The sequence below is a fragment of the Phyllobates terribilis genome, unplaced genomic scaffold (genome assembly GCF_046119375.1).
Source record: "Phyllobates terribilis strain yellow unplaced genomic scaffold, ASM4611937v1 Scaffold_10__3_contigs__length_209671492, whole genome shotgun sequence".
Lineage (NCBI taxonomy): Eukaryota > Metazoa > Chordata > Amphibia > Anura > Dendrobatidae > Phyllobates > Phyllobates terribilis.
In genome coordinates, this window is record NW_027362770.1 from 27,608,963 (window position 1) to 27,681,051 (window position 72,089).

The following is a 72,089-nucleotide window of genomic DNA, read 5'->3' on the forward strand; positions in this document are numbered from 1 at the left end:
AATGTGACAGGAAACGGGACAAATACTAATAATTCAGGGGTCCAGGATGTCAGGGGCCAAACACTGAGAATGTGACAGGAAACTGGACAAATGCTAATAATGCAGGGGCCCAGGAGGTCAGAGGCCAAACACTGAGAATGTGACTGGGACAAATACTAATAATGCAGGGGCCCAGGAGGTCAGGTGCCAAACACTGAGAATATGACAGGAAACGTGACAAATACTAATAATGCAGGGGCCCAGAAGGTCAGGGGCCAAACACTAAGAATGTGACAAATACTAATAATGCAGGGGCCCAGGAGGTCAGGGGCCAAACACTGAGAATGTAACAGGAAACAGGACAAATACTAATAATGCAGGGGCCCAGGAGGTCAGGGGCCAAATACTGAGAATGTGACAGGAAACGGGACAAATACTAATAATGCAGGGGCCCAGGAGGTCAGTGGCCAAACACTGAGAAGGTGACAGGAAACTGGACAAATGCTAATAATGCAGGGGCCCAGGAGGTCAGGGGCCAAACACGGAGAAGGTGACAGGAAACTGGACAAATACTAATGATGAAGGGGACCAGAAGGTCAGGGGCCAAACACTAAGAATGTGACAAGTACTAATAATGCAGGGGCCCAGGAGGTCAGGGGCCAAACACTGAGAAGGTGACAGGAAACGGGACAAATACTAATAAAGCAGGGGCCAAACACTGAGAATGTGACAGGAAACGGGACAAATACTAATAATGCAGGGGCCCAGGATGTCAGGGGCCAAACACTGAGAATGTGACAGGAAACTGGACAAATGCTAATAATGCAGGGGCCCAGGAGGTCAGGGGCCAAACACTGAGAATGTGACTGGGCCAAATACTAATAATGCAGGGGCCCAGGAGGTCAGGGGCCAAACACTGAGAATGTGAAAGGAAACGTGACAAATACTAATAATGCAGGGGCCCAGAAGGTCAGGGGCCAAACACTAAGAATGTGACAAATACTAATAATGCAGGGGCCCAGGAGGTCAGGGGCCAAACACTGAGAATGTAACAGGAAACAGGACAAATACTAATAATGCAGGGGCCCAGGAGGTCAGGGGCCAAATACTGAGAATGTGACAGGAAACGGGACAAATACTAATAATGCAGGGGCCCAGGAGGTCAGGGGCCAAACACTGAGAAGGTGACAGGAAACTGGACAAATGCTAATAATGCAGGGGCCCAGGAGGTCAGGGGCCAAACACGGAGAAGGTGACAGGAAACTGGACAAATACTAATAATGAAGGGGCCCAGAAGGTCAGGGGCCAAACACTAAGAATGTGACAAATACTAATAATGCAGGGGCCCAGGAGGTCAGGGGCCAAACACTGAGAATGTAACAGGAAACAGGACAAATACTAATAATGCAGGGGCCCTGGAGGTCAGGGGCCAAACACTGAGAAGGTGACAGGAAACGGGACAAATACTAATAAAGCAGGGGCCAAACACTGAGAATGTGACAGCAAACGGGACAAATACTAATAATGCAGGGGCCCAGGAGGTCAGGGGCCAAACACTGAGAATGTGACAGGAAACGGGACAAATACTAATAATGCAGGGGCCCAGGAGGTCAGGGGCCAAACACTGAGAGTGTGACAGGAAACTGGACAAATACTAATAATGCAGGGGCCCAGGAGATCAGGGGCCAAACACTGAGAAGGTGACAGGAAACTGGACAAATGCTAATAATGCAGGGGCCCAGGAAGTCAGGGGCCAAACACTGAGAAAGCGACAGGAAACTGGACAAATACTAATAATGCAGGGGCCCAGGAGGTCAGGGGCCAAACACTGAGAATGTGACAGGAAATGGGACAAATACTAATAATGCAGGGGCCCAGGAGGTCAGGGGCCAAATACTGAGAATGTGACAGGAAACGGGACAAATACTAATAATGCAGGGGCCCAGGAGGTCAGGAGCCAAACACTGAGAATGTGACAGGAAACGGGACAAATACTAATAATGCAGGGACCCAGGAGGTCAGAGGCCAAACACTGAGAATGTGACAGGAAACGGGACAAATACTAATAATGCAGGGGCCGAGGAGGTCAGGGGCCAAACACTGAGAATGTGACAGGAAACGGGACAAATACTAATAATGCAGGGACCCAGGAGGTCAGGGGCCAAACACTGAGAATGTGACAGGAAACGGGACAAATACTAATAATGCAGGGGTCCAGGAGGTCAGGGGCCAAACACTGAGAGTGTGACAGGAAACTGAACAAATACTAATAATGCAGGGGCCCAGGAGGTCAGGGGCCAAACACTGAGAATGTGACAGGAAAAGGGACAAATACTAATAATGCAGGGGCCCAGGAGGTCAGGGGCCAAACACTGAGAATGTGACAGGAAAGGGACAAATACTAATAATGCAGGGGCCCAGGAGGTCAGGGGCCAAACACTGAGAATGTGACAGGAAACGGGACAAATACTAATAATGCAGGAGCCCAGGATGTCAGGGGCCAAACACTGAGAATGTGACAGGAAACTGGACAAATGCTAATAATGCAGGGGCCCAGGAGGTCAGGGGCCAAACACTGAGAATGTGACTGGGACAAATACTAATAATGCAGGGGCCCAGGAGGTCAGGGGCCAAACACTGAGAATGTGACAGGAAACGTGACAAATACTAATAATGCAGGGGCCCAGAAGGTCAGGGGCCAAACACTAAGAATGTGACAAATAATAATAATGCAGGGGCCCAGGAGGTCAGGGGCCAAACACTGAGAATGTAACAGGAAACAGGACAAATACTAATAATGCAGGGGCCCAGGAGGTCAGGGGCCAAATACTGAGAATGTGACAGGAAACGGGACAAATACTAATAATGCAGGGGCCCAGGAGGTCAGGGGCCAAACACTGAGAAGGTGACAGGAAACTGGACAAATGCTAATAATGCAGGGGCCGAAGAAGTCAGGGGCCAAACACTGAGAAAGCGACAGGAAACTGGACAAATACTAATAATGCAGGGGCCCAGGAGGTCAGGGGCCAAACACTGAGAATGTGACAGGAAATGGGACAAATACTAATAATGCACGGGCCGAGGAGGTCAGGGGCCAAACACTGAGAAGGTGACAGGAAACGGGACAAATACTAATAATGCAGGGGCCCAGGAGGTCAGGGGCCAAACACTGAGAAGGTGACAGGAAACTGGACATATACTAATAATGCAGGGGCCCAGGAGGTCAGGGGCCAAACACTGAGAATGTGACAGGAAACGGGACAAATACTAATAATGCAGGGGCCCAGGAGGTCAGGGGCCAAACACTGAGAATGTGACAGGAAACTGGAAAAATATTAATAATGCAGGGGCCCAGGAGGTCAGGGGCCAAACACTGAGAGTGTGAAAGGAAACTGGACAAATACTAATAATGCAGGGGCCCAGGAGATCAGGGGCCAAACACTGAGAATGTGACAGGAAACGGGACAAATACTAATAGTGCAGGGGCCCAGGAGGTCAGGGGCCAAACACTGAGAATGTGACAGGAAACGGGACAAATACTAATAATGCAGGGGCCCAGGAGGTCAGGGGCCAAACACTGAGAATGTGACAGGAAACGGGACAAATACTAATAATGCAGGGGCCCAGGAGGTCAGGGGCCAAACACAGAAGGTGACAGGAAACTGGACAAAAACTAATAATGCAGGGGCCCAGGAGGTCAGGAGCCAAACACTGAGAATGTGACAGGAAACGGGACAAATACTAATAATGCAGGGGCCCAGGAGGTCAGGGGCCAAACACTGAGAATGTGACAGGAAACGGGACAAATACTAATAATGCAGGGGCCCAGGAGGTCAGGGGCCAAATACTGAGAATGTGACAGGAAACGGGACAAATACTAATAATGCAGGGGCCCAGGAGGTCAGGGGCCAAACACTGAGAATGTGACAAGAAAGGGACAAATACTAATAATGCAGGGGCTCAGGAGGTCAGGGGCCAAACACTGAGAATGTGACAGGAAACGGGACAAATACTAATAATGCAGGGGCCCAGGAGGTCAGGGGCCAAACACTGAGAGTGTGACAGGAAACTGGACAAATACTAATAATGCAGGGGCCCAGAAGGTCAGGGGCCAAACACTGAGAATGTGACAGTAAACGGGACAAATACTAATAATGCAGGGGCCCAGGAGGTCAGGGGCCAAACATTGAGAATGTGACAGGAAAGGGACAAATACTAATAATGCAGGGGCCCAGGAGGTCAGGGGCCAAACACTGAGAATGTGACAGGAAACGGGACAAATACTAATAATGCAGGGGCCCAGGATGTCAGGGGCCAAACACTGAGAATGTGACAGGAAACTGGACAAATGCTAATAATGCAGGGGCCCAGGAGGTCAGGGGCCAAACACTGAGAATGTGACTGGGACAAATACTAATAATGCAGGGGCCCAGGAGGTCAGGGGCCAAACACTGAGAATGTGACAGGAAACGTGACAAATACTAATAATGCAGGGGCCCAGAAGGTCAGGGGCCAAACACTAAGAATGTGACAAATACTAATAATGCAGGGGCCCAGGAGGTCAGGGGCCAAACACTGAGAATGTGACTGGGACAAATACTAATAATGCAGGGGCTCAGGAGGTCAGGGGCCAAACACTGAGAATGTGACAGGAAACGTGACAAATACTAATAATGCAGGGGCCCAGGAGGTCAGGGGCCAAACACTGAGAATGTGACTGGGACAAATACTAATAATGCAGGGGCTCAGGAGGTCAGGGGCCAAACACTGAGAATGTGACAGGAAACGTGACAAATACTAATAATGCAGGGGCCCAGGAGGTCAGGGGCCAAACACTGAGAATGTAACAGGAAACAGGACAAATACTAATAATGCAGGGGCTCAGGAGGTCAGGGGCCAAATACTGAGAATGTGACAGGAAACGGGACAAATACTAATAATGCAGGGGCCCAGGAGGTCAGGGGCCAAACACTGAGAAGGTGACAGGAAACTGGACAAATGCTAATAATGCAGGGGCCCAGGAGGTCAGGGGCCAAACACGGAGAAGGTGACAGGAAACTGGACAAATACTAATAATGAAGGGGAACAGAAGGTCATGGGCCAAACGCTAAGAATGTGACAAATACTAATAATGCAGGGGCCCAGGAGGTCAGGGGCCAAACACTGAGAATGTAACAGGAAACAGGACAAATACTAATAATGCAGGGGCCCTGGAGGTCAGGGGCCAAACACTGAGAAGGTGACAGGAAACGGGTCAAATACTAATAAAGCAGGGGCCAAACACTGAGAATGTGACAGGAAACGGGACAAATACTAATAATGCAGGGGCCCAGGAGGTCAGGGGCCAAACACTGAGAATGTGACAGGAAACGGGACAAATACTAATAATGCAGGGGCCCAGGAGGTCAGGGGCCAAACACTGACAGTGTGACAGGAAACTGGACAAATACTAATAATGCAGGGGCCCAGGAGATCAGGGGCCAAACACTAAGAATGTGACAGGAAACGGGACAAATACTAATAATGCAGGGGCCCAGGAGGTCAGGGGCCAAACACTGAGAATGTGACAGGAAACGGGACAAATACTAATAATGCAGGGGCCCAGGAGGTCAGGTGCCAAACACTGAGAATGTGACAGGAAACGGGACAAATACTAATAATGCAGGGGCCCAGGAGGTCAGGGGCCAAACACTGAGAAGGTGACAGGAAACTGGACAAATACTAATAATGCAGAGTCCCAGGAGGTCAGGAGCCAAACACTGAGAATGTGACAGGAAACGGGACAAATACTAATAATTCAGGGGTCCAGGATGTCAGGGGCCAAACACTGAGAATGTGACAGGAAACTGGACAAATGCTAATAATGCAGGGGCCCAGGAGGTCAGAGGCCAAACACTGAGAATGTGACTGGGACAAATACTAATAATGCAGGGGCCCAGGAGGTCAGGTGCCAAACACTGAGAATATGACAGGAAACGTGACAAATACTAATAATGCAGGGGCCCAGAAGGTCAGGGGCCAAACACTAAGAATGTGACAAATACTAATAATGCAGGGGCCCAGGAGGTCAGGGGCCAAACACTGAGAATGTAACAGGAAACAGGACAAATACTAATAATGCAGGGGCCCAGGAGGTCAGGGGCCAAATACTGAGAATGTGACAGGAAACGGGACAAATACTAATAATGCAGGGGCCCAGGAGGTCAGTGGCCAAACACTGAGAAGGTGACAGGAAACTGGACAAATGCTAATAATGCAGGGGCCCAGGAGGTCAGGGGCCAAACACGGAGAAGGTGACAGGAAACTGGACAAATACTAATGATGAAGGGGACCAGAAGGTCAGGGGCCAAACACTAAGAATGTGACAAGTACTAATAATGCAGGGGCCCAGGAGGTCAGGGGCCAAACACTGAGAAGGTGACAGGAAACGGGACAAATACTAATAAAGCAGGGGCCAAACACTGAGAATGTGACAGGAAACGGGACAAATACTAATAATGCAGGGGCCCAGGATGTCAGGGGCCAAACACTGAGAATGTGACAGGAAACTGGACAAATGCTAATAATGCAGGGGCCCAGGAGGTCAGGGGCCAAACACTGAGAATGTGACTGGGCCAAATACTAATAATGCAGGGGCCCAGGAGGTCAGGGGCCAAACACTGAGAATGTGAAAGGAAACGTGACAAATACTAATAATGCAGGGGCCCAGAAGGTCAGGGGCCAAACACTAAGAATGTGACAAATACTAATAATGCAGGGGCCCAGGAGGTCAGGGGCCAAACACTGAGAATGTAACAGGAAACAGGACAAATACTAATAATGCAGGGGCCCAGGAGGTCAGGGGCCAAATACTGAGAATGTGACAGGAAACGGGACAAATACTAATAATGCAGGGGCCCAGGAGGTCAGGGGCCAAACACTGAGAAGGTGACAGGAAACTGGACAAATGCTAATAATGCAGGGGCCCAGGAGGTCAGGGGCCAAACACTGAGAATGTAACAGGAAACAGGACAAATACTAATAATGCAGGGGCCCTGGAGGTCAGGGGCCAAACACTGAGAAGGTGACAGGAAACGGGACAAATACTAATAAAGCAGGGGCCAAACACTGAGAATGTGACAGCAAACGGGACAAATACTAATAATGCAGGGGCCCAGGAGGTCAGGGGCCAAACACTGAGAATGTGACAGGAAACGGGACAAATACTAATAATGCAGGGGCCCAGGAGGTCAGGGGCCAAACACTGAGAGTGTGACAGGAAACTGGACAAATACTAATAATGCAGGGGCCCAGGAGATCAGGGGCCAAACACTGAGAAGGTGACAGGAAACTGGACAAATGCTAATAATGCAGGGGCCCAGGAAGTCAGGGGCCAAACACTGAGAAAGCGACAGGAAACTGGACAAATACTAATAATGCAGGGGCCCAGGAGGTCAGGGGCCAAACACTGAGAATGTGACAGGAAATGGGACAAATACTAATAATGCAGGGGCCCAGGAGGTCAGGGGCCAAATACTGAGAATGTGACAGGAAACGGGACAAATACTAATAATGCAGGGGCCCAGGAGGTCAGGAGCCAAACACTGAGAATGTGACAGGAAACGGGACAAATACTAATAATGCAGGGGCCCAGGAGGTCAGAGGCCAAACACTGAGAATGTGACAGGAAACGGGACAAATACTAATAATGCAGGGGCCGAGGAGGTCAGGGGCCAAACACTGAGAATGTGACAGGAAACGGGACAAATACTAATAATGCAGGGACCCAGGAGGTCAGGGGCCAAACACTGAGAATGTGACAGGAAACGGGACAAATACTAATAATGCAGGGGTCCAGGAGGTCAGGGGCCAAACACTGAGAATGTGACAGGAAACTGGACAAATGCTAATAATGCAGGGGCCCAGGAGGTCAGGGGCCAAACACTGAGAATGTGACTGGGACAAATACTAATAATGCAGGGGCCCAGGAGGTCAGGAGCCAAACACTGAGAATGTGACAGGAAACGGGACAAATACTAATAATGCAGGGGCCCAGGAGGTCAGGGGCCAAACACTGAGAATGTGACAGGAAACGGGACAAATACTAATAATGCAGGGGCCCAGGAGGTCAGGGGCCAAACACTGAGAATGTGACAGGAAACTGGACAAATGCTAATAATGCAGGGGCCCAGGAGGTGAGGGGCCAAACACTGAGAATGTGACAGGAAACGTGACAAATACTAATAATGCAGGGGCCCAGAAGGTCAGGGGCCAAACACTAAGAATGTGACAAATACTAATAATGCAGGGGCCCAGGAGGTCAGGGGCCAAACACTGAGAATGTAACAGGAAACAGGACAAATACTAATAATGCAGGGGCCCTGGAGGTCAGGGGCCAAACACTGAGAAGGTGACAGGAAACAGGACAAATACTAATAATGCAGGGGCCCAGCAGGTCAGGGGCCAAACACTGAGAATGTGACAGGAAACTGGACAAATACTAATAATGCAGGGCCCAGGAAGTCAGGGGCCAAATACTGAGAATGTGACAGGAAACGGAACAAATACTAATAATGCAGGGGCCCAGGAGGTCAGGGGCCAAACACTGAGAATGTGACTGGGACAAATACTAATAATGCAGGGGCCCAGGAGGTCAGGGGCCAAACACTGAGAATGTGACAGGAAACGTGACAAATACTAATAATGCAGGGGCCCAGAAGGTCAGGGGCCAAACACTAAGAATGTGACAAATACTAATAATGCAGGGGCCCAGGAGGTCAGGGGCCAAACACTGAGAATGTAACAGGAAACAGGACAAATACTAATAATGCAGGGGCCCAGGAGGTCAGGGGCCAAATACTGAGAATGTGACAGGAAACGGGACAAATACTAATAATGCAGGGGCCCTGGAGGTCAGGGGCCAAACACTGAGAAGGTGACAGCAAACGGGACAAATACTAATAAAGCAGGGGCCAAACACTGAGAAGGTGACAGGAAACTGGACAAATGCTAATAATGCAGGGGCCCAGGAGGTCAGGGGCCAAACACTGAGAAGGTGACAGGAAACTGGACAAATACTAATAATGCAGGGGCCCAGAAGGTCAGGGGCCAAACACTAAGAATGTGACAAATACTAATAATGCAGGGGCCCAGGAGGTCAGGGGCCAAACACTGAGAATGTAACAGGAAACAGGACAAATACTAATAATGCAGGGGCCCTGGAGGTCAGGGGCCAAACACTGAGAAGGTGACAGGAAACGGGACAAATACTAATAAAGCAGGGGCCAAACACTGAGAATGTGAAAGGAAACTGGACAAATACTAATAATGCAGGGGCCCAGGAGGTCAGGGGCCAAACACTGAGAATGTGTCAGGAAACGGGACATATACTAATAATGCAGGGGCCCAGGAGGTCAGGGGCCAAACACTGAGAATGTGACAGGAAACGTGACAAATACTAATAATGCAGGGGCCCAGAAGGTCAGGGGCCAAACACTAAGAATGTGACAAATACTAATAATGCAGGGGCCCAGGAGGTCAGGGGCCAAACACTGAGAAGGTGACAGGAAACTGAACAAATGCTAATAATGCAGGGGCCCAGGAGGTCAGGGGCCAAACACTGAGAAGGTGACAGGAAACGGGACAAATACTAATAATGCAGGGGCCCAGAAGGTCAGGGGCCAAACACTAAGAATGTGACAAATACTAATAATGCAGGGGCCCAGGAGGTCAGGGGCCAAACACTGAGAATGTAACAGGAAACAGGACAAATACTAATAATGCAGGGGCCCTGAAGGTCAGGGGCCAAACACTGAGAAGGTGACAGGAAAGGGGACAAATACTAATAAAGCAGGGGCCAAACACTTAGAGTGTGACAGGAAACTGGACAAATACTAATAATGCAGGGACCCAGGAGGTCAGGGGGCAAACACTGAGAATGTGACAGGAAACGGGACAAATACTAATAATGCAGGGGCCCAGGAGGTCAGGGGCCAAACACTGAGAATGTGACAGGAAATGGGACAAATACTAATAATGCAGGGGCCCAGGGGGTCAGGGGCCAAACACTGAGAAGGTGACAGGAAACGGGACAAATACTAATAATGCAGGGGCCCAGGAGGTCAGGGGCCAAACACTGAGAAGGTGACAGGAAACTGGACATATACTAATAATGCAGGGGCCCAGGAGGTCAGGGGCCAAACACTGAGAATGTGACAGGAAACGGGACAAATACTAATAATGCAGGGGCCCAGGAGGTCAGAGGCCAAACACTGAGAATGTGACAGGAAACGGGACAAATACTAATAATGCAGGGGCCGAGGAGGTCAGGGGCCAAACACTGAGAATGTGACAGGAAACGGGACAAATACTAATAATGCAGGGACCCAGGAGGTCAGGGGCCAAACACTGAGAATGTGACAGGAAACGGGACAAATACTAATAATGCAGGGGTCCAGGAGGTCAGGGGCCAAACACTGAGAGTGTGACAGGAAACTGAACAAATACTAATAATGCAGGGGCCCAGGAGGTCAGGGGCCAAACACTGAGAATGTGACAGGAAAAGGGACAAACACTAATAATGCAGGGGCCCAGGAGGTCAGGAGCCAAACACTGAGAATGTGACAGGAAACGGGACAAATACTAATAATGCAGGGGCCCAGGAGGTCAGGGGCCAAACACTGAGAATGTGACAGGAAACTGGACAAATACTAATAATGCAGGGGCCCAGGAGGTCAGGGGCCAAACACTGAGAATGTGACAGGAAACTGGACAAATGCTAATAATGCAGGGGCCCAGGAGGTCAGGGGCCAAACACTGAGAATGTGACTGGGACAAATACTAATAATGCAGGGGCCCAGGAGGTCAGGAGCCAAACACTGAGAATGTGACAGGAAACGGGACAAATACTAATAATGCAGGGGCCCAGGAGGTCAGGGGCCAAACACTGAGAATGTGACAGGAAACGGGACAAATACTAATAATGCAGGGGCCCAGGAGGTTCTGAGGCCAAACGCTGAGAATGTGACAGGAAACTGGACAAATGCTAATAATGCAGGGGCCCAGGAGGTGAGGGGCCAAACACTGAGAATGTGACAGGAAACGTGACAAATACTAATAATGCAGGGGCCCAGAAGGTCAGGGGCCAAACACTAAGAATGTGACAAATACTAATAATGCAGGGGCCCAGGAGGTCAGGGGCCAAACACTGAGAATGTGACAGGAAACGGGACAAATACTAATAATGCAGGGACCCAGGAGGTCAGGGGCCAAACACTGAGAATGTGACAGGAAACGGGACAAATACTAATAATGCAGGGGTCCAGGAGGTCAGGGGCCAAACACTGAGAGTGTGACAGGAAACTGAACAAATACTAATAATGCAGGGGCCCAGGAGGTCAGGGGCCAAACACTGAGAATGTGACAGGAAAAGGGACAAACACTAATAATGCAGGGGCCCAGGAGGTCAGGAGCCAAACACTGAGAATGTGACAGGAAACGGGACAAATACTAATAATGCAGGGGCCCAGGAGGTCAGGGGCCAAACACTGAGAATGTGACAGGAAACTGGACAAATAGTAATAATGCAGGGGCCCAGGAGGTCAGGGGCCAAACACTGAGAATGTGACAGGAAACTGGACAAATGCTAATAATGCAGGGGCCCAGGAGGTCAGGGGCCAAACACTGAGAATGTGACTGGGACAAATACTAATAATGCAGGGGCCCAGGAGGTCAGGAGCCAAACACTGAGAATGTGACAGGAAACGGGACAAATACTAATAATGCAGGGGCCCAGGAGGTCAGGGGCCAAACACTGAGAATGTGACAGGAAACGGGACAAATACTAATAATGCAGGGGCCCAGGAGGTCAGGGGCCAAACACTGAGAATGTGACAGGAAACTGGACAAATGCTAATAATGCAGGGGCCCAGGAGGTGAGGGGCCAAACACTGAGAATGTGACAGGAAACGTGACAAATACTAATAATGCAGGGGCCCAGAAGGTCAGGGGCCAAACACTAAGAATGTGACAAATACTAATAATGCAGGGGCCCAGGAGGTCAGGGGCCAAACACTGAGAATGTAACAGGAAACAGGACAAATACTAATAATGCAGGGGCCCTGGAGGTCAGGGGCCAAACACTGAGAAGGTGACAGGAAACAGGACAAATACTAATAATGCAGGGGCCCAGCAGGTCAGGGGCCAAACACTGAGAATGTGACAGGAAACTGGACAAATACTAATAATGCAGGGCCCAGGAAGTCAGGGGCCAAATACTGAGAATGTGACAGGAAACGGAACAAATACTAATAATGCAGGGGCCCAGGAGGTCAGGGGCCAAACACTGAGAATGTGACTGGGACAAATACTAATAATGCAGGGGCCCAGGAGGTCAGGGGCCAAACACTGAGAATGTGACAGGAAACGTGACAAATACTAATAATGCAGGGGCCCAGAAGGTCAGGGGCCAAACACTAAGAATGTGACAAATACTAATAATGCAGGGGCCCAGGAGGTCAGGGGCCAAACACTGAGAATGTAACAGGAAACAGGACAAATACTAATAATGCAGGGGCCCAGGAGGTCAGGGGCCAAATACTGAGAATGTGACAGGAAACGGGACAAATACTAATAATGCAGGGGCCCTGGAGGTCAGGGGCCAAACACTGAGAAGGTGACAGCAAACGGGACAAATACTAATAAAGCAGGGGCCAAACACTGAGAAGGTGACAGGAAACTGGACAAATGCTAATAATGCAGGGGCCCAGGAGGTCAGGGGCCAAACACTGAGAAGGTGACAGGAAACTGGACAAATACTAATAATGCAGGGGCCCAGAAGGTCAGGGGCCAAACACTAAGAATGTGACAAATACTAATAATGCAGGGGCCCAGGAGGTCAGGGGCCAAACACTGAGAATGTAACAGGAAACAGGACAAATACTAATAATGCAGGGGCCCTGGAGGTCAGGGGCCAAACACTGAGAAGGTGACAGGAAACGGGACAAATACTAATAAAGCAGGGGCCAAACACTGAGAATGTGAAAGGAAACTGGACAAATACTAATAATGCAGGGGCCCAGGAGGTCAGGGGCCAAACACTGAGAATGTGTCAGGAAACGGGACATATACTAATAATGCAGGGGCCCAGGAGGTCAGGGGCCAAACACTGAGAATGTGACAGGAAACGTGACAAATACTAATAATGCAGGGGCCCAGAAGGTCAGGGGCCAAACACTAAGAATGTGACAAATACTAATAATGCAGGGGCCCAGGAGGTCAGGTGCCAAACACTGAGAATGTGACAGGAAACGGGACAAATACTAATAATGCAGGGGCCGAGGAGGTCAGGGGCCAAACACTGAGAATGTGACAGGAAACGGGACAAATACTAATAATGCAGGGACCCAGGAGGTCAGGGGCCAAACACTGAGAATGTGACAGGAAACGGGACAAATACTAATAATGCAGGGGTCCAGGAGGTCAGGGGCCAAACACTGAGAGTGTGACAGGAAACTGAACAAATACTAATAATGCAGGGGCCCAGGAGGTCAGGGGCCAAACACTGAGAATGTGACAGGAAAAGGGACAAACACTAATAATGCAGGGGCCCAGGAGGTCAGGAGCCAAACACTGAGAATGTGACAGGAAACTGGACAAATAGTAATAATGCAGGGGCCCAGGAGGTCAGGGGCCAAACACTGAGAATGTGACAGGAAACTGGACAAATACTAATAATGCAGGGGCCCAGGAGGTCAGGGGCCAAACACTGAGAATGTGACAGGAAAAGGGACAAATACTAATAATGCAGGGGCCCAGGAGGTCAGGGGCCAAACACTGAGAATGTGACAGGAAAAGGGACAAACACTAATAATGCAGGGGCCCAGGAGGTCAGGAGCCAAACACTGAGAATGTGACAGGAAACTGGACAAATACTAATAATGCAGGGGCCCAGGAGGTCAGGGGCCAAACACTGAGAATGTGACAGGAAACTGGACAAATGCTAATAATGCAGGGGCCCAGGAGGTCAGGGGCCAAACACTGAGAATGTGACTGGGACAAATACTAATAATGCAGGGGCCCAGGAGGTCAGGAGCCAAACACTGAGAATGTGACAGGAAACGGGACAAATACTAATAATGCAGGGGCCCAGGAGGTCAGGGGCCAAACACTGAGAATGTGACAGGAAACGGGACAAATACTAATAATGCAGGGGCCCAGGAGGTCAGAGGCCAAACGCTGAGAATGTGACAGGAAACTGGACAAATGCTAATAATGCAGGGGCCCAGGAGGTGAGGGGCCAAACACTGAGAATGTGACAGGAAACGTGACAAATACTAATAATGCAGGGGCCCAGAAGGTCAGGGGCCAAACACTAAGAATGTGACAAATACTAATAATGCAGGGGCCCAGGAGGTCAGGGGCCAAACACTGCGAATGTAACAGGAAACAGGACAAATACTAATAATGCAGGGGCCCTGGAGGTCAGGGGCCAAACACTGAGAAGGTGACAGGAAACAGGACAAATACTAATAATGCAGGGGCCCAGCAGGTCAGGGGCCAAACACTGAGAATGTGACAGGAAACTGGACAAATACTAATAATGCAGGGCCCAGGAGGTCAGGGGCCAAATACTGAGAATGTGACAGGAAACGGGACAAATACTAATAATGCAGGGGCCCAGGAGGTCAGGGGCCAAACACTGAGAATGTCACTGGGACAAATACTAATAATGCAGGGGCCCAGGAGGTCAGGGGCCAAACACTGAGAATGTGACAGGAAACGTGACAAATACTAATAATGCAGGGGCCCAGAAGGTCAGGGGCCAAACACTAAGAATGTGACAAATACTAATAATGCAGGGGCCCAGGAGGTCAGGGGCCAAACACTGAGAATGTAACAGGAAACAGGACAAATACTAATAATGCAGGGGCCCAGGAGGTCAGGGGCCAAATACTGAGAATGTGACAGGAAACGGGACAAATACTAATAATGCAGGGGCCCTGGAGGTCAGGGGCCAAACACTGAGAAGGTGACAGCAAACGGGACAAATACTAATAAAGCAGGGGCCAAACACTGAGAAGGTGACAGGAAACTGGACAAATGCTAATAATGCAGGGGCCCAGGAGGTCAGGGGCCAAACACTGAGAAGGTGACAGGAAACTGGACAAATACTAATAATGCAGGGGCCCAGAAGGTCAGGGGCCAAACACTAAGAATGTGACAAATACTAATAATGCAGGGGCCCAGGAGGTCAGGGGCCAAACACTGAGAATGTAACAGGAAACAGGACAAATACTAATAATGCAGGGGCCCTGGAGGTCAGGGGCCAAACACTGAGAAGGTGACAGGAAACGGGACAAATACTAATAAAGCAGGGGCCAAACACTGAGAATGTGAAAGGAAACTGGACAAATACTAATAATGCAGGGGCCCAGGAGGTCAGGGGCCAAACACTGAGAATGTGTCAGGAAACGGGACATATACTAATAATGCAGGGGCCCAGGAGGTCAGGGGCCAAACACTGAGAATGTGACAGGAAACTGGACAAATGCTAATAATGCAGGGGCCCAGGAGGTCAGGGGCCAAACACTGAGAATGTGACAGGAAACGTGACAAATACTAATAATGCAGGGGCCCAGAAGGTCAGGGGCCAAACACTAAGAATGTGACAAATACTAATAATGCAGGGGCCCAGGAGGTCAGGTGCCAAACACTGAGAATGTGACAGGAAACTGGACAAATACTAATAATGCAGGGGCCCAGGAGGTCAGGGGCCAAATACTGAGAATGTGACAGGAAACGGGACAAATACTAATAATGCAGGGGCCCAGGAGGTCAGGGGCCAAACACTGAGAAGGTGACAGGAAACTGGACAAATGCTAATAATGCAGGGGCCCAGGAGGTCAGGGGCCAAACACTGAGAAGGTGACAGGAAACGGGACAAATACTAATAATGCAGGGGCCCAGAAGGTCAGGGGCCAAACACTAATAATGTGACAAATACTAATAATGCAGGGGCCCAGGAGGTCAGGGGCCAAACACTGAGAATGTAACAGGAAACAGGACAAATACTAATAATGCAGGGGCCCTGAAGGTCAGGGGCCAAACACTGAGAAGGTGACAGGAAAGGGGACAAATACTAATAAAGCAGGGGCCAAACACTTAGAGTGTGACAGGAAACTGGACAAATACTAATAATGCAGGGACCCAGGAGGTCAGGGGGCAAACACTGAGAATGTGACAGGAAACGGGACAAATACTAATAATGCAGGGGCCCAGGAGGTCAGGGGCCAAACACTGAGAATGTGACAGGAAATGGGACAAATACTAATAATGCAGGGGCCCAGGGGGTCAGGGGCCAAACACTGAGAAGGTGACAGGAAACGGGACAAATACTAATAATGCAGAGGCCCAGGAGGTCAGGGGCCAAACACTGAGAAGGTGACAGGAAACTGGACATATACTAATAATGCAGGGGCCCAGGAGGTCAGGGGCCAAACACTGAGAATGTGACAGGAAACGGGACAAATACTAATAATGCAGGGGCCCAGGAGGTCAGGGGCCAAACACTGAGAATGTGACAGGAAACGGGACAAATACTAATAATGCAGGGGCCCAGGAGGTCAGGGGCCAAACACTGAGAGTGTGACAGGAAACTGGACAAATACTAATAATGCAGGGGCCCAGGAGGTCAGGGGCCAAACACTGAGAATGTGACAGGAAACGGGACAAATACTAATAATGCAGGGGCCCAGGAGGTCAGGGGCCAAACACTGAGAATGTGACAGGAAACGGGACAAATACTAATAATGCAGGGGCCCAGGAGGTCAGGGGCCAAACACTGAGAATGTGACAGGAAACGGGACAAATACTAATAATGCAGGGGCCCAGGAGGTCAGGGGCCAAACACTGAGAAGGTGACAGGAAACTGGACAAATACTAATAATGCAGGGGCCCAGGAGGTCAGGAGCCAAACACTGAGAATGTGACAGGAAACGGGACAAATACTAATAATGCAGGGGCCCAGGAGGTCAGGGGCCAAACACTGAGAACGTGACAGGAAACGGGACAAATACTAATAATGCAGGGGCCCAGGAGGTCAGAGGCCAAACACTGAGAATGTGACAGGAAACGGGACAAATACTAATAATGCAGGGGCCGAGGAGGTCAGGGGCCAAACACTGAGAATGTGACAGGAAACGGGACAAATACTAATAATGCAGGGGCCCAGGAGGTCAGGGGCCAAACACTGAGAATGTGACAGGAAACGGGACAAATACTAATAATGCAGGGGCCCAGGAGGTCAGGGGCCAAACACTGAGAGTGTGACAGGAAACTGGACAAATACTAATAATGCAGGGGCCCAGGAGATCAGGGGCCAAACACTGAGAATGTGACAGGAAACGGGACAAATACTAATAATGCAGGGGCCCAGGAGGTCAGGGGCCAAACACTGAGAATGTGACAGGAAACGGGACAAATACTAATAATGCAGGGGCCCAGGAGGTCAGGGGCCAAACACTGAGAATGTGACAGGAAACGGGACAAATACTAATAATGCAGGGGCCCAGGAGGTCAGGGGCCAAACACTGAGAAGGTGACAGGAAACTGGACAAATACTAATAATGCAGGGGCCCAGGAGGTCAGTAGCCAAACACTGAGAATGTGACAGGAAACGGGACAAATACTAATAATGCAGGGGCCCAGGAGGTCAGAGGCCAAACACTGAGAATGTGACAGGAAACGGGACAAATACTAATAATGCAGGGGCCGAGGAGGTCAGGGGCCAAACACTGAGAATGTGACAGTAAACGGGACAAATACTAATAATGCAGGGGCCCAGGAGGTCAGGGGCCAAACACTGAGAATGTGACAGGAAACGGGACAAATACTAATAATGCAGGGGTCCAGGAGGTCAGGGGCCAAACACTGAGAGTGTGACAGGAAACTGAACAAATACTAATAATGCAGGGGCCCAGGAGGTCAGGGGCCAAACACTGAGAATGTGACAGGAAAAGGGACAAACACTAATAATGCAGGGGCCCAGGAGGTCAGGGGCCAAACACTGAGAATGTGACAGGAAACGGGACAAATACTAATAATGCAGGGGCCCAGGAGGTCAGGGGCCAAACACTGAGAATGACAGGAAACTGGACAAATACTAATAATGCAGGGGCCCAGGAGGTCAGGGGCCAAACACTGAGAATGTGACAGGAAACTGGACAAATGCTAATAATGCAGGGGCCCAGGAGGTCAGGGGCCAAACACTGAGAATGTGACTGGGACAAATACTAATAATGCAGGGGCCCAGGAGGTCAGGGGCCAAACACTGAGAATGTGACAGGAAACGGGACAAATACTAATAATGCAGGGGCCCAGGAGGTCAGGGGCCAAACACTGAGAATGTGACAGGAAACGGGACAAATACTAATAATGCAGGGGCCCAGGAGGTCAGGGGCCAAACACTGAGAATGTGACAGGAAACTGGACAAATGCTAATAATGCAGGGGCCCAGGAGGTCAGGGGCCAAACACTGAGAATGTGACAGGAAACGTGACAAATACTAATAATGCAGGGGCCCAGAAGGTCAGGGGCCAAACACTAAGAATGTGACAAATACTAATAATGCAGGGGCCCAGGAGGTCAGGGGCCAAACACTGAGAATGTAACAAGAAACAGGACAAATACTAATAATGCAGGGGCCCTGGAGGTCAGGGGCCAAACACTGAGAAGGTGACAGGAAACTGGACAAATGCTAATAATGCAGGGGCCCAGGTGGTCAGGGGCCAAACACTAAGAATGTGACTGGGACAAATACTAATAATGCAGGTGCCCAGGAGGTCAGGGGCCAAACACTGAGAATGTGACAGGAAACGGGACAAATACTAATAATGCAGGGGCCCAGGAGGTCAGGGGCCAAACACTGAGAATGTGACAGGAAAAGGGACAAATACTAATAATGCAGGGGCCCAGGAGGTCAGGGGCCAAACACTGAGAAAGTGACAGGAAACGGGACAAATACTAATAATGCAGGGGCCCAGGAGGTCAGGGGCCAAACACTGAGAGTGTGACAGGAAACTGGACAAATACTAATAATGCAGGGGCCCAGAAGGTCAGGGGCCAAACACTGAGAATGTGACAGGAAACGGGACAAATACTAATAATGCAGGGGCCCAGGAGGTCAGGGGCCAAACACTGAGAATGTGACAGGAAAGGGACAAATACTAATAATGCAGGGGCCCAGGAGGTCAGGGGCCAAACACTGAGAATGTGACAGGAAACTGGACAAATGCTAATAATGCAGGGGCCCAGGAGGTCAGGGGCCAAACACTGAGAATGTGACTGGGACAAATACTAATAATGCAGGGGCCCAGGAGGTCAGGGGCCAAACACTGAGAATGTGACAGGAAACGTGACAAATACTAATAATGCAGGGGCCCAGAAGGTCAGGGGCCAAACACTAAGAATGTGACAAATACTAATAATGCAGGGGCCCAGGAGGTCAGGGGCCAAACACTGAGAATGTAACAGGAAACAGGACAAATACTAATAATGCAGGGGCCCAGGAGGTCAGGGGCCAAATACTGAGAATGTGACAGGAAACGGGACAAATACTAATAATGCAGGGGCCCAGGAGGTCAGGGGCCAAACACTGAGAAGGTGACAGGAAACTGGACAAATGCTAATAATGCAGGGGCCCAGGAGGTCAGGGGCCAAACACAGAGAAGGTGACAGGAAACTGGACAAATACTAATTATGAAGGGGCCCAGAAGGTCAGGGGCCAAACACTAAGAATGTGACAAATACTAATAATGCAGGGGCCCAGGAGGTCAGGGGCCAAACTCTGAGAATGTAACAGGAAACAGGACAAATACTAATAATGCAGGGGCCCAGGAGGTCAGGGGCCAAACACTGAGAATGTGACAGGAAAAGGGACAAACACTAATAATGCAGGGGCCCAGGAGGTCAGGGGCCAAACACTGAGAATGTGACAGGAAACGGGACAAATACTAATAATGCAGGGGCCCAGGAGGTCAGGGGCCAAACACTGAGAATGACAGGAAACTGGACAAATACTAATAATGCAGGGGCCCAGGAGGTCAGGGGCCAAACACTGAGAATGTGACAGGAAACTGGACAAATGCTAATAATGCAGGGGCCCAGGAAGTCAGGGGCCAAACACTGAGAATGTGACTGGGACAAATACTAATAATGCAGGGGCCCAGGAGGTCAGGGGCCAAACACTGAGAATGTGACAGGAAACGGGACAAATACTAATAATGCAGGGGCCCAGGAGGTCAGGGGCCAAACACTGAGAATGTGACAGGAAACTGGACAAATGCTAATAATGCAGGGGCCCAGGAGGTCAGGGGCCAAACACTGAGAATGTGACAGGAAACGTGACAAATACTAATAATGCAGGGGCCCAGAAGGTCAGGGGCCAAACACTAAGAATGTGACAAATACTAATAATGCAGGGGCCCAGGAGGTCAGGGGCCAAACACTGAGAATGTAACAAGAAACAGGACAAATACTAATAATGCAGGGGCCCTGGAGGTCAGGGGCCAAACACTGAGAAGGTGACAGGAAACTGGACAAATGCTAATAATGCAGGGGCCCAGGTGGTCAGGGGCCAAACACTGAGAATGTGACTGGGACAAATACTAATAATGCAGGTGCCCAGGAGGTCAGGGGCCAAACACTGAGAATGTGACAGGAAACGGGACAAATATTAATAATGCAGGGGCCCAGGAGGTCAGGGGCCAAACACTGAGAATGTGACAGGAAAAGGGACAAATACTAATAATGCAGGGGCCCAGGAGGTCAGGGGCCAAACACTGAGAAAGTGACAGGAAACGGGACAAATACTAATAATGCAGGGGCCCAGGAGGTCAGGGGCCAAACACTGAGAGTGTGACAGGAAACTGGACAAATACTAATAATGCAGGGGCCCAGAAGGTCAGGGGCCAAACACTGAGAATGTGACAGGAAACGGGACAAATACTAATAATGCAGGGGCCCAGGAGGTCAGGGGCCAAACACTGAGAATGTGACAGGAAAGGGACAAATACTAATAATGCAGGGGCCCAGGAGGTCAGGGGCCAAACACTGAGAATGTGACAGGAAACTGGACAAATGCTAATAATGCAGGGGCCCAGGAGGTCAGGGGCCAAACACTGAGAATGTGACTGGGACAAATACTAATAATGCAGGGGCCCAGGAGGTCAGGGGCCAAACACTGAGAATGTGACAGGAAACGTGACAAATACTAATAATGCAGGGGCCCAGAAGGTCAGGGGCCAAACACTAAGAATGTGACAAATACTAATAATGCAGGGGCCCAGGAGGTCAGGGGCCAAACACTGAGAATGTAACAGGAAACAGGACAAATACTAATAATGCAGGGGCCCAGGAGGTCAGGGGCCAAATACTGAGAATGTGACAGGAAACGGGACAAATACTAATAATGCAGGGGCCCAGGAGGTCAGGGGCCAAACACTGAGAAGGTGACAGGAAACTGGACAAATGCTAATAATGCAGGGGCCCAGGAGGTCAGGGGCCAAACACAGAGAAGGTGACAGGAAACTGGACAAATACTAATTATGAAGGGGCCCAGAAGGTCAGGGGCCAAACACTAAGAATGTGACAAATACTAATAATGCAGGGGCCCAGGAGGTCAGGGGCCAAACACTGAGAATGTAACAGGAAACAGGACAAATACTAATAATGCAGGGGTCCAGGAGGTCAGGGGCCAAACACTGAAGATGTGACAGGAAAGGGACAAATACTAATAATGCAGGGGCCCAGGAGGTCAGGGGCCAAACACTGAGAATGTGACAGGAAACGGGACAAATACTAATAATGCAGGGGCCCAGGAGGTCAGGGGCCAAACACTGAGAATGTGACAGGAAACGGGACAAATACTAATAATGCAGGGGCCCAGGAGGTCAGGGGCCAAACACTGAGAATGTGACAGGAAACTGGACAAATGCTAATAATGCAGGGGCCCAGGAGGTCAGGGGCCAAACACTGAGAATGTGACAGGAAACGTGACAAATACTAATAATGCAGGGGCCCAGAAGGTCAGGGGCCAAACGCTAAGAATGTGACAAATACTAATAATGCAGGGGCCCAGGAGGTCAGGGGCCAAACACTGAGAATGTAACAAGAAACAGGACAAATACTAATAATGCAGGGGCCCTGGAGGTCAGGGGCCAAACACTGAGAAGGTGACAGGAAACTGGACAAATGCTAATAATGCAGGGGCCCAGGTGGTCAGGGGCCAAACACTGAGAATGTGACTGGGACAAATACTAATAATGCAGGTGCCCAGGAGGTCAGGGGCCAAACACTGAGAATGTGACAGGAAACGGGACAAATACTAATAATGCAGGGGCCCAGGAGGTCAGGGGCCAAACACTGAGAATGTGACAGGAAAAGGGACAAATACTAATAATGCAGGGGCCCAGGAGGTCAGGGGCCAAACACTGAGAAATTGACAGGAAACGGGACAAATACTAATAATGCAGGGGCCCAGGAGGTCAGGGGCCAAACACTGAGAGTGTGACAGGAAACTGGACAAATACTAATAATGCAGGGGCCCAGAAGGTCAGGGGCCAAACACTGAGAATGTGACAGGAAACGGGACAAATACTAATAATGCAGGGGCCCAGGAGGTCAGGGGCCAAACACTGAGAATGTGACAGGAAAGGGACAAATACTAATAATGCAGGGGCCCAGGAGGTCAGGGGCCAAACACTGAGAATGTGACAGGAAACTGGACAAATGCTAATAATGCAGGGGCCCAGGAGGTCAGGGGCCAAACACTGAGAATGTGACTGGGACAAATACTAATAATGCAGGGGCCCAGGAGGTCAGGGGCCAAACACTGAGAATGTGACAGGAAACGTGACAAATACTAATAATGCAGGGGCCCAGAAGGTCAGGGGCCAAACACTAAGAATGTGACAAATACTAATAATGCAGGGGCCCAGGAGGTCAGGGGCCAAACACTGAGAATGTAACAGGAAACAGGACAAATACTAATAATGCAGGGGCCCAGGAGGTCAGGGGCCAAATACTGAGAATGTGACAGGAAACGGGACAAATACTAATAATGCAGGGGCCCAGGAGGTCAGGGGCCAAACACTGAGAAGGTGACAGGAAACTGGACAAATGCTAATAATGCAGGGGCCCAGGAGGTCAGGGGCCAAACACAGAGAAGGTGACAGGAAACTGGACAAATACTAATTATGAAGGGGCCCAGAAGGTCAGGGGCCAAACACTAAGAATGTGACAAATACTAATAATGCAGGGGCCCAGGAGGTCAGGGGCCAAACACTGAGAATGTAACAGGAAACAGGACAAATACTAATAATGCAGGGGCCCAGGAGGTCAGGGGCCAAACACTGAGAACGTGACAGGAAACGGGACAAATACTAATAATGCAGGGGCCCAGGAGGTCAGGGGCCAAACACTGAGAGTGTGACAGGAAACTGGACAAATACTAATAATGCAGGGGCCCAGAAGGTCAGGGGCCAAACACTGAGAATGTGACAGGAAACGGGACAAATACTAATAATGCAGGGGCCCAGGAGGTCAGGGGCCAAACACTGAGAATGTGACAGGAAAGGGACAAATACTAATAATGCAGGGGCCCAGGAGGTCAGGGGCCAAACACTGAGAATGTGACAGTAAACGGGACAAATACTAATAATGCAGGGGCCCAGGAGGTCAGGGGCCAAACACTGAGAGTGTGACAGGAAACTGGACAAATACTAATAATGCAGTGGCCCAAAAGGTCAGGGGCCAAACACTGAGAATGTGACAGGAAACGGGACAAATACTAATAATGCAGGGGCCCAGGAGGTCAGGGGCCAAACACTGAGAATGTGACAGGAAAGGGACAAATACTAATAATGCAGGGGCCCAGGAGGTCAGGGGCCAAACACTGAGAATGTGACAGGAAACGGGACAAATACTAATAATGCAGGGGCCCAGGATGTCAGGGGCCAAACACTGAGAATGTGACAGGAAACTGGACAAATGCTAATAATGCAGGGGCCCAGGAGGTCAGGGGCCAAACACTGAGAATGTGACTGGGACAAATACTAATAATGCAGGGGCCCAGGAGGTCAGGGGCCAAACACTGAGAAAGTGACAGGAAACGGGACAAATACTAATAATGCAGGGGCCCAGGAGGTCAGGGGCCAAACACTGAGAAAGTGACAGGAAACGGGACAAATACTAATAATGCAGGGGCCCAGGAGGTCAGGGGCCAAACACTGAGAGTGTGACAGGAAACTGGACAAATACTAATAATGCAGGGGCCCAGAAGGTCAGGGGCCAAACACTGAGAATGTGACAGGAAACGGGACAAATACTAATAATGCAGGGGCCCAGGAGGTCAGGGGCCAAACACTGAGAATGTGACAGGAAAGGGACAAATACTAATAATGCAGGGGCCCAGGAGGTCAGGGGCCAAACACTGAGAATGTGACAGGAAACTGGACAAATGCTAATAATGCAGGGGCCCAGGAGGTCAGGGGCCAAACACTGAGAATGTGACTGGGACAAATACTAATAATGCAGGGGCCCAGGAGGTCAGGGGCCAAACACTGAGAATGTGACAGGAAACGTGACAAATACTAATAATGCAGGGGCCCAGAAGGTCAGGGGCCAAACACTAAGAATGTGACAAATACTAATAATGCAGGGGCCCAGGAGGTCAGGGGCCAAACACTGAGAATGTAACAGGAAACAGGACAAATACTAATAATGCAGGGGCCCAGGAGGTCAGGGGCCAAATACTGAGAATGTGACAGGAAACGGGACAAATACTAATAATGCAGGGGCCCAGGAGGTCAGGGGCCAAACACTGAGAAGGTGACAGGAAACTGGACAAATGCTAATAATGCAGGGGCCCAGGAGGTCAGGGGCCAAACACAGAGAAGGTGACAGGAAACTGGACAAATACTAATTATGAAGGGGCCCAGAAGGTCAGGGGCCAAACACTAAGAATGTGACAAATACTAATAATGCAGGGGCCCAGGAGGTCAGGGGCCAAACACTGAGAATGTAACAGGAAACAGGACAAATACTAATAATGCAGGGGCCCAGGAGGTCAGGGGCCAAACACTGAGAACGTGACAGGAAACGGGACAAATACTAATAATGCAGGGGCCCAGGAGGTCAGGGGCCAAACACTGAGAGTGTGACAGGAAACTGGACAAATACTAATAATGCAGGGGCCCAGAAGGTCAGGGGCCAAACACTGAGAATGTGACAGGAAACGGGACAAATACTAATAATGCAGGGGCCCAGGAGGTCAGGGGCCAAACACTGAGAATGTGACAGGAAAGGGACAAATACTAATAATGCAGGGGCCCAGGAGGTCAGGGGCCAAACACTGAGAATGTGACAGGAAACGGGACAAATACTAATAATGCAGGGGCCCAGGAGGTCAGGGGCCAAACACTGAGAGTGTGACAGGAAACTGGAAAAATACTAATAATGCAGTGGCCCAGAAGGTCAGGGGCCAAACACTGAGAATGTGACAGGAAACGGGACAAATACTAATAATGCAGGGGCCCAGGAGGTCAGGGGCCAAACACTGAGAATGTGACAGGAAAGGGACAAATACTAATAATGCAGGGGCCCAGGAGGTCAGGGGCCAAACACTGAGAATGTGACAGGAAACGGGACAAATACTAATAATGCAGGGGCCCAGGATGTCAGGGGCCAAACACTGAGAATGTGACAGGAAACTGGACAAATGCTAATAATGCAGGGGCCCAGGAGGTCAGGGGCCAAACACTGAGAATGTGACTGGGACAAATACTAATAATGCAGGGGCCCAGGATGTCAGGGGCCAAACACTGAGAATGTGACAGGAAACGTGACAAATACTAATAATGCAGGGGCCCAGAAGGTCAGGGGCCAAACACTAAGAATGTGACAAATACTAATAATGCAGGGGCCCAGGAGGTCAGGGGCCAAACACTGAGAATGTAACAGGAAACAGGACAAATACTAATAATGCAGGGGCCCAGGAGGTCAGGGGCCAAATACTGAGAATGTGACAGGAAACGGGACAAATACTAATAATGCAGGGGCCCAGGAGGTCAGGGGCCAAACACTGAGAAGGTGACAGGAAACTGGACAAATGCTAATAATGCAGGGGCCCAGGAAGTCAGGGGCCAAACACTGAGAAAGCGACAGGAAACTGGACAAATACTAATAATGCAGGGGCCCAGGAGGTCAGGGGCCAAACACTGAGAATGTGACAGGAAATGGGACAAATACTAATAATGCAGGGGCCGAGAAGGTCAGGGGCCAAACACTGAGAAGGTGACAGGAAACGGGACAAATACTAATAATGCAGGGGCCCAGGAGGTCATGGGCCAAACACTGAGAAGGTGACAGGAAACTGGACATATACTAATAATGCAGGGGCCCAGGAGGTCAGGGGCCAAACACTGAGAATGTGACAGGAAACGGGACAAATACTAATAATGCAGGGGCCCAGGAGGTCAGGGGCCAAACACTGAGAATGTGACAGGAAACTGGAAAAATACTAATAATGCAGGGGCCCAGGAGGTCAGGGGCCAAACACTGAGAGTGTGAAAGGAAACTGGACAAATACTAATAATGCAGGGGCCCAGGAGATCAGGGGCCAAACACTGAGAATGTGACAGGAAACGGGACAAATACTAATAATGCAGGGGCCCAGGAGGTCAGGGGCCAAACACTGAGAATGTGACAGGAAACGGGACAAATACTAATAATGCAGGGGCCCAGGAGGTCAGGGGCCAAACACTGAGAATGTGACAGGAAACGGGACAAATACTAATAATGCAGGGGCCCAGGAGGTCAGGGGCTAAACACAGAAGGTGACAGGAAACTGGACAAAAACTAATAATGCAGGGGCCCAGGAGGTCAGGAGCCAAACACTGAGAATGTGACAGGAAACGGGACAAATACTAATAATGCAGGGGCCCAGGAGGTCAGGGGCCAAACACTGAGAATGTGACAGGAAACGGGACAAATACTAATAATGCAGGGGCCCAGGAGGTCAGGGGCCAAATACTGAGAATGTGACAGGAAACGGGACAAATACTAATAATGCAGGGGCCCAGGAGGTCAGAGGCCAAACACTGAGAATGTGACAGGAAACGGGACAAATACTAATAATGCAGGGGCCGAGGAGGTCAGGGGCCAAACACTGAGAATGTGACAGGAAACGGGACAAATACTAATAATGCAGGGGCCCAGGAGGTCAGGCGCCAAACACTGAGAATGTGACAGGAAACGGGACAAATACTAATAATGCAGGGGCCCAGGAGGTCAGGGGCCAAACACTGAGAGTGTGACAGAAAACTGGACAAATACTAATAATGCAGGGGCCCAGGAGGTCAGGAGCCAAACACTGAGAATGTGACAGGAAACGGGACAAATACTAATAATGCAGGGGCCCAGGAGGTCAGGGGCCAAACACTGAGAATGTGACAGGAAAAGGGACAAATACTAATAATGCAGGGGCCCACGAGGTCAGGGGCCAAACACTGAGAACGTGACAGGAAACGGGACAAATACTAATAATGCAGGGGCCCAGGAGGTCAGGGGCCAAACACTGAGAGTGTGACAGGAAACTGGACAAATACTAATAATGCAGGGGCCCAGAAGGTCAGGGGCCAAACACTGAGAATGTGACAGGAAACGGGACAAATACTAATAATGCAGGGGCCCAGGAGGTCAGGGGCCAAACACTGAGAATGTGACAGGAAAGGGACAAATACTAATAATGCAGGGGCCCAGGAGGTCAGGGGCCAAACACTGAGAATGTGACAGGAAACGGGACAAATACTAATAATGCAGGGGCCCAGGAGGTCAGGGGCCAAACACTGAGAGTGTGACAGGAAACTGGACAAATACTAATAATGCAGGGGCCCAGAAGGTCAGGGGCCAAACACTGAGAATGTGACAGTAAACGGGACAAATACTAATAATGCAGGGGCCCAGGAGGTCAGGGGCCAAACATTGAGAATGTGACAGGAAAGGGACAAATACTAATAATGCAGGGGCCCAGGAGGTCAGGGGCCAAACACTGAGAATGTGACAGGAAACGGGACAAATACTAATAATTCAGGGGCCCAGGATGTCAGGGGCCAAACACTGAGAATGTGACAGGAAACTGGACAAATGCTAATAATGCAGGGGCCCAGGAGGTCAGGGGCCAAACACTGAGAATGTGACTGGGACAAATACTAATAATGCAGGGGCCCAGGAGGTCAGGGGCCAAACACTGAGAATGTGACAGGAAACGTGACAAATACTAATAATTCAGGGGCCCAGAAGGTCAGGGGCCAAACACTAAGAATGTGACAAATACTAATATTGCAGGGGCCCAGGAGGTCAGGGGCCAAACACTGAGAATGTAACAGGAAACAGGACAAATACTAATAATGCAGGGGCCCAGGAGGTCAGGGGCCAAACACTGAGAAGGTGACAGGAAACTGGACAAATGCTAATAATGCAGGGGCCCAGGAGGTCAGGGGCCAAACACGAAGAAGGTGACAGGAAACGGGACAAATACTAATAAAGCAGGGGCCAAACACTGAGAATGTGACAGGAAACGGGACAAATACTAATAATGCAGGGGCCCAGGATGTCAGGGGCCAAACACTGAGATTGTGACAGGAAACTGGACAAATGCTAATAATGCAGGGGCCCAGGAGGTCAGGGGCCAAACACTGAGAATGTGACTGGGACAAATACTAATAATGCAGGGGCTCAGGAGGTCAGGGGCCAAACACTGAGAATGTGACAGGAAACGTGACAAATACTAATAATGCAGGGGCCCAGGAGGTCAGGGGCCAAACACTGAGAATGTAACAGGAAACAGGACAAATACTAATAATGCAGGGGCTCAGGAGGTCAGGGGCCAAACACTGAGAATGTGACAGGAAACGGGAAAAATACTAATAATGCAGGGGCCCAGGAGGTCAGGGGCCAAACACTGAGAATGTGACAGGAAACGGGACAAATACTAATAATGCAGGGGCGCAGGAGGTCAGGGGCCAAACACTGAGAGTGTGACAGGAAACTGGACAAATACTAATAATGCAGGGGCCCAGGAGATCAGGGGCCAAACACTGAGAATGTGACAGGAAACGGGACAAATACTAATAATGCAGGGGCCCAGGAGGTCAGGGGCCAAACACTGAGAATGTGACAGGAAACGGGACAAATACTAATAATGCAGGGGCCCAGGAGGTCAGGGGCCAAACACTGAGAATGTGACAGGAAACGGGACAAATACTAATAATGCAGGGGCCCAGGAGGTCAGGGGCCAAACACTGAGAAGGTGACAGGAAACTGGACAAATACTAATAATGCAGAGGCCCAGGAGGTCAGGAGCCAAACACTGAGAATGTGACAGGAAACGGGACAAATACTAATAATTCAGGGGTCCAGGATGTCAGGGGCCAAACACTGAGAATGTGACAGGAAACTGGACAAATGCTAATAATGCAGGGGCCCAGGAGGTCAGAGGCCAAACACTGAGAATGTGACTGGGACAAATACTAATAATGCAGGGGCCCAGGAGGTCAGGGGCCAAACACTGAGAATGTGACAGGAAACGTGACAAATACTAATAATGCAGGGGCCCAGAAGGTCAGGGGCCAAACACTAAGAATGTGACAAATACTAATAATGCAGGGGCCCAGGAGGTCAGGGGCCAAACACTGAGAATGTAACAGGAAACAGGACAAATACTAATAATGCAGGGGCCCAGGAGGTCAGGGGCCAAATACTGAGAATGTGACAGGAAACGGGACAAATACTAATAATGCAGGGGCCCAGGAGGTCAGGGGCCAAACACTGAGAAGGTGACAGGAAACTGGACAAATGCTAATAATGCAGGGGCCCAGGAGGTCAGGGGCCAAACACGGAGAAGGTGACAGGAAACTGGACAAATACTAATAATGAAGGGGACCAGAAGGTCAGGGGCCAAACACTAAGAATGTGACAAATACTAATAATGCAGGGGCCCAGGAGGTCAGGGGCCAAACACTGAGAATGTAACAGGAAACAGGACAAATACTAATAATGCAGGGGCCCTGAAGGTCAGGGGCCAAACACTGAGAAGGTGACAGGAAACGGGACAAATACTAATAAAGCAGGGGCCAAACACTGAGAATGTGACAGGAAACGGGACAAATACTAATAATGCAGGGGCCCAGGATGTCAGGGGCCAAACACTGAGAATGTGACAGGAAACTGGACAAATGCTAATAATGCAGGGGCCCAGGAGGTCAGGGGCCAAACACTGAGAATGTGACTGGGACAAATACTAATAATGCAGGGGCCCAGGAGGTCAGGGGCCAAACACTGAGAATGTGAAAGGAAACGTGACAAATACTAATAATGCAGGGGCCCAGAAGGTCAGGGGCCAAACACTAAGAATGTGACAAATACTAATAATGCAGGGGCCCAGGAGGTCAGGGGCCAAACACTGAGAATGTAACAGGAAACAGGACAAATACTAATAATGCAGGGGCCCAGGAGGTCAGGGGCCAAATACTGAGAATGTGACAGGAAACGGGACAAATACTAATAATGCAGGGGCCCAGGAGGTCAGGGGCCAAACACTGAGAAGGTGACAGGAAACTGGACAAATGCTAATAATGCAGGGGCCCAGGAGGTCAGGGGCCAAACACGGAGAAGGTGACAGGAAACTGGACAAATACTAATAATGAAGGGGCCCAGAAGGTCAGGGGCCAAACACTAAGAATGTGACAAATACTAATAATGCAGGGGCCCAGGAGGTCAGGGGCCAAACACTGAGAATGTAACAGGAAACAGGACAAATACTAATAATGCAGGGGCCCTGGAGGTCAGGGGCCAAACACTGAGAAGGTGACAGGAAACGGGACAAATACTAATAAAGCAGGGGCCAAACACTGAGAATGTGACAGGAAACGGGACAAATACTAATGATGCAGGGGCCCAGGAGGTCAGGGGCCAAACACTGAGAATGTGACAGGAAACGGGACAAATACTAATAATGCAGGGGCCCAGGAGGTCAGGGGCCAAACACTGAGAGTGTGACAGGAAACTGGACAAATACTAATAATGCAGGGGCCCAGGAGATCAGGGGCCAAACACTGAGAATGTGACAGGAAACGGGACAAATTCTAATAATGCAGGGGCCCAGGAGGTCAGGGGCCAAACACTGAGAATGTGACAGGAAACGGGACAAATACTAATAATGCAGGGGCCCAGGAGGTCAGGGGCCAAACACTGAGAATGTGACAGGAAACGGGACAAATACTAATAATGCAGGGGCCCAGGAGGTCAAGGGCCAAACACTGAGAAGGTGACAGGAAACTGAACAAATGCTAATAATGCAGGGGCCCAGGAAGTCAGGGGCCAAACACTGAGAAAGCGACAGGAAACTGGACAAATACTAATAATGCAGGGGCCCAGGAGGTCAGGGGCCAAACACTGAGAATGTGACAAGAAATGGGACAAATACTAATAATGCAGGGGCCCAGGAGGTCAGGGGCCAAATACTGAGAATGTGACAGGAAACGGGACAAATACTAATAATGCAGGGGCCCAGGAGGTCAGGGGCCAAACACTGAGAAGGTGACAGGAAACTGGACAAATACTAATAATGCAGAGGCCCAGGAGGTCAGGAGCCAAACACTGAGAATGTGACAGGAAACGGGACAAATACTAATAATTCAGGGGTCCAGGATGTCAGGGGCCAAACACTGAGAATGTGACAGGAAACTGGACAAATGCTAATAATGCAGGGGCCCAGGAGGTCAGAGGCCAAACACTGAGAATGTGACTGGGACAAATACTAATAATGCAGGGGCCCAGGAGGTCAGGGGCCAAACACTGAGAATGTGACAGGAAACGTGACAAATACTAATAATGCAGGGGCCCAGAAGGTCAGGGGCCAAACACTAAGAATGTGACAAATACTAATAATGCAGGGGCCCAGGAGGTCAGGGGCCAAACACTGAGAATGTAACAGGAAACAGGACAAATACTAATAATGCAGGGGCCCAGGAGGTCAGGGGCCAAATACTGAGAATGTGACAGGAAACGGGACAAATACTAATAATGCAGGGGCCCAGGAGGTCAGGGGCCAAACACTGAGAAGGTGACAGGAAACTGGACAAATGCTAATAATGCAGGGGCCCAGGAGGTCAGGGGCCAAACACGGAGAAGGTGACAGGAAACTGGACAAATACTAATAATGAAGGGGACCAGAAGGTCAGGGGCCAAACACTAAGAATGTGACAAATACTAATAATGCAGGGGCCCAGGAGGTCAGGGGCCAAACACTGAGAATGTAACAGGAAACAGGACAAATACTAATAATGCAGGGGCCCTGAAGGTCAGGGGCCAAACACTGAGAAGGTGACAGGAAACGGGACAAATACTAATAAAGCAGGGGCCAAACACTGAGAATGTGACAGGAAACGGGACAAATACTAATAATGCAGGGGCCCAGGATGTCAGGGGCCAAACACTGAGAATGTGACAGGAAACTGGACAAATGCTAATAATGCAGGGGCCCAGGAGGTCAGGGGCCAAACACTGAGAATGTGACTGGGACAAATACTAATAATGCAGGGGCCCAGGAGGTCAGGGGCCAAACACTGAGAATGTGAAAGGAAACGTGACAAATACTAATAATGCAGGGGCCCAGAAGGTCAGGGGCCAAACACTAAGAATGTGACAAATACTAATAATGCAGGGGCCCAGGAGGTCAGGGGCCAAACACTGAGAATGTAACAGGAAACAGGACAAATACTAATAATGCAGGGGCCCAGGAGGTCAGGGGCCAAATACTGAGAATGTGACAGGAAACGGGACAAATACTAATAATGCAGGGGCCCAGGAGGTCAGGGGCCAAACACTGAGAAGGTGACAGGAAACTGGACAAATGCTAATAATGCAGGGGCCCAGGAGGTCAGGGGCCAAACACGGAGAAGGTGACAGGAAACTGGACAAATACTAATAATGAAGGGGCCCAGAAGGTCAGGGGCCAAACACTAAGAATGTGACAAATACTAATAATGCAGGGGCCCAGGAGGTCAGGGGCCAAACACTGAGAATGTAACAGGAAACAGGACAAATACTAATAATGCAGGGGCCCTGGAGGTCAGGGGCCAAACACTGAGAAGGTGACAGGAAACGGGACAAATACTAATAAAGCAGGGGCCAAACACTGAGAATGTGACAGGAAACGGGACAAATACTAATGATGCAGGGGCCCAGGAGGTCAGGGGCCAAACACTGAGAATGTGACAGGAAACGGGACAAATACTAATAATGCAGGGGCCCAGGAGGTCAGGGGCCAAACACTGAGAGTGTGACAGGAAACTGGACAAATACTAATAATGCAGGGGCCCAGGAGATCAGGGGCCAAACACTGAGAATGTGACAGGAAACGGGACAAATTCTAATAATGCAGGGGCCCAGGAGGTCAGGGGCCAAACACTGAGAATGTGACAGGAAACGGGACAAATACTAATAATGCAGGGGCCCAGGAGGTCAGGGGCCAAACACTGAGAATGTGACAGGAAACGGGACAAATACTAATAATGCAGGGGCCCAGGAGGTCAAGGGCCAAACACTGAGAAGGTGACAGGAAACTGAACAAATGCTAATAATGCAGGGGCCCAGGAAGTCAGGGGCCAAACACTGAGAAAGCGACAGGAAACTGGACAAATACTAATAATGCAGGGGCCCAGGAGGTCAGGGGCCAAACACTGAGAATGTGACAAGAAATGGGACAAATACTAATAATGCAGGGGCCCAGGAGGTCAGGGGCCAAATACTGAGAATGTGACAGGAAACGGGACAAATACTAATAATGCAGGGGCCCAGGAGGTCAGGGGCCAAACACTGAGAAGGTGACAGGAAACTGGACAAATGCTAATAATGCAGGGGCCCAGGAGGTCAGGGGCCAAACACGGAGAAGGTGACAGGAAACTGGACAAATACTAATAATGAAGGGGCCCAGAAGGTCAGGGGCCAAACACTAAGAATGTGACAAATACTAATAATGCAGGGGCCCAGGAGGTCAGGGGCCAAACACTGAGAATGTAACAGGAAACAGGACAAATACTAATAATGCAGGGGCCCTGGAGGTCAGGGGCCAAACACTGAGAAGGTGACAGGAAACGGGACAAATACTAATAAAGCAGGGGCCAAACACTGAGAATGTGACAGGAAACGGGACAAATACTAATAATGCAGGGGCCCAGGAGGTCAGGGGCCAAACACTGAGAATGTGACAGGAAACGGGACAAATACTAATAATGCAGGGGCGCAGGAGGTCAGGGGCCAAACACTGAGAGTGTGACAGGAAACTGGACAAATACTAATAATGCAGGGGCCCAGGAGATCAGGGGCCAAACACTGAGAATGTGACAAGAAACGGGACAAATACTAATAATGCAGGGGCCCAGGAGGTCAGGGGCCAAACACTGAAAATGTGACAGGAAACGGGACAAATACTAATAATGCAGGGGCCCAGGAGGTCAGGGGCCAAACACTGAGAATGTGACAGGAAACGGGACAAATACTAATAATGCAGGGGCCCAGGAGGTCAGGGGCCAAACACTGAGAAGGTGACAGGAAACTGGACAAATACTAATAATGCAGAGGCCCAGGAGGTCAGGAGCCAAACACTGAGAATGTGACAGGAAACGGGACAAATACTAATAATTCAGGGGTCCAGGATGTCAGGGGCCAAACACTGAGAATGTGACAGGAAACTGGACAAATGCTAATAATGCAGGGGCCCAGGAGGTCAGAGGCCAAACACTGAGAATGTGACTGGGACAAATACTAATAATGCAGGGGCCCAGGAGGTCAGGGGCCAAACACTGAGAATGTGACAGGAAATGTGACAAATACTAATAATGCAGGGGCCCAGAAGGTCAGGGGCCAAACACTAAGAATGTGACAAATACTAATAATGCAGGGGCCCAGGAGGTCAGGGGCCAAACACTGAGAATGTAACAGGAAACAGGACAAATACTAATAATGCAGGGGCCCAGGAGGTCAGGGGCCAAATACTGAGAATGTGACAGGAAACGGGACAAATACTAATAATGCAGGGGCCCAGGAGGTCAGGGGCCAAACACTGAGAAGGTGACAGGAAACTGGACAAATGCTAATAATGCAGGGGCCCAGGAGGTCAGGGGCCAAACACGGAGAAGGTGACAGGAAACTGGACAAATACTAATAATGAAGGGGACCAGAAGGTCAGGGGCCAAACACTAAGAATGTGACAAATACTAATAATGCAGGGGCCCAGGAGGTCAGGGGCCAAACACTGAGAATGTAACAGGAAACAGGACAAATACTAATAATGCAGGGGCCCTGAAGGTCAGGGGCCAAACACTGAGAAGGTGACAGGAAACGGGACAAATACTAATAAAGCAGGGGCCAAACACTGAGAATGTGACAGGAAACGGGACAAATACTAATAATGCAGGGGCCCAGGATGTCAGGGGCCAAACACTGAGAATGTGACAGGAAACTGGACAAATGCTAATAATGCAGGGGCCCAGGAGGTCAGGGGCCAAACACTGAGAATGTGACTGGGACAAATACTAATAATGCAGGGGCCCAGGAGGTCAGGGGCCAAACACTGAGAATGTGAAAGGAAACGTGACAAATACTAATAATGCAGGGGCCCAGAAGGTCAGGGGCCAAACACTAAGAATGTGACAAATACTAATAATGCAGGGGCCCAGGAGGTCAGGGGCCAAACACTGAGAATGTAACAGGAAACAGGACAAATACTAATAATGCAGGGGCCCAGGAGGTCAGGGGCCAAATACTGAGAATGTGACAGGAAACGGGACAAATACTAATAATGCAGGGGCCCAGGAGGTCAGGGGCCAAACACTGAGAAGGTGACAGGAAACTGGACAAATGCTAATAATGCAGGGGCCCAGGAGGTCAGGGGCCAAACACGGAGAAGGTGACAGGAAACTGGTCAAATACTAATAATGAAGGGGCCCAGAAGGTCAGGGGCCAAACACTAAGAATGTGACAAATACTAATAATGCAGGGGCCCAGGAGGTCAGGGGCCAAACACTGAGAATGTAACAGGAAACAGGACAAATACTAATAATGCAGGGGCCCTGGAGGTCAGGGGCCAAACACTGAGAAGGTGACAGGAAACGGGACAAATACTAATAAAGCAGGGGCCAAACACTGAGAATGTGACAGGAAACGGGACAAATACTAATAATGCAGGGCCCCAGGAGGTCAGGGGCCAAACACTGAGAATGTGACAGGAAACGGGACAAATACTAATAATGCAGGGGCCCAGGAGGTCAGGGGCCAAACACTGAGAGTGTGACAGGAAACTGGACAAATACTAATAATGCAGGGGCCCAGGAGATCAGGGGCCAAACACTGAGAATGTGACAGGAAACGGGACAAATTCTAATAATGCAGGGGCCCAGGAGGTCAGGGGCCAAACACTGAGAATGTGACAGGAAACGGGACAAATACTAATAATGCAGGGGCCCAGGAGGTCAGGGGCCAAACACTGAGAATGTGACAGGAAACGGGACAAATACTAATAATGCAGGGGCCCAGGAGGTCAAGGGCCAAACACTGAGAAGGTGACAGGAAACTGAACAAATGCTAATAATGCAGGGGCCCAGGAAGTCAGGGGCCAAACACTGAGAAAGCGACAGGAAACTGGACAAATACTAATAATGCAGGGGCCCAGGAGGTCAGGGGCCAAACACTGAGAATGTGACAAGAAATGGGACAAATACTAATAATGCAGGGGCCCAGGAGGTCAGGGGCCAAATACTGAGAATGTGACAGGAAACGGGACAAATACTAATAATGCAGGGGCCCAGGAGGTCAGGGGCCAAACACTGAGAAGGTGACAGGAAACTGGACAAATGCTAATAATGCAGGGGCCCAGGAGGTCAGGGGCCAAACACGGAGAAGGTGACAGGAAACTGGACAAATACTAATAATGAAGGGGCCCAGAAGGTCAGGGGCCAAACACTAAGAATGTGACAAATACTAATAATGCAGGGGCCCAGGAGGTCAGGGGCCAAACACTGAGAATGTAACAGGAAACAGGACAAATACTAATAATGCAGGGGCCCTGGAGGTCAGGGGCCAAACACTGAGAAGGTGACAGGAAACGGGACAAATACTAATAAAGCAGGGGCCAAACACTGAGAATGTGACAGGAAACGGGACAAATACTAATGATGCAGGGGTCCAGGAGGTCAGGGGCCAAACACTGAGAATGTGACAGGAAACGGGACAAATACTAATAATGCAGGGGCCCAGGAGGTCAGGGGCCAAACACTGAGAGTGTGACAGGAAACTGGACAAATACTAATAATGCAGGGGCCCAGGAGATCAGGGGCCAAACACTGAGAATGTGACAGGAAACGGGACAAATTCTAATAATGCAGGGGCCCAGGAGGTCAGGGGCCAAACACTGAGAATGTGACAGGAAACGGGACAAATACTAATAATGCAGGGGCCCAGGAGGTCAGGGGCCAAACACTGAGAATGTGACAGGAAACGGGACAAATACTAATAATGCAGGGGCCCAGGAGGTCAAGGGCCAAACACTGAGAAGGTGACGGGAAACTGAACAAATGCTAATAATGCAGGGGCCCAGGAAGTCAGGGGCCAAACACTGAGAAAGCGACAGGAAACTGGACAAATACTAATAATGCAGGGGCCCAGGAGGTCAGGGGCCAAACACTGAGAATGTGACAAGAAATGGGACAAATACTAATAATGCAGGGGCCCAGGAGGTCAGGGGCCAAATACTGAGAATGTGACAGGAAACGGGACAAATACTAATAATGCAGGGGCCCAGGAGGTCAGGGGCCAAACACTGAGAAGGTGACAGGAAACTGGACAAATGCTAATAATGCAGGGGCCCAGGAGGTCAGGGGCCAAACACGGAGAAGGTGACAGGAAACTGGACAAATACTAATAATGAAGGGGCCCAGAAGGTCAGGGGCCAAACACTAAGAATGTGACAAATACTAATAATGCAGGGGCCCAGGAGGTCAGGGGCCAAACACTGAGAATGTAACAGGAAACAGGACAAATACTAATAATGCAGGGGCCCTGGAGGTCAGGGGCCAAACACTGAGAAGGTGACAGGAAACGGGACAAATACTAATAAAGCAGGGGCCAAACACTGAGAATGTGACAGGAAACGGGACAAATACTAATAATGCAGGGGCCCAGGAGGTCAGGGGCCAAACACTGAGAATGTGACAGGAAACTGGACAAATGCTAATAATGCAGGGGCCCAGGAGGTCAGGGGCCAAACACGGAGAAGGTGACAGGAAACTGGACAAATACTAATAATGCAGGGGCCCAGGAGGTCAGGGGCCAAACACTGAGAATGTGACAGGAAACGGGACAAATACTAATAATGCAGGGGCGCAGGAGGTCAGGGGCCAAACACTGAGAGTGTGACAGGAAACTGGACAAATACTAATAATGCAGGGGCCCAGGAGATCAGGGGCCAAACACTGAGAATGTGACAGGAAACGGGACAAAACTAATAATGCATGGGCCCAGGAGGTCAGGGGCCAAACACTGAAAATGTGACAGGAAACGGGACAAATACTAATAATGCAGGGGCCCAGGAGGTCAGGGGCCAAACACTGAGAATGTGACAGGAAACGGGACAAATACTAATAATGCAGGGGCCCAGGAGGTCAGGGGCCAAACACTGAGAAGGTGACAGGAAACTGGACAAATACTAATAATGCAGACGCCCAGGAGGTCAGGAGCCAAACACTGAGAATGTGACAGGAAACGGGACAAATACTAATAATTCAGGGGTCCAGGATGTCAGGGGCCAAACACTGAGAATGTGACAGGAAACTGGACAAATGCTAATAATGCAGGGGCCCAGGAGGTCAGAGGCCAAACACTGAGAATGTGACTGGGACAAATACTAATAATGCAGGGGCCCAGGAGGTCAGGGGCCAAACACTGAGAATGTGACAGGAAATGTGACAAATACTAATAATGCAGGGGCCCAGAAGGTCAGGGGCCAAACACTAAGAATGTGACAAATACTAATAATGCAGGGGCCCAGGAGGTCAGGGGCCAAACACTGAGAATGTAACAGGAAACAGGACAAATACTAATAATGCAGGGGCCCAGGAGGTCAGGGGCCAAATACTGAGAATGTGACAGGAAACGGGACAAATACTAATAATGCAGGGGCCCAGGAGGTCAGGGGCCAAACACTGAGAAGGTGACAGGAAACTGGACAAATGCTAATAATGCAGGGGCCCAGGAGGTCAGGGGCCAAACACGGAGAAGGTGACAGGAAACTGGACAAATACTAATAATGAAGGGGACCAGAAGGTCAGGGGCCAAACACTAAGAATGTGACAAATACTAATAATGCAGGGGCCCAGGAGGTCAGGGGCCAAACACTGAGAATGTAACAGGAAACAGGACAAATACTAATAATGCAGGGGCCCTGAAGGTCAGGGGCCAAACACTGAGAAGGTGACAGGAAACGGGACAAATACTAATAAAGCAGGGGCCAAACACTGAGAATGTGACAGTAAACGGGACAAATACTAATAATGCAGGGGCCCAGGATGTCAGGGGCCAAACACTGAGAATGTGACAGGAAACTGGACAAATGCTAATAATGCAGGGGCCCAGGAGGTCAGGGGCCAAACACTGAGAATGTGACTGGGACAAATACTAATAATGCAGGGGCCCAGGAGGTCAGGGGCCAAACACTGAGAATGTGAAAGGAAACGTGACAAATACTAATAATGCAGGGGCCCAGAAGGTCAGGGGCCAAACACTAAGAATGTGACAAATACTAATAATGCAGGGGCCCAGGAGGTCAGGGGCCAAACACTGAGAATGTAACAGGAAACAGGACAAATACTAATAATGCAGGGGCCCAGGAGGTCAGGGGCCAAATACTGAGAATGTGACAGGAAACGGGACAAATACTAATAATGCAGGGGCCCAGGAGGTCAGGGGCCAAACACTGAGAAGGTGACAGGAAACTGGACAAATGCTAATAATGCAGGGGCCCAGGAGGTCAGGGGCCAAACACGGAGAAGGTGACAGGAAACTGGTCAAATACTAATAATGAAGGGGCCCAGAAGGTCAGGGGCCAAACACTAAGAATGTGACAAATACTAATAATGCAGGGGCCCAGGAGGTCAGGGGCCAAACACTGAGAATGTAACAGGAAACAGGACAAATACTAATAATGCAGGGGCCCTGGAGGTCAGGGGCCAAACACTGAGAAGGTGACAGGAAACGGGACAAATACTAATAAAGCAGGGGCCAAACACTGAGAATGTGACAGGAAACGGGACAAATACTAATAATGCAGGGCCCCAGGAGGTCAGGGGCCAAACACTGAGAATGTGACAGGAAACGGGACAAATACTAATAATGCAGGGGCCCAGGAGGTCAGGGGCCAAACACTGAGAGTGTGACAGGAAACTGGACAAATACTAATAATGCAGGGGCCCAGGAGATCAGGGGCCAAACACTGAGAATGTGACAGGAAACGGGACAAATTCTAATAATGCAGGGGCCCAGGAGGTCAGGGGCCAAACACTGAGAATGTGACAGGAAACGGGACAAATACTAATAATGCAGGGGCCCAGGAGGTCAGGGGCCAAACACTGAGAATGTGACAGGAAACGGGACAAATACTAATAATGCAGGGGCCCAGGAGGTCAAGGGCCAAACACTGAGAAGGTGACAGGAAACTGAACAAATGCTAATAATGCAGGGGCCCAGGAAGTCAGGGGCCAAACACTGAGAAAGCGACAGGAAACTGGACAAATACTAATAATGCAGGGGCCCAGGAGGTCAGGGGCCAAACACTGAGAATGTGACAAGAAATGGGACAAATACTAATAATGCAGGGGCCCAGGAGGTCAGGGGCCAAATACTGAGAATGTGACAGGAAACGGGACAAATACTAATAATGCAGGGGCCCAGGAGGTCAGGGGCCAAACACTGAGAAGGTGACAGGAAACTGGACAAATGCTAATAATGCAGGGGCCCAGGAGGTCAGGGGCCAAACACGGAGAAGGTGACAGGAAACTGGACAAATACTAATAATGAAGGGGCCCAGAAGGTCAGGGGCCAAACACTAAGAATGTGACAAATACTAATAATGCAGGGGCCCAGGAGGTCAGGGGCCAAACACTGAGAATGTAACAGGAAACAGGACAAATACTAATAATGCAGGGGCCCTGGAGGTCAGGGGCCAAACACTGAGAAGGTGACAGGAAACAGGACAAATACTAATAAAGCAGTGGCCAAACACTGAGAATGTGAAAGGAAACGGGACAAATACTAATAATGCAGGGGCCCAGGAGGTCAGGGGCCAAACACTGAGAATGTGACAGGAAACGGGACAAATACTAATAATGCAGGGGCCCAGGAGGTCAGGGGCCAAACACTGAGAGTGTGACAGGAAACTGGACAAATACTAATAATGCAGGGGCCCAGGAGATCAGGGGCCAAGCACTGAGAATGTGACAGGAAACGGGACAAATACTAATAATGCAGGGGCCCAGGAGGTCAGGGGCCAAACACTGAGAATGTGACAGGAAACGGGACAAATACTAATAATGCAGGGGCCCAGGAGGTCAGGGGCCAAACACTGAGAATGTGACAGGAAACGGGACAAATACTAATAATGCAGGGGCCCAGGAGGTCAGGGGCCAAACACTGAGAAGGGGACAGGAAACTGGACAAATACTAATAATGCAGGGGCTCAGGAGGTCAGGAGCCAAACACTGAGAATGTGACAGGAAACGGGACAAATACTAATAATGCAGAGGCCCAGGAGGTCAGGGGCCAAACACTGAGAGTGTGACAGGAAACTGAACAAATACTAATAATGCAGGGGCCCAGGAGGTCAGGGGCCAAACACTGAGAATGTGACAGGAAAAGGGACAAACACTAATAATGCAGGGGCCCAGGAGGTCAGGGGCCAAACACTGAGAATGTGACAGGAAACGGGACAAATACTAATAATGCAGGGGCCCAGGAGGTCAGGGGCCAAACACTGAGAATGTGACAGGAAACTGGACAAATACTAATAATGCAGGGGCCCAGGAGGTCAGGGGCCAAACACTGAGAATGTGACAGGAAACTGGACAAATGCTAATAATGCAGGGGCCCAGGAGGTCAGGGGCCAAACACTGAGAATGTGACTGGGACAAATACTAATAAGGCAGGGGCCAAACACTGAGAATGTGACAGGAAACGGGACAAATATTAATAATGCAGGGGCCCAGGAGGTCAGGGGCCAAACACTGAGAGTGTGACAGGAAACTGGACAAATACTAATAATGCAGGGGCCCAGGAGATCAGGGGCCAAACACTGAGAATGTGACAGGAAACGGGACAAATTCTAATAATGCAGGGGCCCAGGAGGTCAGGGGCCAAACACTGAGAATGTGACAGGAAACGGGACAAATACTAATAATGCAGGGGCCCAGGAGGTCAGGGGCCAAACACTGAGAATGTGACATGAAACGGGACAAATACTAATAATGCAGGGGCCCAGGAGGTCAAGGGCCAAACACTGAGAAGGTGACAGGAAACTGAACAAATGCTAATAATGCAGGGGCCCAGGAAGTCAGGGGCCAAACACTGAGAAAGCGACAGGAAACTGGACAAATACTAATAATGCAGGGGCCCAGGAGGTCAGGGGCCAAACACTGAGAATGTGACAGGAAATGGGACAAATACTAATAATGCAGGGGCCCAGGAGGTCAGGGGCCAAATACTGAGAATGTGACAGGAAACGGGACAAATACTAATAATGCAGGGGCCCAGGAGGTCAGGGGCCAAACACTGAGAAGGTGACAGGAAACTGGACAAATGCTAATAATGCAGGGGCCCAGGAGGTCAGGGGCCAAACACGGAGAAGGTGACAGGAAACTGGACAAATACTAATAATGAAGGGGCCCAGAAGGTCAGGGGCCAAACACTAAGAATGTGACAAATACTAATAATGCAGGGGCCCAGGAGGTCAGGGGCCAAACACTGAGAATGTAACAGGAAACAGGACAAATACTAATAATGCAGGGGCCCTGGAGGTCAGGGGCCAAACACTGAGAAGGTGACAGGAAACTGGACAAATGCTAATAATGCAGGGGCCCAGGAGGTCAGGGGCCAAACACGGAGAAGGTGACAGGAAACTGGACAAATACTAATAATGAAGGGGACCAGAAGGTCAGGGGCCAAACACTAAGAATGTGACAAATACTAATAATGCAGGGGCCCAGGAGGTCAGGGGCCAAACACTGAGAATGTAACAGGAAACAGGACAAATACTAATAATGCAGGGGCCCTGAAGGTCAGGGGCCAAACACTGAGAAGGTGACAGGAAACGGGACAAATACTAATAAAGCAGGGGCCAAACACTGAGAATGTGACAGGAAACGGGACAAATACTAATAATGCAGGGGCCCAGGATGTCAGGGGCCAAACACTGAGAATGTGACAGGAAACTGGACAAATGCTAATAATGCAGGGGCCCAGGAGGTCAGGGGCCAAACACTGAGAATGTGATTGGGACAAATACTAATAATGCAGGGGCCCAGAAGGTCAGGGGCCAAACACTGAGAATGTGAAAGGAAACGTGACAAATACTAATAATGCAGGGGCCCAGAAGGTCAGGGGCCAAACACTAAGAATGTGACAAATACTAATAATGCAGGGGCCCAGGAAGTCAGGGGCCAAACACTGAGAATGTAACAGGAAACAGGACAAATACTAATAATGCAGGGGCCCAGGAGGTCAGGGGCCAAATACTGAGAATGTGACAGGAAACGGGACAAATACTAATAATGCAGGGGCCCAGGAGGTCAGGGGCCAAACACTGAGAAGGTGACAGGAAACTGGACAAATGCTAATAATGCAGGGGCCCAGGAGGTCAGGGGCCAAACACGGAGAAGGTGACAGGAAACTGGTCAAATACTAATAATGAAGGGGCCCAGAAGGTCAGGGGCCAAACACTAAGAATGTGACAAATACTAATAATGCAGGGGCCGAGGAGGTCAGGGGCCAAACACTGAGAATGTAACAGGAAACAGGACAAATACTAATAATGCAGGGGCTCTGGAGGTCAGGGGCCAAACACTGAGAAGGTGACAGGAAACGGGACAAATACTAATAAAGCAGGGGCCAAACACTGAGAATGTGACAGGAAACGGGACAAATACTAATAATGCAGGGGCCCAGGAGGTCAGGGGCCAAACACTGAGAATGTGACTGGGACAAATACTAATAATGCAGGGGCCCAGGAGGTCAGGGGCCAAACACTGAGAATGTGACAGGAAACGTGACAAATACTAATAATGCAGGGGCCCAGAAGGTCAGGGGCCAAACACTAAGAATGTGACAAATACTAATAATGCAGGGGCCCAGGAGGTCAGGGGCCAAACACTGAGAATGTAACAGGAAACAGGACAAATACTAATAATGCAGGGGCCCAGGAGGTCAGGGGCCAAATACTGAGAATGTGACAGGAAACGGGACAAATACTAATAATGCAGGGGCCCAGGAGGTCAGGGGCCAAACACTGAGAAGGTGACAGGAAACTGGACAAATGCTAATAATGCAGGGGCCCAGGAGGTCAGGGGCCAAACACGGAGAAGGTGACAGGAAACTGGACAAATACTAATAATGAAGGGGGCCAGAAGGTCAGGGGCCAAACACTAAGAATGTGACAAATACTAATAATGTAGGGGCCCAGGAGGTCAGGGGCCAAACACTGAGAATGTAACAGGAAACAGGACAAATACTAATAATGCAGGGGCCCTGGAGGTCAGGGGCCAAACACTGAGAAGGTGACAGGAAACGGGACAAATACTAATAAAGCAGGGGCCAAACACTGAGAATGTGACAGGAAACGGGACAAATACTAATAAAGCAGGGGCCAAACACTGAGAATGTGACAGGAAACGGGACAAATACTAATAAAGCAGGGGCCAAACACTGAGAATGTGACAGGAAACGGGACAAATACTAATAATGCAGGGGCCCAGGATGTCAGGGGCCAAACACTGAGAATGTGACAGGAAACTGGACAAATGCTAATGTGACACCCCAGGGGTCTGGTTGCCACAGTGATAGAGATATTACGTCTGAGAGCAGGTGGGAGGTCCTTTGGTCAGGGATCCTGTGCATGCCACACCTCCTGCCCAGTCTTGGGAGGGGAAGGACTTCCCCTATATAAACCTGGGGCTGAGGCAGGGTAGGGAGTTCTGAGAGGAGAAGACAGGGAGCAGAGCTGCTCTATGGGCTCTGCTCCACAGGCAGGCCCTGTCCAGGGGCCTGAGCCTGGGGACAAGGAGAGTGGAGACAAGAAGCAGCATAGGAAACAGCAGAGTTACAAGGAGTCAGGGGCTGGCAGCTGCAGAGTTCGCCCTGACTAAGAAGATTCTTTACCGGACCCGGAGTCCGAGGCTGTGGGGACTAACTCCTACCCAGCAGCAGAATCCGTCAGGCAGGGGATTTCAGGTCCTCTGGCCCAGAAGCCCGAAGGCACGGTCACACGCGTGGGACCAGCACCGCCATCGTGGAGCGGAAGCCATTAGAAGGCCCCGAGTCACCGGCCATACGGGTGAGCACCACACGGTACACTCAGGGACGTGGGCTACTTACATCAGCTTCTAGCAAGGTAGCCAGAAGAGTACAGTCAGTTTGGGAGGCCTACAACTACGCCTGGCCAGGGGAGATCCCATCTGCTCAAAGACTGACCAGGCCCCGTTTGCTAGCAAGTACTCCGGGAGGGTCTGTCGTTGTTACCAGTAAAGACCCTGAACTACACCGTACCGTCTCTGAGTGGTTCCTGCTACCCCCATCATCCACGTCGGCTGCCCTGAGGCCATACCCCTCCCGTTGGGGGTTATACTATCACGCTGCACATTCCTACCACCGGCCTCAGCGGTCTGCCCTGCAGCAGCAGCTCCCTGGCTGCACTCAACGGGTGGCGTAGTCCTCAACTATTTACTACTAATAGACTGCCGTCTAGTTTTACTCCCTGGGCACGGACCGGGTCACCGCCACGAGACTACAACCCTCCACTGATCCGGCTCCGGGTAGGCTCCCGCGTGCGCAACGCAGCGCGACACAGGCCCAGGGGCGCGTCACTAATAATGCAGGGGCCCAGGAGGTCAGGGGCCAAACACTGAGAATGTGACTGGGACAAATACTAATAATGCAGGGGCCCAGGAGGTCAGGGGCCAAACACTGAGAATGTGACAGGAAACGTGACAAATATTAATAATGCAGGGGCCCAGAAGGTCAGGGGCCAAACACTAAGAATGTGACAAATACTAATAATGCAGGGGCCCAGGAGGTCAGGGGCCAAACACTGAGAATGTAACAGGAAACAGGACAAATACTAATAATGCAGGGGGCCAGGAGGTCAGGGGCCAAATACTGAGAATGTGACAGGAAACGGGACAAATACTAATAATGCAGGGGCCCAGGAGGTCAGGGGCCAAACACTGAGAAGGTGACAGGAAACTGGACAAATACTAATAATGCAGAGGCCCAGGAGGTCAGGAGCCAAACACTGAGAATGTGACAGGAAACGGGACAAATACTAATAATTCAGGGGTCCAGGATGTCAGGGGCCAAACACTGAGAATGTGACAGGAAACTGGACAAATGCTAATAATGCAGGGGCCCAGGAGGTCAGAGGCCAAACACTGAGAATGTGACTGGGACAAATACTAATAATGCAGGGGCCCAGGAGGTCAGGGGCCAAACACTGAGAATGTGACAGGAAATGTGACAAATACTAATAATGCAGGGGCCCAGAAGGTCAGGGGCCAAACACTAAGAATGTGACAAATACTAATAATGCAGGGGCCCAGGAGGTCAGGGGCCAAACACTGAGAATGTAACAGGAAACAGGACAAATACTAATAATGCAGGGGCCCAGGAGGTCAGGGGCCAAATACTGAGAATGTGACAGGAAACGGGACAAATACTAATAATGCAGGGGCCCAGGAGGTCAGGGGCCAAACACTGAGAAGGTGACAGGAAACTGGACAAATGCTAATAATGCAGGGGCCCAGGAGGTCAGGGGCCAAACACGGAGAAGGTGACAGGAAACTGGACAAATACTAATAATGAAGGGGACCAGAAGGTCAGGGGCCAAACACTAAGAATGTGACAAATACTAATAATGCAGGGGCCCAGGAGGTCAGGGGCCAAACACTGAGAATGTAACAGGAAACAGGACAAATACTAATAATGCAGGGGCCCTGAAGGTCAGGGGCCAAACACTGAGAAGGTGACAGGAAACGGGACAAATACTAATAAAGCAGGGGCCAAACACTGAGAATGTGACAGGAAACGGGACAAATACTAATAATGCAGGGGCCCAGGATGTCAGGGGCCAAACACTGAGAATGTAACAGGAAACAGGACAAATACTAATAATGCAGGGGCCCTGGAAGTCAGGGGCCAAACACTGAGAAGGTGACAGGAAACGGGACAAATACTAATAAAGCAGGGGCCAAACACTGAGAATGTGACAGGAAACGGGACAAATACTAATAAAGCAGGGGCCAAACACTGGGAATGTGACAGGAAACGGGACAAATACTAATAAAGCAGGGGCCAAACACTGAGAATGTGACAGGAAACGGGACAAATACTAATAATGCAGGGGCCCAGGATGTCAGGGGCCAAACACTGAGAATGTGACAGGAAACTGGACAAATGCTAATAATGCAGGGGCCCAGGAGGTCAGGGGCCAAACACTGAGAATGTGACTGGGACAAATACTAATAATGCAGGGGCCCAGGAGGTCAGGGGCCAAACACTGAGAATGTGACAGGAAACGTGACAAATATTAATAATGCAGGGGCCCAGAAGGTCAGGGGCCAAACACTAAGAATGTGACAAATACTAATAATGCAGGGGCCCAGGAGGTCAGGGGCCAAACACTGAGAATGTAACAGGAAACAGGACAAATACTAATAATGCAGGGGGCCAGGAGGTCAGGGGCCAAATACTGAGAATGTGACAGGAAACGGGACAAATACTAATAATGCAGGGGCCCAGGAGGTCAGGGGCCAAACACTGAGAAGGTGACAGGAAACTGGACAAATGCTAATAATGCAGGGGCCCAGGAGGTCAGGGGCCAAACACGGAGAAGGTGACAGGAAACTGGACAAATACTAATAATGAAGGGGCCCAGAAGGTCAGGGGCCAAACACTAAAAATGTGACAAATACTAATAATGCAGGGGCCCAGGAGGTCAGGGGCCAAACACTGAGAATGTAACAGGAAACAGGACAAATACTAATAATGCAGGGGCCCTGGAGGTCAGGGGCCAAACACTGAGAAGGTGACAGGAAACGGGACAAATACTAATAAAGCAGGGGCCAAACACTGAGAATGTGACAGGAAACGGGACAAATACTAATAATGCAGGGGCCCAGGAGGTCAGGGGCCAAACACTGAGAATGTGATAGGAAACGGGACAAATACTAATAATGCAGGGGCCCAGGAGGTCAGGGGCCAAACACTGAGAAGGTGACAGGAAACTGGACAAATACTAATAATGCAGGGGCCCAGGAGGTCACGAGCCAAACACTGAGAATGTGACAGGAAACGGGACAAATACTAATAATGCAGGGGCCCAGGAGGTCAGAGGCCAAACACTGAGAATGTGACATGAAACCGGACAAATACTAATAATGCAGGGGCCGAGGAGGTCAGGGGCCAAACACTGAGAATGTGACAGGAAACGGGACAAATACTAATAATGCAGGGGCCCAGGAGGTCAGGGGCCAAACACTGAGAATGTGACAGGAAACGGGACAAATACTAATAATGCAGGGGTCCAGGAGGTCAGGGGCCAAACACTGAGAGTGTGACAGGAAACTGAACAAATACTAATAATGCAGGGGCCCAGGAGGTCAGGAGCCAAACACTGAGAATGTGACAGGAAAAGGGACAAACACTAATAATGCAGGGGCCCAGGAGGTCAGGGGCCAAACACTGAGAATGTGACAGGAAACGGGACAAATACTAATAATGCAGGGGCCCAGGAGGTCAGGGGCCAAACACTGAGAATGTGACAGGAAACTGGACAAATACTAATAATGCAGGGGCCCAGGAGGTCAGGGGCCAAACACTGAGAATGTGACAGGAAACTGGACAAATGCTAATAATGCAGGGGCCCAGGAGGTCAGGGGCCAAACACTGAGAATGTGACTGGGACAAATACTAATAATGCAGGGGCCTAGGAGGTCAGGGGCCAAACACTGAGAATGTGACAGGAAACGGGACAAATATTAATAATGCAGGGGCCCAGGAGGTCAGGGGCCAAACACTGAGAATGTGACAGGAAACGGGACAAATACTAATAATGCAGGGGCCCAGGAGGTCAGGGGCCAAACACTGAGAATGTGACAGGAAGCTGGACAAATGCTAATAATGCAGGGGCCCTGGAGGTCAGGGGCCAAACACTGAGAATGTGACAGGAAACGTGACAAATACTAATAATGCAGGGGCCCAGAAGGTCAGGGGCCAAACACTAAGAATGTGACAAATACTAATAATGCAGGGGCCCAGGAGGTCAGGGGCCAAACACTGAGAATGTAACAGTAAACAGGACAAATACTAATAATGCAGTGGCCCTGGAGGTCAGGGGCCAAACACTGAGAAGGTGACAGGAAACTGGACAAATGCTAATAATGCAGGGGCCCAGCAGGTCAGGGGCCAAACACTGAGAATGTGACTGGGACAAATACTAATAATGCAGGGGCCCAGGAGGTCAGGGGCCAAACACTGAGAATGTGACAGGAAACGGGACAAATACTAATAATGCAGGGGCCCAGGAGGTCAGGGGCCAAACACTGAGAATGTGACAGGAAACGGGACAAATACTAATAATGCAGGGGCCCAGGAGGTCAGGGGCCAAACACTGAGAATGTGACAGGAAACTGGACAAATGCTAATAATGCAGGGGCCCAGGAGGTCAGGGGCCAAACACTGAGAATGTGACAGGAAACGTGACAAATACTAATAATGCAGGGGCCCAGAAGGTCAGGGGCCAAACAGTAAGAATGTGACAAATACTAATAATGCAGGGGCCCAGGAGGTCAGGGGCCAAACACTGAGAATGTAACAGGAAACAGGACAAATACTAATAATGCAGGGGCCCTGGAGGTCAGGGGCCAAACACTGAGAAGGTGACAGGAAACAGGACAAATACTAATAATGCAGGGGCCCAGGAGGTCAGGGGCCAAACACTGAGAATGTGACAGGAAACTGGACAAATACTAATAATGCAGGGGCCCAGGAGGTCAGGGGCCAAATACTGAGAATGTGACAGGAAACGGGACAAATACTAATAATGCAGGGGCCTAGGAGGTCAGGGGCCAAACACTGAGAAGGTGACAGGAAACTGGACAAATGTTAATAATGCAGGAGGTCAGGGGCCAAACACTGAGAATGTGACAGGAAACTGGACAAATGCTAATAATGCAGGGGCCCAGGAGGTCAGGGGCCAAACACTGAGAATGTGACAGGAAACGTGACAAATACTAATAATGCAGGGGCGCAGAAGGTCAGGGGCCAAACACTAAGAATGTGACAAATACTAATAATGCAGGGGCCCAGGAGGTCAGGGGCCAAACACTGAGAATGTAACAGGAAACAGGACAAATACTAATAATGCAGGGGCCCTGGAGGTCAGGGGCCAAACACTGAGAAGGTGACAGGAAACGGGACAAATACTAATAATGCAGGGGCCGAGGAGGTCAGGGGCCAAACACTGAGAATGTGACAGGAAACGGGACAAATACTAATAATGCAGGGGCCCAGGAGGTCAGGGGCCAAACACTGAGAATGTGACAGGAAACGAGACAAATACTAATAATGCAGGGGTCCAGGAGGTCAGGGGCCAAACACTGAGAGTGTGACAGGAAACTGAACAAATACTAATAATGCAGGGGCCCAGGAGGTCAGGGGCCAAACACTGAGAATGTGACAGGAAAAGGGATAAACACTAATAATGCAGGGGCCCAGGAGGTCAGGGGCCAAACACTGAGAATGTGACAGGAAACGGGACAAATACTAATAATGCAGGGGCCCAGGAGGTCAGGGGCCAAACACTGAGAATGTGACAGGAAACTGGACAAATACTAATAATGCAGGGGCCCAGGAGGTCAGGGGCCAAACAATGAGAATGTGACAGGAAACTGGACAAATGCTAATAATGCAGGGGCCCAGGAGATCAGGGGCCAAGCACTGAGAATGTGACTGGGACAAATACTAATAATGCAGGGGCCCAGGAGGTCAGGGGCCAAACACTGAGAATGTAACAGGAAACAGGACAAATACTAATAATGCAGGGGCCCTGAAGGTCAGGGGCCAAACACTGAGAAGGTGACAGGAAACGGGACAAATACTAATAAAGCAGGGGCCAAACACTGAGAATGTGACAGGAAACGGGACAAATACTAATAATGCAGGGGCCCAGGATGTCAGGGGCCAAACACTGAGAATGTAACAGGAAACAGGACAAATACTAATAATGCAGGGGCCCTGGAAGTCAGGGGCCAAACACTGAGAAGGTGACAGGAAACGGGACAAATACTAATAAAGCAGGGGCCAAACACTGAGAATGTGACAGGAAACGGGACAAATACTAATAAAGCAGGGGCCAAACACTGGGAATGTGACAGGAAACGGGACAAATACTAATAAAGCAGGGGCCAAACACTGAGAATGTGACAGGAAACGGGACAAATACTAATAATGCAGGGGCCCAGGATGTCAGGGGCCAAACACTGAGAATGTGACAGGAAACTGGACAAATGCTAATAATGCAGGGGCCCAGGAGGTCAGGGGCCAAACACTGAGAATGTGACTGGGACAAATACTAATAATGCAGGGGCCCAGGAGGTCAGGGGCCAAACACTGAGAATGTGACAGGAAACGTGACAAATATTAATAATGCAGGGGCCCAGAAGGTCAGGGTCCAAACACTAAGAATGTGACAAATACTAATAATGCAGGGGCCCAGGAGGTCAGGGGCCAAACACTGAGAATGTAACAGGAAACAGGACAAATACTAATAATGCAGGGGGCCAGGAGGTCAGGGGCCAAATACTGAGAATGTGACAGGAAACGGGACAAATACTAATAATGCAGGGGCCCAGGAGGTCAGGGGCCAAACACTGAGAAGGTGACAGGAAACTGGACAAATGCTAATAATGCAGGGGCCCAGGAGGTCAGGGGCCAAACACGGAGAAGGTGACAGGAAACTGGACAAATACTAATAATGAAGGGGCCCAGAAGGTCAGGGGCCAAACACTAAAAATGTGACAAATACTAATAATGCAGGGGCCCAGGAGGTCAGGGGCCAAACACTGAGAATGTAACAGGAAACAGGACAAATACTAATAATGCAGGGGCCCTGGAGGTCAGGGGCCAAACACTGAGAAGGTGACAGGAAACGGGACAAATACTAATAAAGCAGGGGCCAAACACTGAGAATGTGACAGGAAACGGGACAAATACTAATAATGCAGGGGCCCAGGAGGTCAGGGGCCAAACACTGAGAGTGTGACAGGAAACTGGACAAATACTAATAATGCAGGGGCCCAGGAGATCAGGGGCCAAACACTGAGAATGTGACAGGAAACGGGACAAATACTAATAATGCAGGGGCCAAGGAGGTCAGGGGCCAAACACTGAGAATGTGACAGGAAGCGGGACAAATAATAATAATACAGGGGCCCAGGAGGTCAGGGGCCAAACACTGAGAATGTGACAGGAAACGGGACAAATACTAATAATGCAGGGGCCCAGGAGGTCAGGGGCCAAACACTGAGAATGTGACAGGAAACGGGACAAATACTAATAATGCAGGGGCCCAGGAGGTCAGGGGCCAAACACTGAGAATGTGACAGGAAACTGGACAAATGCTAATAACGCAGGGGCCCAGGAGGTCAGGGGCCAAACACTGAGAATGTGACTGGGACAAATACTAATAATGCAGTGGCCCAGGAGGTCAGGGGCCAAACACTGAGAATGTGACAGGAAACGGGACAAATACTAATAATGCAGGGGCCCAGGAGGTCATGGGCCAAACACTGAGAATGTGACAGGAAACGGGACAAATACTAATAATGCAGGGGCCCAGGAGGTCAGGGGCCAAACACTGAGAATGTGACAGGAAACTGGACAAATACTAATAATGCAGGGGCCCAGGAGGTCAGGGGCCAAATACTGAGAATGTGGCAGGAAACGGGACAAATACTAATAATGCAGGGGCCCAGGAGGTCAGGGGCCAAACACTAAGAATGTGACTGGGACAAATACTAATAATGCAGGGGCCCAGGAGGTCAGGGGCCAAACACTGAGAATGTGACAGGAAACTGGACAAATGCTAATAATGCAGGGGCCCAGGAGGTCAGGGGCCAAACACTGAGAATGTGACAGGAAACTGGACAAATACTAATAATGCAGGGGCCCAGGAGGTCAGGGGCCAAACACTGAGAAGGTGACAGGAAACGGGACATATACTAATAATGCACGGGCCCAGGAGGTCAGGGGCCAAACACTGAGAATGTGACAGGAAACGGGACAAATACTAATAATGCGGGGGTCCAGGAGGTCAGGGGCCAAACACTGAGAGTGTGACAGGAAACTGGACAAATACTAATAATGCAGGGGCCCAGGAGGTCAGGGGCCAAACACTGAGAATGTGACAAGAAATGGGACAAATACTAATAATGCAGGGGCCCAGGAGGTCAGGGGCCAAATACTGAGAATGTGACAGGAAACGGGACAAATACTAATAATGCAGGGGCCCAGGAGGTCAGGGGCCAAACACTGAGAAGGTGACAGGAAACTGGACAAATGCTAATAATGCAGGGGCCCAGGAGGTCAGGGGCCAAACACGGAGAAGGTGACAGGAAACTGGACAAATACTAATAATGAAGGGGCCCAGAAGGTCAGGGGCCAAACACTAAGAATGTGACAAATACTAATAATGCAGGGGCCCAGGAGGTCAGGGGCCAAACACTGAGAATGTAACAGGAAACAGGACAAATACTAATAATGCAGGGGCCCTGGAGGTCAGGGGCCAAACACTGAGAAGGTGACAGGAAACGGGACAAATACTAATAAAGCAGGGGCCAAACACTGAGAATGTGACAGGAAACGGGACAAATACTAATAATGCAGGGGCCCAGGAGGTCAGGGGCCAAACACTGAGAATGTGACAGGAAACGGGACAAATACTAATAATGCAGGGGCGCAGGAGGTCAGGGGCCAAACACTGAGAGTGTGACAGGAAACTGGACAAATACTAATAATGCAGGGGCCCAGGAGATCAGGGGCCAAACACTGAGAATGTGACAAGAAACGGGACAAATACTAATAATGCAGGGGCCCAGGAGGTCAGGGGCCAAACACTGAAAATGTGACAGGAAACGGGACAAATACTAATAATGCAGGGGCCCAGGAGGTCAGGGGCCAAACACTGAGAATGTGACAGGAAACGGGACAAATACTAATAATGCAGGGGCCCAGGAGGTCAGGGGCCAAACACTGAGAAGGTGACAGGAAACTGGACAAATACTAATAATGCAGAGGCCCAGGAGGTCAGGAGCCAAACACTGAGAATGTGACAGGAAACGGGACAAATACTAATAATTCAGGGGTCCAGGATGTCAGGGGCCAAACACTGAGAATGTGACAGGAAACTGGACAAATGCTAATAATGCAGGGGCCCAGGAGGTCAGAGGCCAAACACTGAGAATGTGACTGGGACAAATACTAATAATGCAGGGGCCCAGGAGGTCAGGGGCCAAACACTGAGAATGTGACAGGAAATGTGACAAATACTAATAATGCAGGGGCCCAGAAGGTCAGGGGCCAAACACTAAGAATGTGACAAATACTAATAATGCAGGGGCCCAGGAGGTCAGGGGCCAAACACTGAGAATGTAACAGGAAACAGGACAAATACTAATAATGCAGGGGCCCAGGAGGTCAGGGGCCAAATACTGAGAATGTGACAGGAAACGGGACAAATACTAATAATGCAGGGGCCCAGGAGGTCAGGGGCCAAACACTGAGAAGGTGACAGGAAACTGGACAAATGCTAATAATGCAGGGGCCCAGGAGGTCAGGGGCCAAACACGGAGAAGGTGACAGGAAACTGGACAAATACTAATAATGAAGGGGACCAGAAGGTCAGGGGCCAAACACTAAGAATGTGACAAATACTAATAATGCAGGGGCCCAGGAGGTCAGGGGCCAAACACTGAGAATGTAACAGGAAACAGGACAAATACTAATAATGCAGGGGCCCTGAAGGTCAGGGGCCAAACACTGAGAAGGTGACAGGAAACGGGACAAATACTAATAAAGCAGGGGCCAAACACTGAGAATGTGACAGGAAACGGGACAAATACTAATAATGCAGGGGCCCAGGATGTCAGGGGCCAAACACTGAGAATGTGACAGGAAACTGGACAAATGCTAATAATGCAGGGGCCCAGGAGGTCAGGGGCCAAACACTGAGAATGTGACTGGGACAAATACTAATAATGCAGGGGCCCAGGAGGTCAGGGGCCAAACACTGAGAATGTGAAAGGAAACGTGACAAATACTAATAATGCAGGGGCCCAGAAGGTCAGGGGCCAAACACTAAGAATGTGACAAATACTAATAATGCAGGGGCCCAGGAGGTCAGGGGCCAAACACTGAGAATGTAACAGGAAACAGGACAAATACTAATAATGCAGGGGCCCAGGAGGTCAGGGGCCAAATACTGAGAATGTGACAGGAAACGGGACAAATACTAATAATGCAGGGGCCCAGGAGGTCAGGGGCCAAACACTGAGAAGGTGACAGGAAACTGGACAAATGCTAATAATGCAGGGGCCCAGGAGGTCAGGGGCCAAACACGGAGAAGGTGACAGGAAACTGGTCAAATACTAATAATGAAGGGGCCCAGAAGGTCAGGGGCCAAACACTAAGAATGTGACAAATACTAATAATGCAGGGGCCCAGGAGGTCAGGGGCCAAACACTGAGAATGTAACAGGAAACAGGACAAATACTAATAATGCAGGGGCCCTGGAGGTCAGGGGCCAAACACTGAGAAGGTGACAGGAAACGGGACAAATACTAATAAAGCAGGGGCCAAACACTGAGAATGTGACAGGAAACGGGACAAATACTAATAATGCAGGGCCCCAGGAGGTCAGGGGCCAAACACTGAGAATGTGACAGGAAACGGGACAAATACTAATAATGCAGGGGCCCAGGAGGTCAGGGGCCAAACACTGAGAGTGTGACAGGAAACTGGACAAATACTAATAATGCAGGGGCCCAGGAGATCAGGGGCCAAACACTGAGAATGTGACAGGAAACGGGACAAATTCTAATAATGCAGGGGCCCAGGAGGTCAGGGGCCAAACACTGAGAATGTGACAGGAAACGGGACAAATACTAATAATGCAGGGGCCCAGGAGGTCAGGGGCCAAACACTGAGAATGTGACAGGAAACGGGACAAATACTAATAATGCAGGGGCCCAGGAGGTCAAGGGCCAAACACTGAGAAGGTGACAGGAAACTGAACAAATGCTAATAATGCAGGGGCCCAGGAAGTCAGGGGCCAAACACTGAGAAAGCGACAGGAAACTGGACAAATACTAATAATGCAGGGGCCCAGGAGGTCAGGGGCCAAACACTGAGAATGTGACAAGAAATGGGACAAATACTAATAATGCAGGGGCCCAGGAGGTCAGGGGCCAAATACTGAGAATGTGACAGGAAACGGGACAAATACTAATAATGCAGGGGCCCAGGAGGTCAGGGGCCAAACACTGAGAAGGTGACAGGAAACTGGACAAATGCTAATAATGCAGGGGCCCAGGAGGTCAGGGGCCAAACACGGAGAAGGTGACAGGAAACTGGACAAATACTAATAATGAAGGGGCCCAGAAGGTCAGGGGCCAAACACTAAGAATGTGACAAATACTAATAATGCAGGGGCCCAGGAGGTCAGGGGCCAAACACTGAGAATGTAACAGGAAACAGGACAAATACTAATAATGCAGGGGCCCTGGAGGTCAGGGGCCAAACACTGAGAAGGTGACAGGAAACGGGACAAATACTAATAAAGCAGGGGCCAAACACTGAGAATGTGACAGGAAACGGGACAAATACTAATGATGCAGGGGTCCAGGAGGTCAGGGGCCAAACACTGAGAATGTGACAGGAAACGGGACAAATACTAATAATGCAGGGGCCCAGGAGGTCAGGGGCCAAACACTGAGAGTGTGACAGGAAACTGGACAAATACTAATAATGCAGGGGCCCAGGAGATCAGGGGCCAAACACTGAGAATGTGACAGGAAACGGGACAAATTCTAATAATGCAGGGGCCCAGGAGGTCAGGGGCCAAACACTGAGAATGTGACAGGAAACGGGACAAATACTAATAATGCAGGGGCCCAGGAGGTCAGGGGCCAAACACTGAGAATGTGACAGGAAACGGGACAAATACTAATAATGCAGGGGCCCAGGAGGTCAAGGGCCAAACACTGAGAAGGTGACAGGAAACTGAACAAATGCTAATAATGCAGGGGCCCAGGAAGTCAGGGGCCAAACACTGAGAAAGCGACAGGAAACTGGACAAATACTAATAATGCAGGGGCCCAGGAGGTCAGGGGCCAAACACTGAGAATGTGACAAGAAATGGGACAAATACTAATAATGCAGGGGCCCAGGAGGTCAGGGGCCAAATACTGAGAATGTGACAGGAAACGGGACAAATACTAATAATGCAGGGGCCCAGGAGGTCAGGGGCCAAACACTGAGAAGGTGACAGGAAACTGGACAAATGCTAATAATGCAGGGGCCCAGGAGGTCAGGGGCCAAACACGGAGAAGGTGACAGGAAACTGGACAAATACTAATAATGAAGGGGCCCAGAAGGTCAGGGGCCAAACACTAAGAATGTGACAAATACTAATAATGCAGGGGCCCAGGAGGTCAGGGGCCAAACACTGAGAATGTAACAGGAAACAGGACAAATACTAATAATGCAGGGGCCCTGGAGGTCAGGGGCCAAACACTGAGAAGGTGACAGGAAACGGGACAAATACTAATAAAGCAGGGGCCAAACACTGAGAATGTGACAGGAAACGGGACAAATACTAATAATGCAGGGGCCCAGGAGGTCAGGGGCCAAACACTGAGAATGTGACAGGAAACGGGACAAATACTAATAATGCAGGGGCGCAGGAGGTCAGGGGCCAAACACTGAGAGTGTGACAGGAAACTGGACAAATACTAATAATGCAGGGGCCCAGGAGATCAGGGGCCAAACACTGAGAATGTGACAGGAAACGGGACAAAACTAATAATGCATGGGCCCAGGAGGTCAGGGGCCAAACACTGAAAATGTGACAGGAAACGGGACAAATACTAATAATGCAGGGGCCCAGGAGGTCAGGGGCCAAACACTGAGAATGTGACAGGAAACGGGACAAATACTAATAATGCAGGGGCCCAGGAGGTCAGGGGCCAAACACTGAGAAGGTGACAGGAAACTGGACAAATACTAATAATGCAGACGCCCAGGAGGTCAGGAGCCAAACACTGAGAATGTGACAGGAAACGGGACAAATACTAATAATTCAGGGGTCCAGGATGTCAGGGGCCAAACACTGAGAATGTGACAGGAAACTGGACAAATGCTAATAATGCAGGGGCCCAGGAGGTCAGAGGCCAAACACTGAGAATGTGACTGGGACAAATACTAATAATGCAGGGGCCCAGGAGGTCAGGGGCCAAACACTGAGAATGTGACAGGAAATGTGACAAATACTAATAATGCAGGGGCCCAGAAGGTCAGGGGCCAAACACTAAGAATGTGACAAATACTAATAATGCAGGGGCCCAGGAGGTCAGGGGCCAAACACTGAGAATGTAACAGGAAACAGGACAAATACTAATAATGCAGGGGCCCAGGAGGTCAGGGGCCAAATACTGAGAATGTGACAGGAAACGGGACAAATACTAATAATGCAGGGGCCCAGGAGGTCAGGGGCCAAACACTGAGAAGGTGACAGGAAACTGGACAAATGCTAATAATGCAGGGGCCCAGGAGGTCAGGGGCCAAACACGGAGAAGGTGACAGGAAACTGGACAAATACTAATAATGAAGGGGACCAGAAGGTCAGGGGCCAAACACTAAGAATGTGACAAATACTAATAATGCAGGGGCCCAGGAGGTCAGGGGCCAAACACTGAGAATGTAACAGGAAACAGGACAAATACTAATAATGCAGGGGCCCTGAAGGTCAGGGGCCAAACACTGAGAAGGTGACAGGAAACGGGACAAATACTAATAAAGCAGGGGCCAAACACTGAGAATGTGACAGGAAACGGGACAAATACTAATAATGCAGGGGCCCAGGATGTCAGGGGCCAAACACTGAGAATGTGACAGGAAACTGGACAAATGCTAATAATGCAGGGGCCCAGGAGGTCAGGGGCCAAACACTGAGAATGTGACTGGGACAAATACTAATAATGCAGGGGCCCAGGAGGTCAGGGGCCAAACACTGAGAATGTGAAAGGAAACGTGACAAATACTAATAATGCAGGGGCCCAGAAGGTCAGGGGCCAAACACTAAGAATGTGACAAATACTAATAATGCAGGGGCCCAGGAGGTCAGGGGCCAAACACTGAGAATGTAACAGGAAACAGGACAAATACTAATAATGCAGGGGCCCAGGAGGTCAGGGGCCAAATACTGAGAATGTGACAGGAAACGGGACAAATACTAATAATGCAGGGGCCCAGGAGGTCAGGGGCCAAACACTGAGAAGGTGACAGGAAACTGGACAAATGCTAATAATGCAGGGGCCCAGGAGGTCAGGGGCCAAACACGGAGAAGGTGACAGGAAACTGGTCAAATACTAATAATGAAGGGGCCCAGAAGGTCAGGGGCCAAACACTAAGAATGTGACAAATACTAATAATGCAGGGGCCCAGGAGGTCAGGGGCCAAACACTGAGAATGTAACAGGAAACAGGACAAATACTAATAATGCAGGGGCCCTGGAGGTCAGGGGCCAAACACTGAGAAGGTGACAGGAAACGGGACAAATACTAATAAAGCAGGGGCCAAACACTGAGAATGTGACAGGAAACGGGACAAATACTAATAATGCAGGGCCCCAGGAGGTCAGGGGCCAAACACTGAGAATGTGACAGGAAACGGGACAAATACTAATAATGCAGGGGCCCAGGAGGTCAGGGGCCAAACACTGAGAGTGTGACAGGAAACTGGACAAATACTAATAATGCAGGGGCCCAGGAGATCAGGGGCCAAACACTGAGAATGTGACAGGAAACGGGACAAATTCTAATAATGCAGGGGCCCAGGAGGTCAGGGGCCAAACACTGAGAATGTGACAGGAAACGGGACAAATACTAATAATGCAGGGGCCCAGGAGGTCAGGGGCCAAACACTGAGAATGTGACAGGAAACGGGACAAATACTAATAATGCAGGGGCCCAGGAGGTCAAGGGCCAAACACTGAGAAGGTGACAGGAAACTGAACAAATGCTAATAATGCAGGGGCCCAGGAAGTCAGGGGCCAAACACTGAGAAAGCGACAGGAAACTGGACAAATACTAATAATGCAGGGGCCCAGGAGGTCAGGGGCCAAACACTGAGAATGTGACAAGAAATGGGACAAATACTAATAATGCAGGGGCCCAGGAGGTCAGGGGCCAAATACTGAGAATGTGACAGGAAACGGGACAAATACTAATAATGCAGGGGCCCAGGAGGTCAGGGGCCAAACACTGAGAAGGTGACAGGAAACTGGACAAATGCTAATAATGCAGGGGCCCAGGAGGTCAGGGGCCAAACACGGAGAAGGTGACAGGAAACTGGACAAATACTAATAATGAAGGGGCCCAGAAGGTCAGGGGCCAAACACTAAGAATGTGACAAATACTAATAATGCAGGGGCCCAGGAGGTCAGGGGCCAAACACTGAGAATGTAACAGGAAACAGGACAAATACTAATAATGCAGGGGCCCTGGAGGTCAGGGGCCAAACACTGAGAAGGTGACAGGAAACAGGACAAATACTAATAAAGCAGTGGCCAAACACTGAGAATGTGAAAGGAAACGGGACAAATACTAATAATGCAGGGGCCCAGGAGGTCAGGGGCCAAACACTGAGAATGTGACAGGAAACGGGACAAATACTAATAATGCAGGGGCCCAGGAGGTCAGGGGCCAAACACTGAGAGTGTGACAGGAAACTGGACAAATACTAATAATGCAGGGGCCCAGGAGATCAGGGGCCAAGCACTGAGAATGTGACAGGAAACGGGACAAATACTAATAATGCAGGGGCCCAGGAGGTCAGGGGCCAAACACTGAGAATGTGACAGGAAACGGGACAAATACTAATAATGCAGGGGCCCAGGAGGTCAGGGGCCAAACACTGAGAATGTGACAGGAAACGGGACAAATACTAATAATGCAGGGGCCCAGGAGGTCAGGGGCCAAACACTGAGAAGGGGACAGGAAACTGGACAAATACTAATAATGCAGGGGCTCAGGAGGTCAGGAGCCAAACACTGAGAATGTGACAGGAAACGGGACAAATACTAATAATGCAGAGGCCCAGGAGGTCAGGGGCCAAACACTGAGAGTGTGACAGGAAACTGAACAAATACTAATAATGCAGGGGCCCAGGAGGTCAGGGGCCAAACACTGAGAATGTGACAGGAAAAGGGACAAACACTAATAATGCAGGGGCCCAGGAGGTCAGGGGCCAAACACTGAGAATGTGACAGGAAACGGGACAAATACTAATAATGCAGGGGCCCAGGAGGTCAGGGGCCAAACACTGAGAATGTGACAGGAAACTGGACAAATACTAATAATGCAGGGGCCCAGGAGGTCAGGGGCCAAACACTGAGAATGTGACAGGAAACTGGACAAATGCTAATAATGCAGGGGCCCAGGAGGTCAGGGGCCAAACACTGAGAATGTGACTGGGACAAATACTAATAAGGCAGGGGCCAAACACTGAGAATGTGACAGGAAACGGGACAAATATTAATAATGCAGGGGCCCAGGAGGTCAGGGGCCAAACACTGAGAGTGTGACAGGAAACTGGACAAATACTAATAATGCAGGGGCCCAGGAGATCAGGGGCCAAACACTGAGAATGTGACAGGAAACGGGACAAATTCTAATAATGCAGGGGCCCAGGAGGTCAGGGGCCAAACACTGAGAATGTGACAGGAAACGGGACAAATACTAATAATGCAGGGGCCCAGGAGGTCAGGGGCCAAACACTGAGAATGTGACATGAAACGGGACAAATACTAATAATGCAGGGGCCCAGGAGGTCAAGGGCCAAACACTGAGAAGGTGACAGGAAACTGAACAAATGCTAATAATGCAGGGGCCCAGGAAGTCAGGGGCCAAACACTGAGAAAGCGACAGGAAACTGGACAAATACTAATAATGCAGGGGCCCAGGAGGTCAGGGGCCAAACACTGAGAATGTGACAGGAAATGGGACAAATACTAATAATGCAGGGGCCCAGGAGGTCAGGGGCCAAATACTGAGAATGTGACAGGAAACGGGACAAATACTAATAATGCAGGGGCCCAGGAGGTCAGGGGCCAAACACTGAGAAGGTGACAGGAAACTGGACAAATGCTAATAATGCAGGGGCCCAGGAGGTCAGGGGCCAAACACGGAGAAGGTGACAGGAAACTGGACAAATACTAATAATGAAGGGGCCCAGAAGGTCAGGGGCCAAACACTAAGAATGTGACAAATACTAATAATGCAGGGGCCCAGGAGGTCAGGGGCCAAACACTGAGAATGTAACAGGAAACAGGACAAATACTAATAATGCAGGGGCCCTGGAGGTCAGGGGCCAAACACTGAGAAGGTGACAGGAAACTGGACAAATGCTAATAATGCAGGGGCCCAGGAGGTCAGGGGCCAAACACGGAGAAGGTGACAGGAAACTGGACAAATACTAATAATGAAGGGGACCAGAAGGTCAGGGGCCAAACACTAAGAATGTGACAAATACTAATAATGCAGGGGCCCAGGAGGTCAGGGGCCAAACACTGAGAATGTAACAGGAAACAGGACAAATACTAATAATGCAGGGGCCCTGAAGGTCAGGGGCCAAACACTGAGAAGGTGACAGGAAACGGGACAAATACTAATAAAGCAGGGGCCAAACACTGAGAATGTGACAGGAAACGGGACAAATACTAATAATGCAGGGGCCCAGGATGTCAGGGGCCAAACACTGAGAATGTGACAGGAAACTGGACAAATGCTAATAATGCAGGGGCCCAGGAGGTCAGGGGCCAAACACTGAGAATGTGATTGGGACAAATACTAATAATGCAGGGGCCCAGAAGGTCAGGGGCCAAACACTGAGAATGTGAAAGGAAACGTGACAAATACTAATAATGCAGGGGCCCAGAAGGTCAGGGGCCAAACACTAAGAATGTGACAAATACTAATAATGCAGGGGCCCAGGAAGTCAGGGGCCAAACACTGAGAATGTAACAGGAAACAGGACAAATACTAATAATGCAGGGGCCCAGGAGGTCAGGGGCCAAATACTGAGAATGTGACAGGAAACGGGACAAATACTAATAATGCAGGGGCCCAGGAGGTCAGGGGCCAAACACTGAGAAGGTGACAGGAAACTGGACAAATGCTAATAATGCAGGGGCCCAGGAGGTCAGGGGCCAAACACGGAGAAGGTGACAGGAAACTGGTCAAATACTAATAATGAAGGGGCCCAGAAGGTCAGGGGCCAAACACTAAGAATGTGACAAATACTAATAATGCAGGGGCCGAGGAGGTCAGGGGCCAAACACTGAGAATGTAACAGGAAACAGGACAAATACTAATAATGCAGGGGCTCTGGAGGTCAGGGGCCAAACACTGAGAAGGTGACAGGAAACGGGACAAATACTAATAAAGCAGGGGCCAAACACTGAGAATGTGACAGGAAACGGGACAAATACTAATAATGCAGGGGCCCAGGAGGTCAGGGGCCAAACACTGAGAATGTGACTGGGACAAATACTAATAATGCAGGGGCCCAGGAGGTCAGGGGCCAAACACTGAGAATGTGACAGGAAACGTGACAAATACTAATAATGCAGGGGCCCAGAAGGTCAGGGGCCAAACACTAAGAATGTGACAAATACTAATAATGCAGGGGCCCAGGAGGTCAGGGGCCAAACACTGAGAATGTAACAGGAAACAGGACAAATACTAATAATGCAGGGGCCCAGGAGGTCAGGGGCCAAATACTGAGAATGTGACAGGAAACGGGACAAATACTAATAATGCAGGGGCCCAGGAGGTCAGGGGCCAAACACTGAGAAGGTGACAGGAAACTGGACAAATGCTAATAATGCAGGGGCCCAGGAGGTCAGGGGCCAAACACGGAGAAGGTGACAGGAAACTGGACAAATACTAATAATGAAGGGGGCCAGAAGGTCAGGGGCCAAACACTAAGAATGTGACAAATACTAATAATGTAGGGGCCCAGGAGGTCAGGGGCCAAACACTGAGAATGTAACAGGAAACAGGACAAATACTAATAATGCAGGGGCCCTGGAGGTCAGGGGCCAAACACTGAGAAGGTGACAGGAAACGGGACAAATACTAATAAAGCAGGGGCCAAACACTGAGAATGTGACAGGAAACGGGACAAATACTAATAAAGCAGGGGCCAAACACTGAGAATGTGACAGGAAACGGGACAAATACTAATAAAGCAGGGGCCAAACACTGAGAATGTGACAGGAAACGGGACAAATACTAATAATGCAGGGGCCCAGGATGTCAGGGGCCAAACACTGAGAATGTGACAGGAAACTGGACAAATGCTAATGTGACACCCCAGGGGTCTGGTTGCCACAGTGATAGAGATATTACGTCTGAGAGCAGGTGGGAGGTCCTTTGGTCAGGGATCCTGTGCATGCCACACCTCCTGCCCAGTCTTGGGAGGGGAAGGACTTCCCCTATATAAACCTGGGGCTGAGGCAGGGTAGGGAGTTCTGAGAGGAGAAGACAGGGAGCAGAGCTGCTCTATGGGCTCTGCTCCACAGGCAGGCCCTGTCCAGGGGCCTGAGCCTGGGGACAAGGAGAGTGGAGACAAGAAGCAGCATAGGAAACAGCAGAGTTACAAGGAGTCAGGGGCTGGCAGCTGCAGAGTTCGCCCTGACTAAGAAGATTCTTTACCGGACCCGGAGTCCGAGGCTGTGGGGACTAACTCCTACCCAGCAGCAGAATCCGTCAGGCAGGGGATTTCAGGTCCTCTGGCCCAGAAGCCCGAAGGCACGGTCACACGCGTGGGACCAGCACCGCCATCGTGGAGCGGAAGCCATTAGAAGGCCCCGAGTCACCGGCCATACGGGTGAGCACCACACGGTACACTCAGGGACGTGGGCTACTTACATCAGCTTCTAGCAAGGTAGCCAGAAGAGTACAGTCAGTTTGGGAGGCCTACAACTACGCCTGGCCAGGGGAGATCCCATCTGCTCAAAGACTGACCAGGCCCCGTTTGCTAGCAAGTACTCCGGGAGGGTCTGTCGTTGTTACCAGTAAAGACCCTGAACTACACCGTACCGTCTCTGAGTGGTTCCTGCTACCCCCATCATCCACGTCGGCTGCCCTGAGGCCATACCCCTCCCGTTGGGGGTTATACTATCACGCTGCACATTCCTACCACCGGCCTCAGCGGTCTGCCCTGCAGCAGCAGCTCCCTGGCTGCACTCAACGGGTGGCGTAGTCCTCAACTATTTACTACTAATAGACTGCCGTCTAGTTTTACTCCCTGGGCACGGACCGGGTCACCGCCACGAGACTACAACCCTCCACTGATCCGGCTCCGGGTAGGCTCCCGCGTGCGCAACGCAGCGCGACACAGGCCCAGGGGCGCGTCACTAATAATGCAGGGGCCCAGGAGGTCAGGGGCCAAACACTGAGAATGTGACTGGGACAAATACTAATAATGCAGGGGCCCAGGAGGTCAGGGGCCAAACACTGAGAATGTGACAGGAAACGTGACAAATATTAATAATGCAGGGGCCCAGAAGGTCAGGGGCCAAACACTAAGAATGTGACAAATACTAATAATGCAGGGGCCCAGGAGGTCAGGGGCCAAACACTGAGAATGTAACAGGAAACAGGACAAATACTAATAATGCAGGGGGCCAGGAGGTCAGGGGCCAAATACTGAGAATGTGACAGGAAACGGGACAAATACTAATAATGCAGGGGCCCAGGAGGTCAGGGGCCAAACACTGAGAAGGTGACAGGAAACTGGACAAATACTAATAATGCAGAGGCCCAGGAGGTCAGGAGCCAAACACTGAGAATGTGACAGGAAACGGGACAAATACTAATAATTCAGGGGTCCAGGATGTCAGGGGCCAAACACTGAGAATGTGACAGGAAACTGGACAAATGCTAATAATGCAGGGGCCCAGGAGGTCAGAGGCCAAACACTGAGAATGTGACTGGGACAAATACTAATAATGCAGGGGCCCAGGAGGTCAGGGGCCAAACACTGAGAATGTGACAGGAAATGTGACAAATACTAATAATGCAGGGGCCCAGAAGGTCAGGGGCCAAACACTAAGAATGTGACAAATACTAATAATGCAGGGGCCCAGGAGGTCAGGGGCCAAACACTGAGAATGTAACAGGAAACAGGACAAATACTAATAATGCAGGGGCCCAGGAGGTCAGGGGCCAAATACTGAGAATGTGACAGGAAACGGGACAAATACTAATAATGCAGGGGCCCAGGAGGTCAGGGGCCAAACACTGAGAAGGTGACAGGAAACTGGACAAATGCTAATAATGCAGGGGCCCAGGAGGTCAGGGGCCAAACACGGAGAAGGTGACAGGAAACTGGACAAATACTAATAATGAAGGGGACCAGAAGGTCAGGGGCCAAACACTAAGAATGTGACAAATACTAATAATGCAGGGGCCCAGGAGGTCAGGGGCCAAACACTGAGAATGTAACAGGAAACAGGACAAATACTAATAATGCAGGGGCCCTGAAGGTCAGGGGCCAAACACTGAGAAGGTGACAGGAAACGGGACAAATACTAATAAAGCAGGGGCCAAACACTGAGAATGTGACAGGAAACGGGACAAATACTAATAATGCAGGGGCCCAGGATGTCAGGGGCCAAACACTGAGAATGTAACAGGAAACAGGACAAATACTAATAATGCAGGGGCCCTGGAAGTCAGGGGCCAAACACTGAGAAGGTGACAGGAAACGGGACAAATACTAATAAAGCAGGGGCCAAACACTGAGAATGTGACAGGAAACGGGACAAATACTAATAAAGCAGGGGCCAAACACTGGGAATGTGACAGGAAACGGGACAAATACTAATAAAGCAGGGGCCAAACACTGAGAATGTGACAGGAAACGGGACAAATACTAATAATGCAGGGGCCCAGGATGTCAGGGGCCAAACACTGAGAATGTGACAGGAAACTGGACAAATGCTAATAATGCAGGGGCCCAGGAGGTCAGGGGCCAAACACTGAGAATGTGACTGGGACAAATACTAATAATGCAGGGGCCCAGGAGGTCAGGGGCCAAACACTGAGAATGTGACAGGAAACGTGACAAATATTAATAATGCAGGGGCCCAGAAGGTCAGGGGCCAAACACTAAGAATGTGACAAATACTAATAATGCAGGGGCCCAGGAGGTCAGGGGCCAAACACTGAGAATGTAACAGGAAACAGGACAAATACTAATAATGCAGGGGGCCAGGAGGTCAGGGGCCAAATACTGAGAATGTGACAGGAAACGGGACAAATACTAATAATGCAGGGGCCCAGGAGGTCAGGGGCCAAACACTGAGAAGGTGACAGGAAACTGGACAAATGCTAATAATGCAGGGGCCCAGGAGGTCAGGGGCCAAACACGGAGAAGGTGACAGGAAACTGGACAAATACTAATAATGAAGGGGCCCAGAAGGTCAGGGGCCAAACACTAAAAATGTGACAAATACTAATAATGCAGGGGCCCAGGAGGTCAGGGGCCAAACACTGAGAATGTAACAGGAAACAGGACAAATACTAATAATGCAGGGGCCCTGGAGGTCAGGGGCCAAACACTGAGAAGGTGACAGGAAACGGGACAAATACTAATAAAGCAGGGGCCAAACACTGAGAATGTGACAGGAAACGGGACAAATACTAATAATGCAGGGGCCCAGGAGGTCAGGGGCCAAACACTGAGAATGTGATAGGAAACGGGACAAATACTAATAATGCAGGGGCCCAGGAGGTCAGGGGCCAAACACTGAGAAGGTGACAGGAAACTGGACAAATACTAATAATGCAGGGGCCCAGGAGGTCACGAGCCAAACACTGAGAATGTGACAGGAAACGGGACAAATACTAATAATGCAGGGGCCCAGGAGGTCAGAGGCCAAACACTGAGAATGTGACATGAAACCGGACAAATACTAATAATGCAGGGGCCGAGGAGGTCAGGGGCCAAACACTGAGAATGTGACAGGAAACGGGACAAATACTAATAATGCAGGGGCCCAGGAGGTCAGGGGCCAAACACTGAGAATGTGACAGGAAACGGGACAAATACTAATAATGCAGGGGTCCAGGAGGTCAGGGGCCAAACACTGAGAGTGTGACAGGAAACTGAACAAATACTAATAATGCAGGGGCCCAGGAGGTCAGGAGCCAAACACTGAGAATGTGACAGGAAAAGGGACAAACACTAATAATGCAGGGGCCCAGGAGGTCAGGGGCCAAACACTGAGAATGTGACAGGAAACGGGACAAATACTAATAATGCAGGGGCCCAGGAGGTCAGGGGCCAAACACTGAGAATGTGACAGGAAACTGGACAAATACTAATAATGCAGGGGCCCAGGAGGTCAGGGGCCAAACACTGAGAATGTGACAGGAAACTGGACAAATGCTAATAATGCAGGGGCCCAGGAGGTCAGGGGCCAAACACTGAGAATGTGACTGGGACAAATACTAATAATGCAGGGGCCTAGGAGGTCAGGGGCCAAACACTGAGAATGTGACAGGAAACGGGACAAATATTAATAATGCAGGGGCCCAGGAGGTCAGGGGCCAAACACTGAGAATGTGACAGGAAACGGGACAAATACTAATAATGCAGGGGCCCAGGAGGTCAGGGGCCAAACACTGAGAATGTGACAGGAAGCTGGACAAATGCTAATAATGCAGGGGCCCTGGAGGTCAGGGGCCAAACACTGAGAATGTGACAGGAAACGTGACAAATACTAATAATGCAGGGGCCCAGAAGGTCAGGGGCCAAACACTAAGAATGTGACAAATACTAATAATGCAGGGGCCCAGGAGGTCAGGGGCCAAACACTGAGAATGTAACAGTAAACAGGACAAATACTAATAATGCAGTGGCCCTGGAGGTCAGGGGCCAAACACTGAGAAGGTGACAGGAAACTGGACAAATGCTAATAATGCAGGGGCCCAGCAGGTCAGGGGCCAAACACTGAGAATGTGACTGGGACAAATACTAATAATGCAGGGGCCCAGGAGGTCAGGGGCCAAACACTGAGAATGTGACAGGAAACGGGACAAATACTAATAATGCAGGGGCCCAGGAGGTCAGGGGCCAAACACTGAGAATGTGACAGGAAACGGGACAAATACTAATAATGCAGGGGCCCAGGAGGTCAGGGGCCAAACACTGAGAATGTGACAGGAAACTGGACAAATGCTAATAATGCAGGGGCCCAGGAGGTCAGGGGCCAAACACTGAGAATGTGACAGGAAACGTGACAAATACTAATAATGCAGGGGCCCAGAAGGTCAGGGGCCAAACAGTAAGAATGTGACAAATACTAATAATGCAGGGGCCCAGGAGGTCAGGGGCCAAACACTGAGAATGTAACAGGAAACAGGACAAATACTAATAATGCAGGGGCCCTGGAGGTCAGGGGCCAAACACTGAGAAGGTGACAGGAAACAGGACAAATACTAATAATGCAGGGGCCCAGGAGGTCAGGGGCCAAACACTGAGAATGTGACAGGAAACTGGACAAATACTAATAATGCAGGGGCCCAGGAGGTCAGGGGCCAAATACTGAGAATGTGACAGGAAACGGGACAAATACTAATAATGCAGGGGCCTAGGAGGTCAGGGGCCAAACACTGAGAAGGTGACAGGAAACTGGACAAATGTTAATAATGCAGGAGGTCAGGGGCCAAACACTGAGAATGTGACAGGAAACTGGACAAATGCTAATAATGCAGGGGCCCAGGAGGTCAGGGGCCAAACACTGAGAATGTGACAGGAAACGTGACAAATACTAATAATGCAGGGGCGCAGAAGGTCAGGGGCCAAACACTAAGAATGTGACAAATACTAATAATGCAGGGGCCCAGGAGGTCAGGGGCCAAACACTGAGAATGTAACAGGAAACAGGACAAATACTAATAATGCAGGGGCCCTGGAGGTCAGGGGCCAAACACTGAGAAGGTGACAGGAAACGGGACAAATACTAATAATGCAGGGGCCGAGGAGGTCAGGGGCCAAACACTGAGAATGTGACAGGAAACGGGACAAATACTAATAATGCAGGGGCCCAGGAGGTCAGGGGCCAAACACTGAGAATGTGACAGGAAACGAGACAAATACTAATAATGCAGGGGTCCAGGAGGTCAGGGGCCAAACACTGAGAGTGTGACAGGAAACTGAACAAATACTAATAATGCAGGGGCCCAGGAGGTCAGGGGCCAAACACTGAGAATGTGACAGGAAAAGGGATAAACACTAATAATGCAGGGGCCCAGGAGGTCAGGGGCCAAACACTGAGAATGTGACAGGAAACGGGACAAATACTAATAATGCAGGGGCCCAGGAGGTCAGGGGCCAAACACTGAGAATGTGACAGGAAACTGGACAAATACTAATAATGCAGGGGCCCAGGAGGTCAGGGGCCAAACAATGAGAATGTGACAGGAAACTGGACAAATGCTAATAATGCAGGGGCCCAGGAGATCAGGGGCCAAGCACTGAGAATGTGACTGGGACAAATACTAATAATGCAGGGGCCCAGGAGGTCAGGGGCCAAACACTGAGAATGTAACAGGAAACAGGACAAATACTAATAATGCAGGGGCCCTGAAGGTCAGGGGCCAAACACTGAGAAGGTGACAGGAAACGGGACAAATACTAATAAAGCAGGGGCCAAACACTGAGAATGTGACAGGAAACGGGACAAATACTAATAATGCAGGGGCCCAGGATGTCAGGGGCCAAACACTGAGAATGTAACAGGAAACAGGACAAATACTAATAATGCAGGGGCCCTGGAAGTCAGGGGCCAAACACTGAGAAGGTGACAGGAAACGGGACAAATACTAATAAAGCAGGGGCCAAACACTGAGAATGTGACAGGAAACGGGACAAATACTAATAAAGCAGGGGCCAAACACTGGGAATGTGACAGGAAACGGGACAAATACTAATAAAGCAGGGGCCAAACACTGAGAATGTGACAGGAAACGGGACAAATACTAATAATGCAGGGGCCCAGGATGTCAGGGGCCAAACACTGAGAATGTGACAGGAAACTGGACAAATGCTAATAATGCAGGGGCCCAGGAGGTCAGGGGCCAAACACTGAGAATGTGACTGGGACAAATACTAATAATGCAGGGGCCCAGGAGGTCAGGGGCCAAACACTGAGAATGTGACAGGAAACGTGACAAATATTAATAATGCAGGGGCCCAGAAGGTCAGGGGCCAAACACTAAGAATGTGACAAATACTAATAATGCAGGGGCCCAGGAGGTCAGGGGCCAAACACTGAGAATGTAACAGGAAACAGGACAAATACTAATAATGCAGGGGGCCAGGAGGTCAGGGGCCAAATACTGAGAATGTGACAGGAA